At 47.3% G+C, this 71,772-nt stretch overlaps 2 long non-coding RNA genes across 3 annotated transcripts; one reads left to right on the top strand and one right to left on the bottom strand.

Annotated features, from left to right (window-relative positions):
* Positions 1-29,093: 29,093 nt before the first annotated feature.
* LOC137227001 (uncharacterized) lies at positions 29,094-37,574 on the top strand. Its single transcript, XR_010944648.1, has 4 exons — positions 29,094-29,380; positions 30,609-30,742; positions 36,289-36,341; positions 37,131-37,574. It is a non-coding gene; the product is annotated as an uncharacterized lncRNA (long non-coding RNA).
* A 7,720-nt stretch (positions 37,575-45,294) lies between these two features.
* Positions 45,295-56,649, bottom strand: LOC137227000 (uncharacterized). Of its 2 annotated transcripts, none has more exons than XR_010944647.1 (3): positions 56,477-56,649; positions 54,664-54,798; positions 45,295-45,413 (listed from the first exon to the last, which is right to left on the bottom strand). It is a non-coding gene; the product is annotated as an uncharacterized lncRNA (long non-coding RNA). The 2 variants fall into 2 exon arrangements; XR_010944646.1 differs by lacking the exon at positions 45,295-45,413 and adding an exon at positions 54,009-54,194.
* Between the last annotated feature and the right edge of the window lie 15,123 nt (positions 56,650-71,772).

The following is a 71,772-nucleotide window of genomic DNA, read 5'->3' as shown; positions in this document are numbered from 1 at the left end:
TGCCCTTGAACCCTACATCAAGTGACACACCTCTATTCCACCTCCCTAACTCCTTACAAATACCAATTGTCACCAAAGACCAGCTCCAATGTTATGTCTTCTGGAATGACTTCCCACTCAACTGTCCCCTTCCCGTGCTGGGTCAGCATGGTGGGGTCCTGAGGCAGAATTGTATTAGGTCAAGCGCATAGAGTTGGGTGCCTGACTGCTTGGGTTCAAATCCTGGCCCCAGTGCTTATAAGCTATGTAACCTCCTCCCACAACCTCCTTGTGCCTCCTTGTGCACTGATAAAATAGGGCTGGCAAGAGTCCCAACCATGTAGGTATGGATTCATGTAAAACTTAGAACAGGACCTAGTGCATAGTGAACATTTAAAAAAAAATTTTTATTGGAGTATAGTTGCTTTACAGTGTTGTGTTTCTGCTGTACAGCAAAGTGAATCAGTTATACGTATACACATATCCACTTTTTTTGATTTCCTTCCCATTTAGGTCACCACAGATCATTGAGTCAGGTCCCCTCTGCCGAACAGAAGGTTCTCATTAGTTATCTATCTATTTTATACATAGTAGTGTATATATGTCGATCCCAATCTCCCAATTTGTCCCACTCCCCCTTGGTAACCACAGGTTTGTTCTCTACATCTGTGACTCTATTTCTGCTTTGCCAGTAAGTTCATCTGTACCGTTTTTCTAGATTCCACATATAAGCGATATTATATGATATTTGTTTTTCTCTTTCTGACTTACTTCACTCTGTATGACAATCTCTAGGTCCATCGAGCATAGTGAACATTTTTTTTTTTAAACAAATGGAATGCCTTCACTTTTATTAATTAATTAATTAATTATTGCTGTGTTGGGTCTTCGTTTCTGTGCGAGGGTTTTCTCTAGCTGTGGCAAGCGGGGGCCGCTGTTCATCGCGGTGTGTGGGCCTCTCACTATCGCGGCCTCTCTTGTTGCGGAGCACAGGCTCCAGACGCGCAGGCTCAGTAGTTGTGGCTCACGGGCCCAACTGCAATGCGGCATGTGGGATCCTCCCAGACCAGGGCTCGAACCCGTGTCCCCTGCATTAGCAGGCAGATTCTCAACGACTGCGCCACCAGGGAAGCCCCGTAGTGATGTAATTTAATAATTACAACTCTCCAATGGCGCTCAGGATGAGCCGGGTGCTGCTCTAAGTACTATATATAGATTAACATTTAATCCTCACAACACACTTCTAAGGAAGGAACTGGTTTTATTTCCATTTTACAGACAAGGAACTGAGGCAGAAAGAGTTTAAATAACTCTGTGATGGGGCTTCAAATACTTGATTTTTGCTAGAAGGGACCTGGGAGTGACGGGTAGACTCCCAATGAGGGCACAAGGGGCCAGGGTGGGAGAGGAGAGCCCCCTGCAATTGATCCCTTGGGTTCTAAAGCTGAAAGGTACCTTGAGGATCTTGTTCTGGTCCTTCTATAGAAAGCATTTCCCTGATAGGCAGGCCACGACTGGCTGTGTGATCTTGTGCAAATCCCTTAAACGTCTCTGAGATTTCACCATCTAAAAAATGGCTTTCTTAGCGGGGATGGTACAATGAGGAGAAATATATGTAAATGTGTATGGTTAGGATTTTTTTTTTAAACTTTAGGGCTCCAATTGTAAGTATGCTAGTTATTGGGAGTATTAGCATAGAAAGTTTGCTCTCTCTTTATATATATACGTGTGTGTGTGTGTGTGTGTGTGTGTGATGCATTTGTTGAATGAATGAACTTTCTTGTGCCTCAGTTTCTTCTTTTGTGAAATGAGACAAGGCTGGTACCTACCTTGCAGTGTTGCTATGAGTTTTAAATGTCTTTCTGCCTGCACAGCTTTTAGAGAAATTCCTGGTATGGAGTAAGCACTCATTAATTATTATTGATGGCAGGGAATTTTCTTTCATTTATTTATCGAGCATGGTGGATGCTCGATAAAAACATGTGTAATGAATGTGAGAGAATTTAAAAACAAAACAGCAACGATCAAAAAATACCTCAGGGGACTTCCCTGGTGGCGCAGTGGTTGGGAGTCTGCCTGCCAGTGCAGGGGACACGGGTTCGAGCCCTGGTCCGGGAGGATCCCACGTGCTGCGGAGCGGCTGGGCCCGTGCACCACAACTACTGAGCCCGCGTACCACAGCTGCTGAGGCCCACGCGCCTGGAGCCTGTGCACTGCGGCGGGGGAGGCTACCGCGATGAGAGGCCCGCGCGGCGCGGCGAGGTGTGGCCGCCGCTTGCCGCGGCTAGGGAAGGCCCGCGTGCGGTAGCGAGGACCCAACGCGGCCAAAAATAAATGTTAATAAGTTAATAAATAAATTAAAAAAAAAAAACCTCAGTACGCTCTGGGCAATGCCCTCCTTTTTCTTAGCAGAGCTCAGACTTGGGTCCCAGCACCAACAAGGCTGTGATAGGTGAGTTCTCAGGGAATGTCTGGGTAGATTCCTTGTGGTCCCAAGTGTCCTGTGCCCACAAACATCTCTGCCTCCTGTCTCTTAAGGGTGCTAACAGTCTGGGGCCGGCGAATGCAGGCTTACACAGAGGGGTACCAGCTCCCAGCTGAACCAGAGATGCACGGAATTCGGTAAGTGCTAAGGGGAGTTTCATTACAGCAGTGACTGCTGTCCAGATAAAAGCTACCTGTCACGACTGGACTCTTCCTGATCCTCCAGATGGCCTGGGCAACGCTCCAGATTGAGGAGCTCTGAGGAAGGTGGTGGAGTCTCCGTGGTTCTGTGTCTGTAGCTCCAAGCCCCAGGTCTCAGCTGTGTGTGCTGAGGGCTTTGGTGGCCCAACCCCCTCTGTTCATTCTGTTGGCTTCTAGGGACAACCTCCGTGATCCCCGCCTCCTGGATGATGAATCATCTCCATTACAATCAATCATTTGGGGAAAGTGGTTGTGCTCGAGTGCAGATTCCTTAGGCTCATAATCATGTCCGGCAGCTCCTGGATTCCAGTTGTTTCTCACCCAGACAGCCAGAAGGCAGAAGTGTCTATACCCCATGCTTTTACTGACAGGTGTGAAGATAAGAGCGTGGCCTTTGGAATTATACTGACCTGGGTTTGAATTCCACCACTGACGGGTTGTGGCTCTGTGCAAACCTTTCACCTCTTAAAATCTTGATTTGCTGCATCTGCAAGATGAGGATAATATTTCCCTGATGGTTCCAGGTAAAGTTGAAAGTAATTCATACAGGGATTCCTAGCATAGAGCCTGGTGCCTAGGTGAAGCATGATAGAAGGCAGCACTATGATTGATGCAAGCAAGCAAAAAGATTTAGAGGAAGGGCAGCAAACTTTGTCTGTAAAGGGCCAGACAATAAATATTTGAGGGTCTATGGGACCAGACAGTCACTGTGGCAACTACTCAACTCTGCCACATGAAAGTGGTCACAGACCATTCTTAAATCAATGAGCAGAGCTGTGTTCTGATAAAACTTTATTTATAAAAACAGGCTGCTGGGGGCTCCCCTGGTGGCACAGTGGTTAAGGATCCACCTGCCAATGCAGGGGACATGGTTCGAGCCCTGGCCTGGGAAGATTCCCCCATGCTGTGGAGCAACTAAGCCCATGCGTCACAGCTACTGAGCCTGCGCTCTAGAGCTCACGTACCACAACTACTGAGCCTACTTTCCACAACTACTGAAGCCCACGTACCTAGAGCCCATGCTCCGCAACAAGAGAAGCCACTGCAATGAGAAGCCTGTGCACTGCAACAAAGAGTAGCCCCCGCTCGCCACAACCAGGGAAAGCCTGCGCACAGCAACAAAGACCCAACGCGGCCAAAAATAAAATAAAAAATAAATTAAGGAAAACAAACAAACAGGCTGCTGGCAGGATTTGGCTCCTGGGTTGTAGTTTTCCCACACAAGGAGACTGAGTCTTATAATATCTATACGTTCTAGTCACTAATAATATTTAATCTGTTTTACCTTTATGGTGGGTATTTAATTCTTCCTTGTGCGATAGAGAGACTCAGCTTGGAAGCCTAAATTTTCTTTGTCCCTGTACTCAGGTATGACTGGGCATATCCTCAGAGTCCATTTTGCATATGGAACCAAGGTTCTATCTCAAGGGAACAGAAAATGGAAGTGTACTAACTTGGTTCAAGGATGTTGGTTCAGTGTAGCAAGGAAAAGCGGTTTTGAGTATATTTGTTTCTGGTAGGCAGGGGATGTATCTGGCTCATCTGTAGGGCCTGGTACAGAGTAGTCAGTCTTTGGTGAGTTAATTCAATAAACAGATCCTAAATAATTTCCTTCATCCTTTTCATGCAGTTGTATGTCCCTGACAGTTTGGGGCTCTTGCTAATTGGATGGAAAGCTTCCATCTGAGATTCATAACAAAGGTTCATGACCAAGTTAGGTAGCCATTTAGGGTTATTTGTCTAATGTGCTCCCACTGCTTCACGAGGTTAGTGTCCCCACAGTAGCAGAGGGCGGTGTTCCTTGAAGATCATAGCAGATAATTTCCAAATACAGCCACACCAATGTATCAATATATATGCCATCCCACATGTTCTTATTACAATGTGATATGAACACTTTTCCATCAAAACGTGGGCTTTATGTTCCCTCCCCTTGGACCTGGATGGACCTTTGTAACTGCCTCCATCAACAGAATGTGGCAGAAGTGAGGCTGCACGACCCCCAAGGCGAGGTCATAAAAGTCAATATGTATACAATGGAATATTACCCAGCCATAAAAAGAAACGAAATTGAGCTATTTGTAATGAGGTGGATAGACCTAGAGTCTGTCATACAGAGTGAAGTAAGTCAGAAAGAGAAAGACAAATACCGTAGGCTAACACATATATATGGAATTTAAGAAAAAAAAATGTCATGAAGAACCTAGGGGTAAGACAGGAATAAAGACACAGACCTACTAGAGAACAGACTTGAGGATATGGGGAGGGGGAAGGGTGAGCTGTGACAAAGCACGAGAGAGGCATGGACATATATATACTACCAAACGTAAGGTAGATACGTGGGAAGCAGCCGTATAGCACAGGGAGATCAGCTCGGTGCTTTGTGACCACCTAGAGGGGTGGGATAGGGAGGGTGGGAGGGAGGGAGATGCAAGAGGGAAGAGATATGGGAACATATGTATATGTATAACTGATTCACTTTGTTATAAAGCAGAAACTAACACACCATTGTAAAGCTATTATACTCCAATAAAGATGTTAAAAAAATAATAATTATAATGCCAAAAAAAAAAAGTCAATATGGTCTCACCTGTTTTTTCTCACTCTTAGGACACTTGTCCTTGAAATCCATACACCGTGTTGTGAGGAAGCTCAGGCCACACGAAGAAGCCACATGGAAGTGTTTTGGCTGACACTTAGCTAAAACCCCAGCTGACAGTCAATGTCAACATGTGAGTAAATGAGGGTTCAGATAGTTCTGGCCCCTGGCCTTTGAATCTTCCACTTGAGGCCTCAGACATCATGAGGGAGGAATTAGTGTCGAAATGCCCTACCCAGAGAGAGATCACAAGTGATGACTGAGTTTTTAGGCCACTAAGTTTGGGGTAATTTGCTATGCAGCATTAGGGAACTAATGTAAAGATATTGCAATCCTTTACTGTCCTGATGGTCCTATTATGTCACAGAGGACTTGAGAGCACAGTAATGCTGGGAAAAGCCAGCAGGCACCATGGGTCATCATTCATTCATTCAGTACCTACTCTGTATCAGGCTCTGTGTAAGATTCTGGGGAAACACAGATGTGGATGCTGCTTCAGCTTCTATACTCAAAGAGATCATAACATACAGGAGAAGATAGACTCTAACCAATAACTAAATTTACAAAGTGATAAGGGCTTAAAGGAGACCGTAGGAAGTGAGGCAGGAAAACAATGAAGGGAACAATTATTTATACCTGGAGGAGTGTGGAAAAGCTCTACGTAGAAAGTGTCACTCAGTTGGGCTCCGTAGGAAGAATAGCAGTTCACTAGGTAGCCAAGCAGGGAGGTGGAATTCTAGGCAGAGGGAACGGTGTGCAGAAAAGTCAGCAGGTGGGAAGGAGTCTGGAGGGTTGGGGGAATCAGGTGGCTGGAAAGTGGAATTGGAAGGAGGGCTGTCAAGAAAAGAAACAGGGAAGGTAGGATGGAGTCCTACTGTGACGAGATTTCCGTGGTTGTTCTGAGAACATTAAAATTTATTCTACAAGCAATAAGGAGCCACTAGAATATTTTAGATGGGTCATTTTCCAACAGCGTGGAGGGAGGAGAATTCAAAGCCAAGGAACGCAGTTGGGAGGCTGTTATCTCCTAAAAAACCCTGGAGGGAGGGCTGAGCTGAGGCAGTGTCTGCAGTAAAGGAGAGGAGAAGATGGGTGTATGAGATAGTTTAGAGCTGACTCTAACATGGGTCGACCACGGGTGTTGGGGCATCCCCAGTGCCTGGCCCGGGTCACAGGGCAGAGACAGGGAGCAGGGCGTGGGGAAGACCGTGAGCTCACCTGTGGACCTGTTAGGTTTGAGCCTCGCAGTTGGAAACATCCAGTAAGCAGTCCCTGCGGGATCACACGCTCCAAGGGGAAGCTCTGAGCTAGAGATAGAGCATTGGGAGCTGTCTGCTTCGAGGTATAATCGAAGCCCCGAAGGAGTGGATGAGGTTATTGAGAACAGCGTTTCTCAACCTTAAACAAAGGGAACGTACTGTCTTGGTAAACATACACCCCCTACCTCCAAAAAAACCTAGAAAAACAAACTGATAGAACTCCGTGGGTACAGCTAAGAATCACTGCATGGTGGTTCATCACCAAGGAGATTTTGCTGAGCTTAACCTTCAGAGATTTGTATTAAAAAATAGACATCTCAAAACAAACAGGTAGATACAAAGAACAGAGTAGTGGTTACCGGAGGGGAAGGGGTGGGGGGTCGAAATGGGTAAAGGGGGTCAACTGTATGGTGAGGGGTGGAAACTACGCTTTTTGGTGGTGAGCACTCTTTCTGGTACGCAGAAGTCGAAATACAATACTGTACACGTGAAACTTACATAGTGTTATATAAACCCATACATTAAAAAAAAACGCTCAGCCATCTCTTGCTTTTATTAAATATTAAGTTACACTATTAAATATGCTTTTTCAAAATTTATTTACCCTATCTTAGCGGTTCTGATATGGCTGGCATTTTGCTTTCCCCTCTCCTCCCCAGGCCTGGGTTACACCAATTTTTAAAGGGAGAACTGGGAAAGAGGAGACTGAAGGGAAAACACGGGAGGGGGCGGGGCCGGCGAGGCGCAGGGGTGGGATGGGGTGGGAGGGGAAAGGAAGGGGGCGGGGCTAAAGAGGCGCGGGTGGGAGGGGGCAGAGGACAGGGGGAGTCAGGGAGGAGGAGCTTTCTGGGGGCGGCCAGCTGTGCCAGGTACTGCGGAGAGGACCTCGGCGAGGCGTTTGGTCCCGGGGCTGGGCGGGCTCTGGGTGCGCGCGGTACTCAGACTGGATGGCAAGGCCGGCGCTCGGGGGGGATGGAGGTGGGGTCACCTCCTCTCCGCAAGGGGACCTCGACTGCACAATTTGATGCTGTCACACAACAGCTTTTTCACAATTTACGTAGCTGATTTCACGCACTTCCGAAAGTTCTGCCGCATTCCTGGCAGTTAAAATTGTTCTTTGGGCAGTCGGCGAGATGGGTGCCCCCAGTACGACGCCACTTAGCCAGAGCAGTTTTAGAAGTTCGGATTGCAGAGGGCTGCTGGGCCAGAGGGAGATGCGAGAGTACGGGTGTGGACTCTCCCCTGGCTGGCTGAGGGCACAGCTACTGTCAGCCCGGCTCTGACACAGAAACCGGGCCCGTTCTAGCCTCTTGCTTGTGATGCTCTGAGTGACGGAGACCCGTCCACTCACAGGAACGGCACGGGGCTGCGCAGCTGGATTTTATCTGTATTTCACCTTCAGGCGAATTTCTTGAGGAAAAAGAAAACCGAAAAACAAACAAAAAACCCCGTGTGCGTGTGGGTTCGTTGGTGATTTTTTCAGCGAGGATTGTTAAATCGAGGCCAAAAGAGTCATTAAAATCAAACATACAATTACCTTCTGTACCCTCTCAATATCCGGGAACAATTAAGCCTAAGCAAACGAAATTGCCAATGGCCTAAAATTGGAAAAGAAATCTCTCTGCCTGCCTAAGTGGGGTTTACAGAGAAACCCCTGGGACTCTTGATGTCCCAAACAACCTGTTAGTGCTTTGGAGACCTTATGGAACAGGTTTCTGCATTTGGTTTGTCGGTTATTATTTTTTTTCTTTTTTGAACTCTACACACCATCAATTGCAACTGTTTCCAAGATTGTCCTGGGTAGTCAATAAGTACATTTCTTTTCTGAGAAGGATGTATTTTGAGGAGGAGCAGAAAGTACAATGGGGAAAATGTCAGGAGGAATTAAATGGCGTGACATAATTCCCAGGGGGAGGCAGACGTCAGGTGCATTCCCTGTGTCTTGCTCTACCTTGGAAATCTTTCAGAACTCATTGGAAAATAAAGATGTATGTGATGGAGACGTGGGTGGATTCAATAGCTATGATAAGAGAGAGGGAATGAAATGCAAACACATCCTTGGTTGGATTATTAAACTGCTTTAAATTCATAATTCACAGCTGGATATAAAGCATTGTTTTCCATTGCATCTTCTTCTTTGTAGGAAAAAAAAGGGTAACTTGCGGTTTATTATTTCTGACTTGGACCATAGAACCGTGTATAGTAGATTCTTGGTAAGTATTTGTCAAACATTAAGTGTATAAATGAGTGAGAATGAGTGAGTAAATGGCAAAGTCAAAGGAACTTTTTGGGTTATATAAAATTAAGTTGTTGTGCAATTAAAAACAAAACCCTTAGATGCAAGAGGGAAGAGATATAGGAACATACGTATATGTATAACTGATTCACTTTGTTATAAAGCAGAAACTAACACACCATTGTAAAGCAATTATACTCCAATAGAGATGTTAAAAAAACAAAACCCTTATGCTCCTATGCCAATCATTATTTAGGCAGGTTCACACCCATTATTGTATTTAACTCTTCCAACAATACTGTGAAGTAAATATTAGTATCTCCATTTTACAGTTAAGGAAACACAGGCTTAGGGAGGGTAAGCAGTTGCCCAAAGTAGCATATTTAGGAAGTGGTGACAATGACATTCAGAACCGGTCTTCTTATTCTTCACCAAGTTTTCTTTCCACACATTATGATAGACATTGGAAGGTTGGAGGTGGGCATATATCCAACGAAGCCTCCAGGAATACTGCTTGTTCCAGAAACCTTGTACAGTTTCAGTTTATATTTCCCAGATCCAATGTGAAAAAAAAGAAGGACTCTCATCTGTTTGGAAAGGTGAAATCGAGTTTTTTGAAGCTGTAAGACAGGTGAGGTTTTTGGTTATTGATTTAATAAATCTGCGTTCCCCTGGAGCTTGGGTACTTATCACTTTTTACAAATAAATTTTATTTCGGAATATTCACATACTTAAAAAAGAGTGGCAAGTACAATGCAAATAACTTTTTTTCCTTCTGAATTATTTGAAAATAAGTTACCAATCTGATGTCCTGTGACATCCAAATAGTGAAGTCGGTATTTCCTATAAACAAGGATATGCTCCTATATAACCACAATGCAACCATCAAACTCAGGATATTAACGTCTATCCAATACTATCATGTAATCCTCAGGCTCCATTCACATTTCATGCATGGTCCCAATAATGTGCTGTTAGTCCTGCTGGAAGACTCCACTCTAGAATCATTGTTCTCAGTTGTCAATGCTCTTTAGTCTCCTTCAGCATGGGACAGTTTCTCAGTCTTTCGTTATTCACGACCTTGACACTTTTGAAGATTACAGGCCAGTTATTTCGTAGAACATCAGTTCAGTTGTGTTTGTCTGATGTTTCTTCATGACATTATCCCAGTTGTGCTGCTCTGGCAGGACTACCCCAGAAGCGATGCTGTTCTTCTCATTGCATCCTGGCACGAGGTGTGAAATTCCAGTTTGTTCCATCACTGACGATGTTCAGTTCCTAAGGTGGCATCTGCCAGGCTTCTCACTGTAACGTTACACTCTCTTTTCCCTCTGTAATTTTTTTTTAACATCTTTATTGGAGTATAATAGCTTTACAATGGTGTGTTAGTTTCTGCTTTATAACAAAGTGAATCAGTTATACATATACATATGTTCCCATATCTCTTCCCTCTTGCGTCTCCCTCCCTCCCACCCTCCCTATCCCACCCCTCTAGGTGGTCACAAAGCACCGAGCTGATCTCCCTGTGCTATGTGGCTGCTTCCCTCTAGCTACCTATTTCACATCTGGTAGTGTATATATGTCCATGCCACGCTCTCACTTTGTCACAGCTTACCCTTCCCCCTCCCTGTGTCCTGAAGTCCATTCTCTAGTAGGTCTGTGTCTTTATTCCCATCTTGCCCCTAGGTTCTTCATGACCTTTTTTTTTTTTTTTTTTAGGTTCCATATATGTGTGTTAGCATACGGTATTTGTTTTTCTCTTTCTGACTTACTTCACTCTGTACGACAGACTCTAGGTCCATCCACCTCACTACAAATAACTCAATTTCATTTCTTTTTATGGCTGAGTAATATTCCATTGAATGTATGTGCCACATCTTCTTTATCCATTCATCTCTTGATGGACACAGGTTGCTTCCATGTCCTGGCTATTGTGAATAGAGCTGCAATGAACATTGTGGTACTCCCTCTGTAATTTTATGGGCATGTACTTTGAAACTATCTAAATATCTTGGTTTTGATCAAATTTTCGCTTTTTAAGTAGTTTGTCAGTTGCACTCGTGGCTTCCTATTTTATTTGATGAGTTATCATCCTTTGCTGTTATTATTTATTTTGATGTTCATAGTGTCCTAGATTTGGCCAGTGGGAATCCTTTCAGTCTGGATTCTGTGTCCTCTTGACTTGTCCCCATCATTCTCTGAGTCCTTCCTTACTTTATGGCACAAGATGTTCCAGGCTCATCTTGTACTTTCCCTGCCCTAGTCCTGGAATCAGCCGTTTCTCCAAGGAGCCCTGGTTCCTGGTTTTTTGTTTTTTTTTGTTTTTTTTTTTGCGGTACGCGGGCCTCTCACTGCTGTGACCTCTCCCGTTGCGGAGCACAGGCTCCGGACGCACAGGCTCAGCGGCCATGGCTCACCGGCCTAGCCGCTCCGTGGCATGCGGGATCTTCCCGGACCGGGGCACGAACCCATGTCCCCTGCATCGGCAGGCAGACTCTCAACCACTGCGCCACCAGGGAAGCCCTGACACCCTACTCTTAACCTCCATGGCCTTCCCACCTCCAGCTGGATCCACTTGTCCACCATTCAGGACAGAACTGTTCAGAAAGAAAAAGGAAGAGAAAGAAAGAGGAAGAGGAAAGGGACTGGGAAAAAGGAGGTGCTTCTGATTTTAGTTAAGAAATAAGACTGCTAGGGACTTCCCTGTTGATCCAGTGGTTAAGACTCTGCCCTTCCAATGCAGGGGGCGCAGATTCGATCCCTGGTTGGGGAACTAAGATACCACATGCCATGTGGCACTGCCAAAAAAAAAGGGGGCACTAGAAAAAATTCTTCACTTCTTAGGAAATGTTATCCAGGCTATAAAAAGGTTTTTTGTTTGTTTGTTTGTTTTTTAAAAGAGCCCATACTTCAAGTATTCAGCAGGCAATTAGAATTATTCTTGACTGTGGGGATATCTTTGATTAGAATCAGGCATCCATCCCTACCCGCTTCTTGGGGATCTTTCTTTATCCCAGGGGTGGGAAGGCTAGAAACTACATTTCCCTGATTCCCTTGCAGTTGGGGTTCTGGAAGCAAATTAGATTCCACCAATGAGATGAAATTCCAAGAGACTTGGAAGTTTACAGTGAGTTGGAAGCCACAGTCTTGTCATTGCTGCTGGCCAGTGAGGTGATAGACACACGCATGTCTGTGGACTGACTCAGGTTTAAGGCATGTAATGCAGTTACCAGCTTTTAGAGAATGAGAGATATTGGCAGTTGAAGTCAGAAGCAGCTGCAGCAGAGGTTCACTGACCTCTGCATCTCAGCTTTGGAGCTGTGCACTTGAGCCAGGAGCCCCCCAGATTGGCTCCTCTAGCCCTCCAAGGATTATATAAGCACCTCATCCCCTGTATTAAATGTCCTTCTGTTTAAAATACCTGGAGGGACTTCTTTTTCCTGTATTAACTCCTAACTGGCACACTGGCCTTGTATATGAAGGAAGATTAGACAGTAGGCAACAGATATTAACTTCTGGAAAGGTGTCTTTACTTTTTATTTACTTTGAAACTTGTTTTGTACATATTAGGGGCAGTGTGCTAAGCTAGACTTGCAGATGTGAATAAAGGTAACAAACATGCAATCCTGGTCTCCAGGAATTCCAGACTGGAAGAAGGAAATAGAGAAAAAACCCTTAATAAACAACCAACTTCAAAATAAGACAGATGGAGATAAGTGTTATGAAAGAGAGGCAAGTGTAACATTCTTCACAGGTCATGGACCATGGCTTAAAGGTCTCCCAGCCTGGCCCACCTCTTTAGCATCACTTACTGCTACTAACCCCTGGACCCCACACGCTTCATCGCCAGCCATGTCGAACTCATTGCCATACCTTAAATGTCACTTTCCCTTTCAGAACTGGAATGTTCTTCCTCCACCTCTCATGCCTGAAGAATTCATGTACATTCTTCAGAACTAAACTTCAGTGTCACTCACCTACTCTGTGCAGGAATTATATAGAGTTTGTCTCTCCCTCTTGAACTTCTGATTGGGAAAACCAAGTGTCTGTTGAAGGCATCTCTCCCTCCTTTCTTTTTTTTTTTTTTTTTTTTTTTGCGGTACGCGGGCCTCTCACTGTTGTGGCCTCTCCCATTGCGGAGCACAGGCTCCGGACACACAGGCTTAGCGGCCATGGCTCACGGGCCCACCCGCTCCGCGGCATGTGGGATCCTCCCAGACCGGGGCACGAACCCGCGTCCCCCGCATCGGCAGGCGGACTCCCAACCACTGCGCCACCAGGGAAGCCCCCTCCTTTCTTAAAAGTCTTTCCTTGATGGTCTTTCTAGAGAATGTGGTCTCTAAAAGGAGAAATTACACCATTAAACGTCACTCGCCTTTTCCCCAAGGAACAAAACGCTTTAATGTTGCAGAGTACTTAAATACAGCAAATCTTTCAAAGATGAATCCTTTAAAAGAAGATTTTATATATACACATACTCTCCTATAGGCCCACATTTGCATATGTGCATTTCTACTTCCTGACAGACTCTGCCTACACTTGGGAATTTTTCCTTGGGGTTCAGTGTCTCTAGGATCTGTCAGAATGATTGTCAAGCTGAGCTCTGGGCGAGCTTAGGAAGGGTTGTGTAGCTGTGCTCGTCTCTGTGAAGACGGATCCTTTGTTGACTTTTGAATTAATCCGTACGCCGCACTCTCCCACCACTTGTTTAGGATCTCGGGTGCTTACCAGTGTTATTACGGCGCATTCATGGAATGCTGTATGTTTGGAAAATAGTTTACAACTGTTTGTTAACCAGCGCAAGCTGAGAGCATTTCAGCAATGGTTGATTTGCTTCGTAAAGCGCCGGCAACCACATACAATATTTATGGGGTTGCAAAATCTCCTTAAATGGATGAAGTTCACTTTCCCTACTTGGATCTGACCAACATTTGTGGGATGCTGTCTGTGTGCTATGCACTGTGCTAAGATTCCACTGAATGAATGAGCATTCATTCAGCAACTACTATGCCCGTCATTGGGCAAGTATTCCACTGAGCGAAAGAGCGTTTACTAAGTGCCTTCTAGGGACCCAGGTCTAATGCTAAAAATGAACTGACGAAATAGCCTCTCATTATGAGTGTTTAGTATGCGAGACACCACATGTGCATTCCGTCAAATGGATAAATATTTATTAAGCACTTTCTATGTGCTAAACATCAAGACAGACACTTTAACGTACATGATCCCACTTAATCCTCACTAGTATAATGAAGAGGGGCTAGTATTATTTTCCCATTTTATAGATGAAGAATCAGAGCCAGAGAGGCTAAGATTCATGCCTAGAGTTCATAGGGACCGAGATTTGAACCCATGTCGTCTTACATTTAGTCCGGTGCTCTTTCCATTATACCACCGTGACTCTATGTTTATAGAACTCAGCCTCATTCTATAATATTAAGAGAATTGGGAACTGATGGTCCATTGAATATCAGTAAACTGAATTCTGTAATAGTCTGAGGGCAAGAGAACTTGACCTTATTTGCTTAAGACTAATCATAAACATTAGATATGAGCAGTTAAAATTCCTGTGTTCTTGAACCCCAGCTTCTCTTCCTTAGAAGGTTGTCGACAATGAGTTAAGTTAGTTCTCGAGGCTATGGTGGTCATACCCATTGGACACACTAGGACTCGTGTAGGACTATTCATCCCAAAACGATGCAACAAGAGGACTTCCCTGGCGGTACAGTGGTTAAGAATCCGCCTGCCAATGCAGGGGACGCAGGTTCGAGCCCTGGTTTGGGAAGATCCCACATGCTGCGGAGCAACTAAGCCCCTGTGCCACAACTACTGAGCCTGCGCTCTAGAGCCCGTGAGCCACAACTGCTGAGCCCATGTGCCACAACTACTGAAGCCCGCGCGCCTAGAGCCCATGCTCCACAACAAGAGAAGCCACCGCACTGAGAAGCCCGCGCACTGCAACGAAGAGTAGCCCCGGCTTGCTGCAACTTGAGAAAGTCTGTGTGCAGCAATGAAGACCCAATGCAGCCAAAGAAAAAGAAAAAAAAAAAAAAAGCAACCAGAATGGCCCTGCCTGAAGGAGACCAGAGCACTGTCCTCCTGGATTACGCTGCTCGTGTTTTTAGACCATATCCTATCATTCCTTCAGTTAATTAGTCTGCAAATGCTCACTGAGTGCCTAGTGCATGCCGAACACCGTCCAAGTGCAGGATGTGTGATGAGGCCAGGTCAATTATTAGCAGTGTGCCACTAGGCAAGTTATCTCATATCTCTGAGTCTCAGATCCCTCATCCAGAAAGAGGATAGGTGTTTATGAGGGTATCGTTACTCCTTTTCCTAAACCCTTAACACTCAATTTCTCTTGTTACAAAATAAGCTTACCTGCTGCTACCTTGCTATCAATCTACCATTGAACTATCTCATCTATATCAACACTTTACAAATGCTTTTTCTGGCCCATTATTTCTCTTAATCTCACAAGCCTACAAAGTAGGCATTCTTAACCCCATTTTACAGATGAGGACACCAAGGCCCTGGGAGATTAAGCAATATGCTTAAGGTCACAGAGCCGATCAATGGCGGAAACAGGATTTAATCTCAGGTCTGTCTGATGTTGGAGCCTTGCTTTATTCTTTATACTGTATTGGGTCTATGTAGACACAGATCAATGAACACTCATGAGGAAGGTGATTCTTGCAATAAAATAGCAGAGTGGGTCCGGGGCAGGACTGGCTTGTCCGGTTAGTTTACGCTCAGTTTGCTCTAGAAGTGGGCTATAGAAGTTGATTTGAACTAGAAAAAAAAATCAAGGTCCTCCAGTAATCACTAAAGAAAAGCCATGCAGGTTGGCATCCTTGTGAATGTTCTTCCTGGCCTGAGGTAGAGGAGTGACACAGAACTCAGGGAGCACAGCAGGAGCAGGTTTGGCTTCCAACGGGCACCAGCAGTTCTTTCTGCCTCCATCTAGGGGCCTGTTATTGTTTCATCTATCAAGTAAGACAGAGGGTGATTTGTTAAGTGATTGCCATGGAAGTTAAATGGGAGATGTAGGCGAGTGCATTTGCTTGAGACCTGTTCAAGTGAAGTTTAATAAAACCGACTTTTATTGAGCGAGTCTATGTATCAGACATCCTCTGAGCACTGGGGTTCGGTGACACGTAACTTGCAGCTTGTGCCATTTTGTTGGTCTTTCTGAGAAATAAGAGTGATGGTAGGTGTGATGATGGAGGTGTGGAGAGAGTGCAGATCAGGGAGTGACTGCCTAGGGGTTGGCTGGAGGCTTCCAAGGGCTGTATTGTGAGGAGAGAAGGGAGAGGGGTGAGGGGGAAGGCGATACTTTTGGCCACACAGGGAGGAGATGTCACTGCCTCGCTCTAACCCTGATGCTGCAGCTTTTCAGAGACCCTTGCCTCTGACCTTGTTCTTGGCAGGAAGCGCTGTGGTAAGTGGTGCTATGGAAAATACCTCTGTGGCTAATGAATCATCTAATTTTAAAAACTACTGAAAATAATGAGAAAACCTTTAGCTGATTTGTTCCCATCAAGAGTGGCTACCGGGCTTCCCTGGTGGCGCAGTGGTTGAGAGTCTGCCTGCCGATGCAGGGGACACGGGTTCGTGCCCCGGTCTGGGAAGATCCCACATGCCGCGGAGGGGCTGGGCCCGTGAGCCATGGCCGCTGAGCCTGCGCCTCCGGAGCCTGTGCTCTGCAACGAGAGAGGCCACAACAGTGAGAGGCCCGCGTACCGCAAAAAAAAAAAAGAGTGGCTACCATAGGTCACTTCATCACAGCTTTCAACTCAGTGGCCCAGGTCTCCTCCCCGTGACTGGAATCACGGTCTTTGCATTTCTCAGGATGTTTCTGGGACTTGGTGGCCCTTCCAGATGTATTATTTGCCATCACTTGGGTGATGACTCACTCCACATGTAGATCCCACCATGGCCAGGCACCAATTCTCCAGGGAGTGAGTGCTGTGATGGAAACTCATTAGAATTCTAGGGCCATCTCATGCTAGTGGGGTTTGGGGCATATATGCTTAATAACGCATATAGAAGTATACAAGTATAGGCATATATGGAGTCTCAGTTTTCCCATATGTTAAAATGGGGAGATAGTACCTACTTTAGTTCTATGAGTTCTATGACGAATCAATGAGATAATGTGCAGATGTTTGGCACAGGGTAGCCTCTAAGGAAATGTTACTTTCCTCCTTTTACAACAGGGGTCGGCAAACTATGTCTCCCAGGCTAAATCTGACCCTCCACCAGTGTTTGTAAATAAAGTTTTATTAGAACACAGCCACACCCATTCATTTCTATATTGTCTATGGCTGCTTTTGCGTCCAATGACAGAGTGTGTAGCTGTGACAGAAATCAGATGTGCCACAGGTTCGCAAAGCAGAAAATAGTTACTATCTGGCCCGTTACAGAAAATGTTTGTAGATCCCGGTTATACATAATGGCCTTTGAGAAAAATGATCTTATCTCCTTGTTCCTTTCCTTCCCAAAGTGCTTTTTATCAGACCAAATGCTGTCGGTGGCTTCAACCACTGTTTCTATGTCGTACAGTTTGGATTTTCCAGCTGTCCTCTGAGTGCAATCCTGTTCATTACAAGTCCTTTGAGTATGACTCCTAGCGCAGCACACATCCCCACCCCACCCCCATCCCCAGATTTGGGCCATTCAGCTTTGAGAAGAGGAGGAGTCTCACCTCCCTTACTCTGGACAACAGCTTTCAGTCTAGGGTAGCACAGGCTTACGTGCTGTGCTTACGTGCTCACGTCTGTGACAGACGTAGCATCCCTAGGTCTTTGGCACCACATGTACTGCTCGTAAGCTCCTTGCCCTCATCCTCTGCACCTGCAGTTATATTGATACTTGTAAATTTCCAGATCTGACTTTGCATCCATCTTTTTTTTAAAAATATAATTGGAGTTTCTTTTAATATACCTTGTGAGATAGAGGTCTAATTTCACTTTTCACCAATGTTTCATCAATTGTCCCAACATTGTTTTATTATTGTTATTTTTTTACTTTCCAATACTGGTTTTATTTATTTATTTAAATTAATTTTTATTGGAGTATAGTTGCTTTACAACGTTGTGTTAGTTTGTACCGTACAGCAAAGTGAATCAGCTCTATGTATACATATATCCACTTTTTTTTGGATTTCCTTCCCAGGTAGGTCACCACAGTGCATTAAGTAGTTCCCTGGGCTATACAGTATGTTCTCGTTAGTTATCGATTTTATACATAGTATCAATAGTGTATATATGTCAATCCCAATGCGGCCATCTTTATTAAATTCCTTCTTGAGAAATTCTGTTCATTTTTATTTCTGGCTTCCTAGCATCGCTTTGGATTTGGACTCTGCTATCCAGAGTATTTACCAAGCCTCGGGGCTTCATGTCTTTTGAGAATCAGCTCAGCTGTTTTTCTAGGTTCTCATCCAAGTCTCTGCAAGAAACTGTTGGGTCAGCCAGGGCTTAGGCCTGAGTCCTCTAGGATGCTATTAGAACACACTCTCCAGCTTGGCTTTGACCCTTTGGAGACTGACTGAACTCGCTAGGCAGTCAACCAACTGCGTTATTGTCCACCTGACATCTCTTTATCTCAATTAAAAAGATATCATGAGGGTTTGGGTCAAAGGCCTTTCAGGCATAATATGGTCACCCACAGGCCTTCCCAACCTATTAGTCTCTGATTCTATCACAAAAACCAAATAGGATTACTTGCTATAATTTATTCTTGGGAATCCCTTACTGGCTCCTAGAGCTCATTGGTCCCTCTCTAAGGGTCTACATACTACCTATTTGGGAACGATTATAGTTTTGAGTGAGTTAGAATTTGCCACACAGTTTGTCAGGTACAATCAGAATTTACTGAAGGGCTTCTTTTTTTTTTTTTTTAAAGATATGATTTTGTTTAAATTTATTTATTTATGGCTGTGTTAGGTCCCCCTTTCTGTGGAGGGCTTTCTCCAGTTGTGGCAAGCAGGGGCCACTCTTCATCGCGGTGCACGGGCCTCTCACTATCGCGGCCTCTCTTGCTGCGGAGCACAGGCTCCAGACGCGCAGGCTCAGTGGCTGTGGTGCACGGGCCCAGCCGCTCCGCAGCATGCGGGATCCCCCCAGACCAGGGCTCGAACCTGCGTCCCCCGCATTGGCAGGCAGATTCTCAACCACTGCACCACCAGGGAAGCCCCTGAAGGGCTTCTTAATCTAGGGTTTGTGAACTTGCATGGGAATAAATTACATCTTTATTTTCACTAATCTCTAACTGAAATTTGGCAAGTTTTCCAATTGTAATGTAAGCAGCAAATCACAGTAATATTAGCATGACCTTGGCTTTGTTGCCAATACAAACCATGGGTTTTTCACATCACGTTGGAGTCATTGTAGACATGTCAAAATATCTTTCAAGTTCAAAACTACTTCAAAATTATGGTACTTATAAGACCTGCTGCTAGATCTTGTTATGTAATGCATTACTAAAGAGGCACGTATATTACCATATTGCAGGTTTAAAAAATATTCTAGCAGCTTTATTTTAATATAATCGGCCTCCCTTGCAATCTGACATATTTCATTTGATGCATTTAAAAATACTACTCTGAGGGCTTCCCTGGTGGCGCAGTGGTTGGGAGTCCGCCTGCCGATGCAGGGGACGCGGTTTCGTGCCCCGGTCCGGGAAGATCCCACATGCCGCGGAGCGGCTGGGTCCGTGAGCCATGGCCGCTGGGCCTGCGCGTCTGGAGCCTGTGCTCCGCAGCGGGAGAGGCCACAGCGGTGAGAGGCCCGCGTAACGAAAAAAAAAAAAACTACTACTCTGAGAAGAGGTCTGTAGGTGTCACCAGTTTGCCAAAGGGGCTCATGTACAGAAATCCATGCTCGTCATGATGGTAGCAGCTCCTCCCCAGAAGCCTCAGGGGCCAGAGCTCTGCCCGGACCCCCCCTTTGCCCAGACAGATCTCTCGAGGGGCAAAAGAACCCTCACCTCAACTTTGGGTTCTTGTGTTCTCTTCACTGAGACTAAGTTAACACTAGTGATGCTTTCCTTTTGACTGACAATTTGAATAGCAAATGTTGCCTCCTAGTTTTTTCTCCTTCCTAGTCAAGCAGCCTTGGGTTTGAATGACCACTCCCCCATCTACCTCTCTGACCCTCACCCTTCTAATCTGTAAAATAGCGATATTACCACCTACTTTGTGAGGTGATAGTAATTAAAGAAGGTAACAGATTTTTCAACTGGATTTTCTGGGAAGCAGCCATGAGATGGCATTAGGAGTAAAGCTGTTTATTGGTCGGGGTGGGAGTTATTGCTTGTGACAGATAACAGGGGTAGGAAGCAGAGTTGGGCAGAAAAAACCTTCAGACTGTGATGCAAATCTGACACGCGTGAAAGGACAGCGAGATAAGGAAAACCTCGGACCACAATTCAGATTGCACTAAGTGTCTGCCAACTCAATTGGTTGCTCTAGAGCAAAGATTACCTGTCAAAGGAATCCCATGTTGGGTAGAAATGCCCCCATCACACTCGATCATTGGCTAGAGGGTGCCCAGAAAGACCGTGGGCTTGTGTTGAAAGCTGAAGTACAACCTGAAAGTGTTACGGCTGGAAGCTGCCGCCAGCTACCTTCGTTCCTTGCAGCTGACTGCTGAGTTCTTTCTTGAAGGGAGATCTGAGCAGTGTGCCTCCACATCCATCCCAGTTTGAGAAGGCTGAGCACGGTCTTGGTGTAACTGCAACACACCTAGCGAGAAACAAGCATGGCCACCACCCATGTCTCTGAAGAATCGCTTATCTGGTCTTATTCACCCCAAGCACTAGAATCTTGATTGTAAGAGTCAGGTCAGGTCTTTCTAAGCTAGGAATCTTTTCATACTAGTGCCTAGGGTAGTTCTTTGACTTAGGACTTTATGAAGGTGAAAGAGGATTTTTTAAGAATGGCTTGGTGATTGAATCCATACTCTATAGCGTTAATGTTAATAACAACAGCTGCAGCAGCAACAATAATGATAATTATGAATGTAATGTAGAGTCTATAAATGGAGTGTCAAGTAATCATAAGGGCTGTGCATTCGGCACTGATAGTAGGTTCTCTCTTGGTCCTCCAGGAACTGGAGCTTACCCAGTGTGGGTGAGGACTCAGCTCTGATCCCATGTTGATTCTTCTTCTCCCAGGGGCCCCTGGTGTGTTCCATGCCATCCTATCCCAGTCAGTGAGTGCCGAGACGCCTGCTTCTTTCTTCAGTCTTTCTCGCTAGTCCTAGACGGTCCTCAGTCTTCAGCGGAGGACTTACTCAAAGGAGAGTCTAAAAGCCCTTCCTGTTTATCACTTGATTTTGATGGAAGCTGAATTTCCCCTCTCGTGTCCTCTCTCCAACACTGCCTATGTCCTCTGCTTGCTGACCAGTGATGTGAGGAGCTGCCTTTGTCTAATTTGAACACTCTGGTCTACACTCTTTCTGGGAGAATATGTCCTGCTTCAGCGTGACTGTTCTCTGCTGTGACCCTAGGAAGAGCATGTGAGTCCCAGTCGGCAGGAAGCCTCACTCCCCACTGAGGTGTGAGCAGGACACCGTTGCAGTCCTACTACACTTCCTGTGTAATGAACTTAACATTCCCTGACACCTGGGCTTAAAATTAATTTAGGACTAATGCTGTTTAGTCAATCCCGGCCCAAGACACTGACATATAGCAGCCACTTCATTGCCATTCCCTGCTTTTTCCTGCTGGATTGAGCCCATTGGCAATGGACTTGGGAGATATTTGCTTCTGTCTGTCACTGAAGTGTCAGGGTTGGAGCTTCAGACTTCTAAATGGATTTGGGCAAATATTTTCTTCCCAGGATTGCCCTTCAATCCTCCAACCTCAGGTCCCTTGTCAAGCTCCTTGGCAGTGATAAAAGTGTCGTCCAGGGGATGGGCCGTCATCCCCATTGCTGAATGGTGAGGCAAACAGCCAGAGGAAGACAGATGCTCATGCCAGGAAGACCAGCCATGTGCCAGCTCCCCCTTGACTGAGTCCCTGTGTGTCCTGGAATGAGGTATAGCCACGTGGCTGGGAGAAAGCTTGGCTCTCAGAGGTCCTCAGTGCCTTGCTCTCCAGTTCTAGGCTGAAAACAGAACTTGACCTCCAAGAGTCATCATACCTATCTCTGTCTTTGAGAATCTCTTCTTTTTCAAGTGCTTTCCTTGTTTTCTATTATTTAGCAAGACTGTGAGGCAAGGATGATTATTTCTGTGTTACAGATGGAGAAACTGAGGCTTGGGAATCCTTTGCCCCTGTTGGAAGAGTTGGTCTGTGGTAGGCTTGAGATGTGAACACAGGTGTGCCCGACCCCAAGGCCTGCACTGGGTCTTCTTCTCTACACACAGTGAACCAGGAAGCAATGAAGCAAGTTGCATGCAGTCTGAGGGAAGAGCATTTGCTGAGCAGATGCCTGGGTACACTGGCCAAATGCCATGGGACTATGGCTTTTTCTTGGTGGTGTGGCAATCTCGAGAAAGTACTCCATGGCCAAAGTGCTTTCACCACGAGCCACTTTGTTGTTCTCTTTGTGAGAATTCAGCTAAGGAGCCGTAGAGATTCACCTGTGGCTCCTGCTTTCTATGCCCTAGCAACCCAGGAGAGCAATTCTGTTAAGCAGTATCCTCCGGGGACATATGGAACCTGCGGGAAGTCATGTGACCCTGGTTAATCAGCACCCAGGTACAATTCAGCTGTTTATGGGATCACGTAGATTGACTTACTAATACCTCCAGACGATCTGTGTCCAAGTTTTTTTTTTTTCCTTTCAGTCTAAGAGTTACACTACTAATGCCTCTTCCTCACTGGTTTTCAAGTTACACATCTAAGGTGTTGTTAAAGGCACCTCTGTGTTGTCCATGATTTGACCTGTCTTTCTCTCAAGCTTATCTCGACACTTATCCTTTGCAATTCATGCTCCAGCTGTACCAACATCCTGGCGTTTCCAGAAGCAGCCGTGCCGATCCAGGCCTTTGCTCTCGTTGATCCCTTTCCTTAATTAAAAAAAAATTTTTTTGGCCGCGCCACTGGCATGTGGGATCTTAGTTCCCCGCCCAGGGATCGAATCATGCCCCCTGCATTGGAAGCCTGGGATCTTAACCACTGGACCATCAGGGAAGTCCTGATCCCTTTCTTTAAAAAGCCCTTCCTCACCTCGTCTCCTTGCCTAGTCCTTGGACATCTCACAGGTCTCAGCTCAAAGACTCCCTTCCCCTGACATCTTTAGTCAGAGTTAGATTCTCCTTCCTTCTTTTAGATCCCATAGCATCTTGTAACACTGCCATATCCAGTTTTCGGAGTCGTCTGTCTCTCCTCCCTCTTCTGCATGAGGCTGTAGGAGCCTCAAGGGAGGAAATGTGTTTTATTGTTCTCTGAACACCCAGCACTTATCAGATAGCCTGACTCAACGGGAAACCTTTGGGACTTTAACCTCAGGGCAGGTTGGAATCTCAGGCAGGACGGCGGGGAAGGAGAAGAGATAGAAGCAGGTAGAAACAGCAGGAGGGAACTCACCAGCCTTTCTGATGGGCCCTCACTGTGGGATACAGCGCTCCCCAGCCCCAGGGCCAAACTGAGTACAATGCAGGTGAAATGGACACTGGTAAATGCAAACTTGATTCAAGCTTCCCAGGGGGGATGTGCTGCCTAGATTCAAGGGTCTTAGGTTTGGGTGGGGAAGGAGAGGTCAGGTCAAGACTCTGGGTGTGGGGTCCAGACTGTGTTGCGGGAAAGGGACTTTTGTTTCTGGAGGAGGAATATGTCAGGGCTTTGCAGGACAGCAGGGCCGGGCTAACCGTGGTGGCTTCTGTACCAAGATTCCCACTGCAAAGCAGAAAATGTGAGATAAAAGTCTCTTGAAATGGTCATGGTAAAAATAGAGCTACCATACGACCCAGCAGTCCCACTCCTGGGCACATACCTGGAGAAAACCGTAATCCAAAGCGATGCATGAACCCCAATGTTCACTGCAGCACTATTTACGATAGCCAGGTCATGGAAGCAACCTAAATGCCCATCAACAGAGGAATGGAGAAAGAAGATGTGGCACATATATACAATGGAGTATTACTCAGCCATAAAAAAGAACAAAATAATGCCATTTGCAGCAACATGGAAGGACCTAGAGATTGTCATGCTGAGTGAAGTAAGTCAGACACAGAAAGACAAATATCATATGATATCACTTATATGTGGAATCTAAAAAAAATGGGTACAAATGAACTTATTTACAAAACAGAAGTAGAGTCACGGATGTAGAAAACAAACTTATAGTTACCAGGGGAGAAGGCGGGGAGGGATACATTGGGAGATTGGGACTGACGTATACACACTACTATATAGAAAATAGATAACTAATAAGAACCTGCTGTATTGAGGGAACTCTACTCAATACTCTGTAATGGCCTGTATGGGAAAAAAAATCTTTAAAAAAATGGGGATATATGTATATGTATAACTGATTCACTTTGCTGTACACCTGAAACTAACACAACATTGTAAATCAACTATACACCAATAAAAATTAAAAAGAAAAAAAGGAAATGGCAATGGTTAAGAAAAAGCACAGGGGTGGCCAGGTGTCACTAATTGTTCAGCTGTTACTAATCCCTAATTCTCCACCTAGCTCAATATCTCAATATACCTCTCAAACTCTCTCTTTCTCTCTCTCCCCCCCTCTCGCTTTCTCTCTCTCTCTCTCTCTCTCTCTCTCTTTCTCACACACACACACACACACACACACACACACACACACACGCAACAGCAGTCCTACTGTTGGAATGTGCATCTTTATGAGAAATGATCCACCAGGGCAAGGTGAAGCCTGAAGCTATACCCACAGTCAGGGCTATGGGCTGGGCCAGCAAGCTCTAACAGCTAGACATAAATCACTTAGTGATAGAACATGGAAGAAGCCAACAGAAGGTAAAATAAGTATTCAGGAGCGGGGGCCTCACTATTAGTGAATTCTATGTGCCAGGCTGTGAGCTGAATGCTTCAATACACAGCCGCACACCACTTTAATTAATATTTAATTGAAAAATTTGAGATAATTGTAGATTTATATATAGTTGTAAAAGAAAAATACAGAGACATCCTGTATACTCAGTTTCCCCCAATGGTATCATCTTACAAACCTGTAGTGTGATATCACAACTAGGATATTGTCTCTCTCTCTTTCTTTAAAAAAATGTTTTATTGGAGTATAGTTGGTTTACAATGTTGTGTTAGTTTCTGCTGTACAGCAAAGTGAATCAGTTATACATACACATATATAGAATGTCATTGATACCATGGACTCATCTGAGTGTATATGGTTCTATGCAATTTTATCACACGTGTAGTTTGTGTATCTGCCGCTGTTTTCATGATACACAACGGAGCCAACACCACAAGGATAGCTCTCGTTGCCCCTTTATAACCACACCCTCCCCCTAGTACCCTTTCTCAATCCTCAAAATATCCACGTGAGGCAACTAAGTCTCAGAGAGTTATGTCATCTGTGACGTGTCATTGGATCAGTAAGCAGTGATGTGTTTTTTTTTGTTTTTTGTTTGTTTGTTTGTTTTTGTTTTTTTGCGGTATGCGGGCCTCCCACTGCCGTGGCCTCCCCCGTTGCGGAGCACAGGCTCCGGACGCGCAGGCCCAGCGGCCATGGCTCACGGGCCCAGCCGCTCCGCGGCATGTGGGATCTTCCCGGACCGGGGCACGAACCCATGTCCCCTGCATCGGCAGGCGGACTCCCAACCACTGCGCCACCAGGGAAGCCCCAGCAGTGATGTTTTGATTCAGAAGTTTGTCCAAAAACGTACATCACTTTCATTTTCTTAATTTCTCATTTGTTCATTCATTCAACAAATATTTATTGAATGTCTGCTAGGTTCTAAGCACTCGTCTAGGGACTAGGATTTCTTCAGTAAAAATATGACCAAGTCCCTGCTTCTCGTGAAGCTGTCATTCATTCAAGTGTGAGTCAGACCACGGATGTGAAAACCCAATGTGTAATTTCAGGTGAGGACAATTGCTCTGAAGAACAACCGAGGAAGGGGGCGGAAGGATGGGCTCTACCGTCTGGGGTAAGGTGACCGAGAAGGCTGCTGTCAGGAAGGGAACTTCGAGAGCAGTCTTGACCAATGAGGAGTAGGGGACATTGGATTTCTAGGCGAAAGGAGGAGGGCAATCACAGAGGGGCCATGTCGGGAATGACTGGGGCATGTTTTGGATGTCAAGGCAGCCAGTGTGTCTGGAGCAGAGCGGGGCAGGGAGAGAGCAGGGGACCTGAGGTCAGAGAGGGGCCTGGAGCAGAGTGGGGCAGGGAGAGAGCGGGGGGCCTGAGGTCAGAGAGGGGCCTGGAGCTGGATTACAAGGGCCTTGCAGGCCGTGGGAAAGAGTTTGGATCTTATTCTAAATGGGAGTAGAAGCCACTGGAAGGTTTTGAGCCAGAGAAAAACATGATCTGATTTTCAGTTTGTAAAAAACCACCCTCTGGCTGCTGGGTGGAGGATGGGCCGTAGGAGGGCAAAGCCAAGAGCAGGGGGAACAATTTGGTGGCTACTGCAGCAAACCACATGAAAGACAGCGTGGCCTGGACCAGTGTGGCAGTGCCGGGAAGAGTGAGAAGTATTTGGGTTCAAGATGTATTTGTATCTGTGGACCCCACAGGACTCGATGCAAGATTGGACATGGGTGGGCGTGAGAGCAGACAAGAGAAGGGGATGTTTTAGACAGTGCTAACATTGAGTCACTTATTTTCAACCGGGACATCACAGTGTAGTGCTAGACATCAGGAATCTTATTCCAAGTGAAAGGACCACTGTATCCAAGGCTCTTTGCTTGCTTCTCTCCCCGCCCCCCCCCTTCTCAGCACACATCCTGCAGGTTCAGTAGAGACGAACATACCCTTGATCTCAGTCTACCCATGAGAAAAATGCTATAGGCCCAAACAGTTGGGAAATTGGAGTCTGATTGGACCCAGTCCCTGGCCCTGAGGGCTCACAGTCTGGTGGGGAGATAGGCAAGTGAGGAAAACCTACAGCGTGAAATGCCAGAGTGGAGAGACCAGTGGGAGGCAGGGGAGGATCCAGGGCAATGGGCGTGGATTTCGCGGAGTCGCAATGACGGTGGTTGGGTGGCACATTAGGGATGGTGTCAGGGGATTGAGGGATGCTCTGGCGTCAGTCTTGAGGCTTGAGGACATGGTCTCTGTTTATAGAAGAAAGGCTATGAATTCCCAAGATGGAGAAAAACAAGAGCAAAAAGACTGAGTCACTGTGCAGCAGGGAGGGTTTGGGGATAGGAGAGCCATTGGTCCTGGTGGAAACACAGCGCTCACATGGAGGAGTGGAGGGAGGGAGGCTGAAGAGGCCGGCTGAGGCCAGCTCCTGACGTCTGGCTAAGCTGCTTGGACAGAATCCTGGTGGTCACTGGAGTTGGAGCCTTCGAAGATCTTAAGGAAAGGAGTTGCTTGGTTACATTTGGATTCTGAGGGTTCACTTTTGCCAGATAAGGAGCTGCATGTATGAAGGTCTACATCTTTCCTTGGGTGGAGAAAAAGGAGCCCCTCCTGGCTCAGCAACCTTCCTGGGCCTCCCTGGTCTAAACTTCCATCTTATCTGACTCAGCTCTAGATGATCACCTCAACTGTCCACAGCAAAGGGCCCCCAGTTGCTTCACTGAGGCTGTGTCCACACCTCTCAGTGTGGTAAGCAAAAGTGCCTACTTGCCTTTCTCGTGGGCAGCGGGGTCTGTCGCAGGAGGAGCCTGAGTGGCGGCGGACACACAAGCTTGCGAGGAGGTCCCTCAGCCTGGAATTGCGGGCCCCTTTTTGGAAGCTGTGGGCTTTGCTTCCTGTGTGGTCTCCCACTCACCCTCTCAGTTTCTCTATCTGGGAAGATGGGAGAAGAGCAGGTAACTTCTTGGGGTGTGGAGGATTTGAAGAAGGCAGCCGAAAGCTGTCTCCAATGCGCTTCCGTCCACACACAGGACGCCAGTAGCTGGAGGGAAAGAGTGCAAACGCGTGTGTTGTAGATTAACTCAGTTCCACCTCCTTCCTTGGGGCTGTGGTTTTGCTTGTGGTCCAGACCGGCAGAGGTCTTCGCCAAGGAGACGACGTCTATCACCTGGCTGGTTGGTTTTCTCTCCTGTAAAACCGAGTGGTACAGTCCACTTCCCCTGGGGTGATTTGAGAATAGTGCTTGGCACAGAAATGCTCAATCCACATTTGATACTCGAAATGGAAAAAGAGGCAGTACATAGCTGAGACTTTTCAGATACACAGCGCTCATCAAATTCTCCAGAGACTGTAAGGAAAGCGCCTAGAACATAGGATTCAGAGCTACACTGTGTGGTTTCAAATTGTGTGTCCACTTGTCACTAGTGATGAGACCTGAGGCGAGTCCCTACGGAGCCGTGGTTTTCTCTTCTGGTACGTGGGGATCGGACCCTTTGTCTTATCAGGTTGCCCTTCCACTTGTGAAGGTAAAATAAGATCATGTATATAAAGTGACTGGCACGTAGTAAGGGCTCAGGTGCCCAGGAGTTGAGTCTCCTTTGCTTTTGCTTCTATTGCTTGTATTCCCGTACCAGCCACAGCTCCATCCTGGAGAAGAGACGACCTCCCCAGCCAGGCCAGGGACCCAAGGCTCCAAATCTATGTGACGCAGGTTCAAGTACTGGGCTTTGCAGTTTGCAAAGACAATCAAAGGTTTGCAGCTGCTGTGTTGGGCTATAGACAAACAGCGGCAGCAGCATGGTGCAGGGGAGGGGGAGAACTGCCTTTGGGCACTAGGAAGGCATACACTAGGGGACCTTCTTTTAATGTCTAAAAGTCATTTCTGACTTTTAAAAAACGACCCGCCCTCCTCTCTAATCACAACGAAATTAGATACCATGTTCTCCAATACTATCCGTTTTGACACCCCCCCGCCCCCCCACCTTAGGGTCAGGCACAGCCAAGACCCCAGAAAGTCAAGTCCTGTGTTCTGGCTGTAGGGACATTCAGGAGTCCTTGTGAAGCCAGAAATGTGGCTGAGTTTAGGGAGAAGTCGAGTAGTAAGCCATTCATGCACTTTCATTTATGCATTCATTCATTCATTCACCCATGCACTCATTCATTCATGCATTCATTTAACTGTTACTCACGGAGCATTCACTGCGTGTTGGTAAAGCTGCTGCTGTGGATAAGAAGTCCCCAGGGCATAGCTTCCTCCTGGAGGGAGATTATGATGTAGGAACCACCCTGGAAGGAGTATGTTAAATGCATTAAGTGAGGCACGCTCTGGGCCAGCAGGACTCCACAAAGGACTATCACTGGAGATCTGACGGAGGCAGAGAACTCAGAAGTGGCTCAGAAGGATGAGTCCGGAATCCTCAGGAAGTCTTTGGGCTGCCAGTTAAGGAAGGTGTTCCCTGCTGAGAGAACAGAGGGCACCAAGTCTTGCCAAGATGCAGTGCCTTTGGGAAGCCATTGGAAGATCTCAGGCAGAGGAGTCCTAGGACCAGTGAGACAAGGCAGCCAGTCTGCAGCCCAGAGAAACCACTGGAAGGAGAGAAAACTGGAGTCAGGGAGGTCAGCGATCGAGGTCAAGGAATCAGAAGGTGAGCCCCACATTGGGGGCCCTTGCGTGTGTAACTGTTACCTGAAATCTGGGTTCGCCTCTGGGTGGGTGCAGAGTCAAAAGACACAACCGAGTCAAAGAGCGGAAGAAGGAAGGATTTATCACTTGCAGCAAATGAGGAGACCACCGGGGATCTTTCCCAAAGCAGTGTCTCCCCGAGAAAGCGAGGAATTTTTAAGCTAAGGGTACATGCATATTCATGAAGGGGTTTAGGTGTTGACTGAAGTCACAAGGGTCAGAAAAGGTCAACATCTTCATCCTTAGGTTCCTGTAGATCTGAGGGCTGAGCACCTGGGGGGTTAAAATTCTGTAAAACAGCTCAGGAAAGTGCTTCGGGCTAGTCTTTACCATTGAAAGGGAACTGGGAGTCTTCACCACTGAATTGTTATCTTTGCTATTGTTACTTCTCTTGCTTGATAACTGTTTCTCCTTTTGTTCCCTTAACATCATGATGACTGAGATCTGTTCAAGGACAAGCATTGTGGCCAGACTTAGATCACAAAGTGGCTTAGGCCAAAAATGGCTTCTCTTTTGTCAAGAAAGCCATGCCTGGTTCTGCTCCGGGGATCCCCTACCTTATCCGCTTACATAATAACTGTAATATTCTATGCATAATTTGCTCTTTGCTGGCAAGAGCTTAATTTAGATTAATTGGCTGAATTTTCTCAGCAACCTTATAAGGCAGGGATTACCTACTCAAGGTCACACAGCTAGCACACGGAAGATCTGAGTCTCAGTTATCAGTGAACTTGATGCCTAAAACTGTGTTCTAAAGTTTAAACCACCAGAGCATCTGGGTAGACGGGAAGATTAGGGACGGGCAGAGAGGGCCGTGTATGCCCACCTGCCCCGGTGGTTGCCCCCTCCCCTCCCCCTCCAAGTCTACCCTGGCGAGTAAGTTAGCTCCTGCAGCCCGGCTTACCCGTCTCCTAGGCTTTCTGCAGAGTCATTTGCTCCATAGCAGTTTACCTGCTTCCAGAAGGCTTTGCTCCCTGGTCATGCCCGCCAACCCCATGCCAATGCCCGCTGTCTGCTCCTGCTGCAAACCCATCCCCTCCTCCCTTGATGCCTGCCTGCGAGGATGCCCCGCATCTACCTCCCCTAAGCATGGTCCTTCTCCCCTGCCCCCCCAGCCTCTCCCACTGCCTCTCCAGCTGCTGAATTTCACACACCTCAAAAACCCTATCTGTGTTTCTCCTTTGCTTCAGGCCATCCTGCTCCATGAAAGCTGAAAAGGAGTCATTGGAACTGAATGCTGTGTGGGCATTAATAACGAGGATTGGTCCCTGTGGTGCGTCTGCCCTTGGAGGCTTGGCACTTCTGAGAGTGGGGAAAGATATAGGTGAGCCCTGTCCACATCAGAGGGGCCTGCAGGGGGAAGCGCTCCAGAGACGGCCTCTGTCCCGAGGAGCATGCTAGGCCCAGGACCCGTGGGAGGCCACCAGAACTGCGCTGAGCCATGTTCCCCAGGTGCAAGGTGTGGCCTTGCCTGTTGCCGCGACACGGGAACACACAGCCAGCATGCACGAGGGCAGCCCTTACTACATGCTGGGCACTATCCTGCGTGCACCACAAATTCCACCTCCTTCCAAACACTCAGCACCTCTGTGAGGATGGTACTGTGGCTGCCCCCATTTCACAGACGGAGAAACTGAGGCAGGTAGAAGTGAAATAACTTGCCCCACGTCACACAGGTAAAAAGAAGCAGAACAAGGATTTAGACCCAAGCCCTCCAGCTCGAGTCTGTGCTCCAAACTTCCACTCTGGGCTGCACGCCAGCTGCTTCTCCTCATCCGGGGCTCCCCGGCTGGTGCCAAAACTCCCCTCCCCCTGCTCAAGAATATCTGGGACCCCCAAGCCCACTGGAGTCATTGGTTCTTTAACTTGATGGAAATAAGGCAGAGTTCCAACTAGACTCTGCGATCTAAATCCTCTCTCTGCACCCCGTCCTGTCCCCACTCCCAACGAGCTTTGGGACCTGGAACAAGTTAACTTTGTCTCCTGAAGCCTTGGTTTTTCCCCCTGTAACACGGGGATATCTCTGTTGGTCCTGCAGGGTTATGGTGAGAATTAAATAAGGCTCTGCTGTTTTGACTTTTAATGTAATGAAGACTCGTACTGACTGACTGGCTGCCCAGCGAGTGCCAGGCCCTCTCCTAGCACTTTATAGACACCGAGATCACCTACTCCCACACGCCCTCACAGCAGTAAGTGGCTTCCCAGGCACTGTTAGGTGGTCAGCCCTTTTGTCATATTGAGTGGCAGGGGTATGAATGTTTTTCTAGCTCCCTCAATGGCCTTTGAGAGATTTGAGAAGCCCAGAGAGATGTTTTTGGGGCCCCTAGCACGATCTTAGTTCATACTTCCCTGGCAGGGTCATTTAAAGTCTTAATTTGTTTTTATTTGTTTAAAGAGGATTTTCCTCTTCTTTCTCTTTCGCTTTCCCCCATTCAAGCAGGTAGAAAGCCTGTGCTTCTCTATCTCAGAGGGTTATAGCTGGAGGTTCGTGGCTAAGCTCCGTGTTGCAAAACCAGACTCTTGCAGGGTTCGGGTAGATGAGACAAAAGCAAAACAAGGAGGAAACAGGCTGGGTGGAAATATAATTAGTAGTCGTGGAGGACTCAGACGCAGTGAAGAGGGCTTAGTCACTCAGAAGGGATCAGCTACCAGCTCTGGCCTGAGAGATGCCCGATCTTCTCACTTTTCTGAAGAAGAGACAATTCTGAATCTCAATGAATTCAATTTAGTTTTTTAAGACAGGTGCCCATCTACATTCTGCTGGATAAGAGCCATCCTGACCGTTGAAGGCAGGCCTCTGGTATAGCCATGGGGTACAGGGTCTGGGGGGAGAAGGATTCCCCCCGATGAAAGAGAGATTCCCCCAGGCTGTGGGCAGAGAGGGACGTGTCTGTGGATTCTTTGAGCAGAATCCCTGAATATCCCAAGAGTATGGCAAGACCTCAGAGGGAAGAGCTTTGTGGTTCACCAGGCAGTACACGTGGGGCTCCCCAACCAGAGAGCCTGATGACACATGGCAGGGGTTTAGACCCGTGGGACCACGCGGGCTAGACGATGGGGGTTGGTTTCAGGAGGGGGTGCTCTGGACAAACCATTTATAACCGCAGAAGGACCTCCATCATGCCTGGGTACTAAGTGAGGCCTTCGAGTCACTGATACAGCCTCAGGAAATGGAGTGAAGAAAGACGGGCGGAATTTCTTTCATCCCGGTAGGAGGGAGCTCAGCATCAAAGCTAAGTTGATTTGTGTACAGTATCGTGCTCTTTCTTTCTCATCTGGGTGTGTGGACTGAGATTCACATCTTCACGCTCCTGTTTAGGGGAGTGATACAGCATCCTTCTTACTTCCCCTGGCAGCGGTGGTGTTGGGAACTTCTGCATAGTCTCCAACAGAGCTAGCTCCTCCTGTGACCTTCCAGTTGGCTTTATCTCTCCCCACCGGGTGAGGCAGATCCCCTGATACTCATGGGGTCCTTCAGCCATCGGCTCGAGATCATCCTCTGTGCCCTCCAGCTAGTGGTCCCTCCCGGCATCCTCCTTGCTTCTCCCTATTTCTTTTGTAAGACACCTTTTCAGAGTCTTCCATCAAAAGAAGTTATTCCTGAGGTTATTCTGAAAAAGTCTCAGAATGGAGGGTCCATGACTGTGGACTCCATTCCACGCAGTCTTGGTAAATCACATCTTTTGCTCTCTTTCCACAATTCAGCTAATACTCGCAGAATGCCAGGTATGTCTCAGGCACAGTGCTGGGCACTGGGGACGCAGGCGTGGATAGGCACGATCTCTTCGCCCTTACAGAGTTCACAGTCTAGTTGGGAGGTAGAGGCACCAACAGATAGCTGTACTATGCCATGTTGATGGGGGGTGGTGAGTGTGAGTGACGGCGGGAAGGGCAGAGGAGGAGGGTATGTGATCGCCTAGGGTAATCCAACTCGTACTTGGTGAGGCAGCGGGGGTGAACCTAGGTTCCCAATCCCAAACCCAGTGACCTTTCTACTCCAGGGGTGGCACAGTGTACTTGGGCCATGGCATCCCCATCTCCCTGTTCTTGCGAGTGACGTCAAGGCTGACGTTATCCCCACTACTACTCTCCTTCGACCAACCTGCGTATTCCCCCTTCTCCCACACCATTATTGTCTTTTGTGGGTGGCCATGCCTTTGGTCTCCAGAAGAGTGTTGCACCCCCTTTATCTTCCACGCTGTGGTGGAGAACACCCTGGACCCCAAAGCTCAATGAGGTTTTCCTACTAGAAAGCTAGCATTCTACTGGTGCCTGGGATTTGCCATGGCAGTGCCCCAATGGGTCTGGGGCTGATTCTTTAGGCTGGGGAGCTCTGGAAGCCCCCTTGAAGCTGCGTGTCATGGACAGATGGTAACTTCTGAGTTATAGCATCTGTTGGCGTCAGTGTCAGTGAGACCACAGCCAACTGATTCTCAGAGCCTCTTGGTTGGACAATGCCCTGGCCACCGCTGGAAACCAGACCAGAGTTGTTGGCAGTGCCAGGCATTTTTCAAGGAAACGCAGGCAATTTCAGCTAATCCGTGGGGAGGATTTTCATCCTGAGCTCCCTGATTTCCCTGAAGAACTGTGTGCAGTTGCCAAATGATAGTGAAAAAAAATGTAAGGTTTCCTTTGAGAAATAAATGGGCGTTTGATGGGAGTTGGAGTGATCCCACGGCAGCATGAAAGAGAAGAGGGACAGTGTGATTTAAAAGCAAGAGCACGGGCTTTGGAGGCAGCAAACGGGGTTTAATTCCCATCCTTGACTCTTACTAGCTGTGTGGCTTGGGCAAATTGCTTGCCCTCTCTGAGCCTAGGAGCCTTAGTTGCAAAATGGAGATACGACTGCCTATCTTCTAAGGCTTTGTGCAAAGGACTTAGCACAGTCCCTGGAATATCATGGGATTCTAATCAGCCTTCCTTTCCCTTTCTGTTCTGTTTTGGGTCCTTGCTTGTTGAAAGGTTGAGGTCTAAAAACAAGACTAAGAGGTTACTTTCCATGGGCTTTGCTTATGCAAGTTTCCCCATGGCCCGTTTCCATGGGTAATTGACACTATGTTACCACATCAATATTCTTGTCACTCTGACATGGTACAAGTTGACCTCTAGCTCCATGGATCTCTGGCAAAAATAGTGCTATTTCACCCCGGGGAGCCTCAGATCTCAGCACTGACACATATCTTCATGATGAACACAGACTGATTATATGCTTAGACAGTTGTTTCTCTGCTGAGGTCTTTCGGCCATTTAGATAGTATTGTTCAAGGAAATTACCCAGGCCAGTCCTGCTGCCTCCCAACAGGTCTCTTGCTGGTAATTCAGAATTATCATCTTCAGTTCACCTTCCCTTGCCGATGGATGGACGGATTGATTCATTCATTCCTTCACTCTCTCATCCATTGCCGTATTCATGCTCTGAATGACAGTCGTATGCTAGCACTGGGAGTAAAATGATGTTCAAGACTGGTGTCAACCCTGCCTTCAAGGAGCCCGATCTAGAGGAGAAGGGAGGGTGGCTGATGACCCACCTGAGTGCTGTGAGTACCAAAGCAAAGAAGGGGCATCACAGGCTGAGGGTGAGAGGAGGGGTCCAGGACGGTGCCCTGTGACAGGTGATGTTTGAGCTGAGCCAAAATCAACAAGTAGGAATCAAGTTGACCTGTATTTCTTCCCTCTTTTGTCCTGAAGGCCCCCTGAGCAGGACATTCGACTCTTCTATTATCTGTCTCCTGTTTCCATGTCCAGTCTCATGTGGCTCGTGACAAACACCACGGTCCAAGCATCCCCTGAAGACTTGCTCTCTGCTAAGGTCGTGAGACTCTCTTACGCCTCCCAGCCTCTATTCTGATCGCTTTCCTTGCGTGAAGTGCTTTTTCTCTATAGTTATGGATCTCCTGCTCATCTCCAAGCCTAAACTCAATCCAGCCGCCATGAAGCCTTCCCAGAGTCCTCAGGTCAGAATGCAGTGCTCCTCCCTCTGCCTATGTGGACCCTCCTATTCAGAATGGGGGTGGCTGTGCCTTGTATCATCATTCTGTCCATGCTTACCTATTTTTTAAAAAATTAATTTATTATTAAAAAACTTTTCTCTTGTAATTTATTTACTTACTTTATTTATTTTTGGCTGTGTTGGGTCTTCGTTGCTGCTCGCAGACTCTCTCTAGTTGCGGTGAGTGGGGGCTGCGCTTCGCTGCGGTGCACGGGCTTCTCATTGCGGTGGCTTCTCTCATTGTGCAGCACGGGGTCTAGGCGCACGGGCTTCAGGAGTTGCGGCACGCGGGATCAGTAGCTGTGGCTCATGGGCTCTAGAGCACAGTCTGAGTAGTTGTGGCACACAGGCTTAGCTGCTCCGCGGCATGTGGGATCTTCCTGGACAGGGGCTCGAACCTGCGTCCCCTGCATTGGCAGGCGGATTCTCAACCACTGCGCCACCAGGGAAGCCCCATGCTTATCTTTTAACCAGGCTATGAATCCTATTACAGTAGGAGCCACATCTTATTCAAATGAATGTCCCTCAGTGCTAATGTTAAATGAGGTAGGAATGAATCAATCAATTAGTAATTAGATGAAATAAGTATAGTGTGATTTTGGGCGTAGTCTCCATAGGTAAGAAATATCCTCATGGTGCTTAATAGAAGGCGTTCACATACATAGTTCTTAGTAAATTTTTGCTAGTGCCAATTTAGGTAAAGCAGATTTTTCCTTCTTTTTAATTTTAGTGAGTTGAAACTAATAACAACAAAGAAACAAAAATAACTACCATCTTTTGAGAACTACTATGCATAATTAAATTGTTTGTCATGTTTATTACATTTAATTCTCATACTGTCCTTAAATATAGTTACAGTTATTATCATGCCCATTTTACAGGTGGGGCAACTGAGGCTGAGAGGTTAAATCACTTGTTCAAAGCGCCATAACAAGTAAGTTTTAGACCTGAGGTTTGAATAGATGTAATCTGGCTCCTGAGTCAGAGCTCTTAACGGCAGCAGTGGATTGTCTCACTTTCTGCACCCTGTCAAGGGTTAACTCTTGCCTTGTGCCAGAAGAAGAACTGGCAGATTCCTGGCAGAGTTTCTGTCCATCCCATCACAGCCTTGGCAAAGCTTCCCATACCCTTTTGTTGACAGGGCTCTCCTAAAAGAAAGTTGTTTTCAACAGAGACACTCATGGAAAGGTCCAGTTTATTTGGGTTGAGTCAAGGAATTTCCAGTCCTTATTGACAACTGAATTGCAGCTTGCAGAGCCCCACCTCCACTCAGGGAAAAGCCTGTGAACGAATGGTCTTCCTCCTCTTTGCCAGCATTTTGCAATGTTGGTAGGGTCAGGCGTTATGATGGAGACTCCATTTGTTGTGCATATTTCTGGATACGCACACTTCTGACATCTGCAACCCTGCAGCCGAGGTTTGTACCAGCGTGGTAATCTGTTTCAGGGCTGCCAAACAGTTCTCTTGAAAAATGTATTGGCTGCTAACCCACTTTCTGCTGTTGTGTTCTGGACAAGTGTTTCCCCAAATTATTTCTTAACAGCACTGAGGGGTTCGGAGAGGAGAGAAGAGGACTGTAGAATTCACTGGGGAGGAAAAACACACACTAAACCACTGCCACCACTAAAAAGCCTGGACTGTAGCTGGGTTCTTCATAATTTGAAACCAGAGTTTCTGAGCTGGTGGCCTTTCACTGGCAACGGTGATTTTTGTTTTTCTTTAGGTAAGGGAAATTGTCTTCACCTCGTTGGAAGTTTCAGCCAATAATTGTGACATCCAGGAGATGAAGCTGTACACAGTGGATGGTTTGGAAATATCCAGTCATAGAAGAAGCCAGGTGTGAAGATGTGGAAGACTTCTGGGTCCCAGGGGAGAAGCACCTCATTCTGCACGGTAATCAGCTCCCTGCCCACTTGTCTAGCTCAGCGCTGATGACGGAACCCACTTCTCATATGATCTTGAGTTAAATCAACTGGCTCAGAGGCCACCAGAAGCTCAGCTCCTAAAATCCCAGTAGCTGTCCCTGACACTTCCAACACCCACGGATTGAGATTGGGAGCTGGTCAGGCTTATTAAGCTTCTACTGCTCTCCTACGAGATTCTGTTCCTTCTGTGTTTTGTTCTAGAATATACATGTTTACACTATAAATATTTTAAAATATATATATTGATTGATAGAATATACGTATTTAAAATACATAGATTTAGAATATGTCTATTTAGTGCATATCTGATACATTAAAGTTTTACCTTACTTGTATATAATATGTACATATATGTATTTATATATGTATATATACACGTATATATGTGTGTATACATACACAAGCACACGCATATATATGTATATGAACTATCTTCTCTTTATATACCTATAAGTGTATATATATATACCTCCAAATAAGTGCTTGAGAAGAACACATTCTCTATATAAAATTTAAATAGTATATATATATACATACACATAAATTAACTTTTAATTTTATGTATAGAATGATTCTTTATATCATTTAAATTATATATATTTATAACTATATAAAGAGAAGGTGGTTCATATACTTATATGTATATATGTGTTATATATATATATATATCCCTTCTTTTCAAGTACTTACTTGTACACACACACACACACACACACACACACACACACACAGACACGTCCAGCCCACCTTGCCTGCGTGGTTCCCTCTTTCCCGAGCTCCTCAGCAGTCACTGGACACCCAGACCCTGGCTGTCAGTTTCAGGAGGCCAGTCCCCCGCCTGAGAGGCAGAAGCAATTCACAGCCCTCTGTAAGATCTCTCACTTGCTTTGCCCGAGGGGGATGTGAAAAGTGTTCTCTCTCTACCAGCTCCTCGCTTTCCATACCCTTTGACCCCCTCATAATTACTACCTTGTTTTCCTTCTTCACAATTTTTCATCAGAGCTTTTATTACTATTATTAAATGAAAATTTTAATATGTAGTTCAAGGGAAATTCAGTCTGTATGTTTCAGATCCATTTACAGTTAAATCATCAGAAGTCATTTTGCAATCACAGTCTGGCAGCCAGGGGACCCCGGAGACTTTTTTCAGCCTTGGAGACTTTTTTCAGACTTGGAGTCAAGATGTTCTGTGCTGTCTGCTGCAGAGCGCTCTGGACCCCCCATCAGGCAAGCGACAGTCTTCGCAGCAGGGAGCGGCAGTTGGTAGGTGTGGAATAGGGATTTGGGCCCGGGGACCAGGTTAACTTCTTTGCTGATGGCTCAAGTACCTGCTTTCCTAAGATGGCCTCTGTCTTGTCATCCTGCGCTCAGATTCTCCATCTATAAACTAGGGTATTACCCGCTCTTATTAATCTCTTTGTGCTTCATCCCCCTCATCTTTAAAATGGAGATGATAATAGTACCAACTTCCCAGTGGCTGCGAAGAATGCGTGAGCCTCTAGGGAAAGTGCTTAGCGTTTGGTCTGGTAAGAGTTATTATCGTTTGCGTGACTGCCAGTGGGTAGAAAATTGCCAATCCTGAGGACGCCTTCTAGGGGCCAGGTGCTGTGCCCCTCATGACATTCTCACGCTGCTCTCACTCTCATCTGCTAGCTCTCTTACCTTGCTGAGTCCTCTTGTTTTTTTACACAAATCTCTTTTCTCTTGACGTCCCCTCACAGGCTTCAAGTCGCAGGGCTCTGCTCCAAGCCTCTTCTTTTCTTTCTCCTCTCCCTCTGGGCAGTTGCATCGTTTTCTATGGATTTTTTTAAAAAATTTTATTTATTTATTTTTGGTTGCATTGGGCCTTCGTTGCTGCACGCAGGCTTTCTCTAGTTGCAGCGAGCGGGGGCTACTCTTTGTTGTGGTGTGTGGGTTTCTCGTTGCGGTGGCTACTCTTGTTGCAGAGCACGGGCTCTAGGCGTGCGGGCTTTAGTAGTTGTGGCTCGCGGGCTCTAGAGCAGAGGCTCAGTAGTCGTGGCGCACGGGCTTAGTTGCTCCGCGCATGTTGGGATCTTCCCAGGGCAGGGCTTGAACCCGTGTCCCCTGCATTGGCAGGAGGATTCTTAACCACTGCGCCACCAGGGAAGTCCCTTCTACGGATGTAGCAACAATTTCTATGCTGCATTTCCAGCTTTGACTTCTGCCCTGAGGTTGAGGCTCACATAGCCACATTCACTTGGTTGTTGCCCAGGTACTTCTAACTCAATAAATCCACACCAAAGTCCACCACTTCCCCCATCCTCCCCACCTTCCCAGCCTCCCGCATTCAGTCCTTCCTGCTCTGGTCTTTGTCTTGGTTAATAGCACCACCAGTCACCTAGCTGCCTGACTCAGGGCACTCATCTTGATGACTGACTCCCCTCTTCAACCACCTGATCCAAGAAATTACCAAGTCCTGCTGATGTGATTGATTTTATACTTTTCAAATGTGCCCCTTCCTCCTCATTTCCAGAGCTTCTGCACTGGTCCAGGTCCTCAGCAATTCTTCCTTTGGCAGCTGCGACCGCTGTCTGGTTTCTTGGCTTCCGGCAGAGCCCCTTTGGGTTTTCTAAGACCAGATTAGACTCATGCCACTCCTCTGGCTGCAAACTCTTTGAAGAATTACAGCCAAACTCCTGCACTGGTCCTTCAATACCTAGGCCGTCTGACCCTACGTTATACACTCACCCTCATCCTTAGTCCCATCCTCTACCATCGAATACAGGTTTCTGGGTTTTCTACTCCAAAACAGCCTGGGAACTCCTGAGTGGGGCTCGGGGCCACCTTCTGAATGATGACGCTGGGGTAACATTCCAAATATATTTGCTGTTTAGTAAATTCAGGGTTTTGGGGGAGACAAAGGAGTAGGGGGTGCCCTCTGGGCTCTCCCCAGCATGCCAGCCACATGTCTGCTGAGCAGAACACTGCAGGTCTGCAAACCCAGCCTCTGTGGGCACCACATACGTGGTTATCACTGGCCACGCGAATTCAGGGAGGTGGAGGACGCTCTCTCAGGATGGGGTGTGACATTTCAGGACGTCACTGTTGGACGGGCAGCTAGCTCTGGGCACCCGAGGCAGACCTTGTCACCTGCTCTTCCCTTCCCCACCAGGACCCGAGCAGAAGAGGGGTGTCCCTGCGTCACAGCAGGGTTGCGGGTGGCCTGAGGGGGAGGCGAGGATTTATGGCTGGAGGCTGGCTGAGGCGGGCAGTAGCTTTCTGCTCTCCATGTCACCCTGGACCAAGTACCCCACTCCCCTGCCCTCCACGTTTTTACAACAAGAGGAAAGGCAGTGACTGGGGTCAGGTGCCTTCAATGAACGTAGCTCCATGACAGTGGTACCCACCGCAACCAGAACCCAGATTGTCATCCTAGGAAGTGGTGGCCCGAGTCATCTGCTTCAGAATCTAGAACAGAATAGATGAGGGTCTTTGAGTACTAGAAAGGGTCTCTGGAAGCTTTTAGTCCAGAAGATGCACCCATGAGAGTCATACATGTTAGGAAAACCATGCTGGCTAGCAAGGAAGGCACTGGAGGAAAATAATCTGAATGTCTTTCATGTCTCTGTTGACAATCTCTGCTTGCTCTGGTTACTGACTCAGCTTTTCCTTTGGAATCCTGTTACACAAATATCTCTAAGAGTGTAAACCAAGTTAAACTGATGTCTGTACAAGCTGCTGAGGGATCCCAGAGAGGGAGGGGTGAATTTGGTCTGGGTTGGGGGCAGGAGGTTGGAGAAGGTAAGGATATTTACATTGGGTTTCAAAGCATAAATAGGAGTTTTCTGAGAAGAGAAGAGAGAAAAGCATTCACTGTAAAGACAATAACATGCAAAATCATGTTCAGCCTGACTGGGGCATAGGGAGGAATAGGGGGAGATGAGGCCCCAGAGGGCGAAGAGCTGGAAGTTTTAGAGGCTGTGAAGCCTGGAGACTCTCTTTACAGTGCAAAGGGGCCTGAGAGGGGTGGAGTAGCTTTTTCTGCAGCAGGTTCAGGTGACTTGAACCTTGCCCTTTTCACCCCTGACCCTGTCTCCTTTCATTTTCTGTCTTCCTCTCTCTCTGACAGTGACTTCAAGCAGGAGTCGGCTGAGTAACTGAACATTCAGAAACCTTTTTGAGAAAATAAAACCCCAAAACCAAAAACCAAAACAGAAACCTGGGGATTTCACTGCTTGAAGCATGGAGGGAAGAGGCAGGCCCAGGCAAGAACCCAGCTCTAGAGGGGCTGGGCCGGACTGGCCTGCTGACCGGAGCTGTCTGGGCTCCCGCAGAGGAGAGCAGCCCCAGGCTCCCCTTGTGCTTTGCTCTTCCTTTTCTGGGGCAGCGGGGGAGTGTGAGGAGGGAAGGAATTGCAGAGAAAATATTTGTCACGAAAAGGAAATCTTGGCTGGCCCTAGAAATCACACATAATTAAGAGATATGATTTATCATTGATGATGCTTCCCAGGCACGGCCAGCGAGTAAGTGTTTTTCAGGCTGCTTGCGAACGCTCTGTCCACACGTCAGAGGCCTGGCTCTTCTCCGCTGTCGCTGGGACACCAGCAGGGCCTAGGCAGAGGCTCTGGGTCTTCCCAGTGACAGCTCCCCGCGTGGCCAGCCCTGCCAGGGGATGGAGGGAACGCTGGCTCCCAAGCAGGACAGAGTTGGGGTGAATTCCAACCTCTGATACAGCACCCGGCAGCAAACTCAGTTTCTCTGGGCCTCGGTTTCCTCGTTTGCAGGATGAACACAGAGGTTCTCACCCGCTGGGGACACCTAACAATGTGTGGAGACAGTTTCTGGTTGTCACAAGGGAGGGCGGAGGGGCACTCCTGGCATCTGGTGGAGAGGGGCCAGGGACGGTGCTGACCAGCCTTCGAGACACAGGACAGCTGCCCACAACCGAGAATGACGTGGCCCCGAAACGAGCGCCGCGGCTGAGAAAGCCAAGTCAAAGCGACGGCACAGCCCTCAGAGCTGGTGAGAAGACGAATGTGGTCACGTGTCCGTGCTGCCTGGTGCCAAGCGAGCCCGGGTTAAACGGCAGTTTAAGGAGTGGCAGCTCAAGTCGTTTCTCTTGGAAGGAAGGCCATGGGCCAGCAGCCTGGGGTAGTTCTGAAGGAGAGACGCCAACTGGGAAGAAAAGGAGGCCAACCAGGGCCTTCCCGCTCCAAAACTCCTCCCTCCCTCCCTCCCTCCCTTTCTTTCTTCTTTCCTCCCTTCTTTCTTCATTCGTGGAGCACCTACAAGGAGCCAGGAACGTGGGCTATGGTAGCAAACAGAACAAAAGGTTCCCTGTCCTCACAGAGCTTTCATTCTAGTGAATTTCCCGCAAGTGAAGACATCACCCTGTATCAAATGTAAACAGTTCCTATAAAGAATAAGAATTCCTTGATTGGAAAGTTTAGCTTTGCGTTCTGTTGCTCCGCGTCCTGAGGATGACTTGGAGCGCCTCCTGATTTGTCCCTCTACTGCTTGGATTCCCTGAATCCCACTCGTCCTTTCAGAGTAAACAAGTCATGGTTGCAGAGGTCCCTGTACTTTGTAGCTGCCCTTTTGTAAGGAGCACTTTCCCCAAATAAAACAGTAAAACAAACAGGCAAACGAAAGCTATATCAAATGGTAAATAATTCCTATAAAGAAGCAGAAAGCCTGGTGAAGGGCCTAGCCCGGGTGGGGAGCTGTGTGTAATAGTAGGAGGTGAGGGCAGGCCTCCCTGATAAGGTGGCTTTAAGCAGAGAACTGGAGGGAGCGAGGGTGGACGTCCAGGAGAGGGAGCATCCTCCTTTGATCCTGCACCTCTCCTCCACCCTGGGGCGGCTGACAGCCCTTCCCGGATGACCCAGTAGATGTTGGCTGGAGTGAGGGTCCTGCGCCGGCTCCTTAGGTTGGAAGCACGGGAGGAGGTCCGGGAGATCAGCTCTGCCTGTCGGCCCGCCCAGCGGCTGGCTGACAGGGTGTTTGCAGAAGGAAGGGTGGGGTTTTTAGCTGATTAGGGTCCCTGCGCTCAGGCCCTGGCTTGAAGGGAGCCTGGCTGGGTTCCCAGGGGGTGAGCTGTTGGCACTGGGTCTCCTTGAAGGGGGGATGGGGCTATTTGTACTCCACCCCCAGGCCCTGGCAGCCAACGCAGGGCCGCCTGCCACAGCAGAGGCAGGGCCAGCTTCCAGCTTCAGGAGGAGTGTATCTGGAAGTGGGCCTTTGCCATGGTGGATGGGGGAGTGAGAACATTAGGGGGAAAAAAAGACGCCACATTTGACTACTTTCTTTATAGGTTCCCAAGGCTCTTTTTTTTTTTTTTTTTTTTACAACTGTGTCTCTTCTATTGCCTGTAAGAGATATTCAGGAAGAATCACTGGGGCTGGGTGTTTGAGGGGCAGAGGAGGTACAGGGGCTTGGAGAGAGAGAGATGGGGTGGTCCAAACTATCGCCATTTCATCAACATTTGTTGGCATTTAGCAAGTCTTTGCTGAGGATCTCCTCCACAGCCAGGACTGACTAGACAACGGAACTATGAACTATGAATGCATATCTGGTCCATGGTGATGGCCTGAATGCCCAACAGAGAGCTCCACATGCAGCTGGGGTGCAATGAACAGCTGGGGTTTATGGACCATTTGGGGAGAAAAGGCAAATGAGAGGTGACCATCCTTTGTGGTCACCTAGGTTGGGAGTTACATTATGAGTGTGATGAGAGTTTGGAGAAGTGGCCTGGAGAGGAGGAGAGGTAGGCTTGGGCAGGTAGGTGTCCTGCAGGCAGATCCAGGAGGCATGGAGGGTGGCCTTTCCTCGTGCCATTGCACACTCCTGAAGTTGGATGACTGCATCACACTGTATCAAATAGTAAACAATTCCTATAAAGAAAAAGGATTCCTTAAGCAGAAATTTTAGCTTTGCCTCTTGTTGCTCCGCGTCCTGAAGATGACTTGGAGCGGCGCCTGATTCGTCCATGTACTGCTTTGATTCCTTGGATCCCACTCGTCCTTTCAGAGAAAACAAGACGTTGTCGCAGAGGCCCCTGTATTTTGCGGCTGCCCTTCTGTAAGAAGCGCTTTCTCCAAATAAAACACTAAAACAAACTAAAAACGCTATGTCAAATGGGTGCAAATCCAACTCCAAAACCTCGAGGGCAGAGCTATCCCTGAAAGCCAAGGAGAGGGGACGATGGGGAGCCACAGAAAGTTTTGGAGTTGGAGGGAGTGACGATGAGAGGACAGTTCCTGGCTCCGTACCTTTGCTTAGAACTTTCTTCTTGCTCAGGGACCTGCCCATTTCCACTCTGCCAATCACACTGCGGTACAGAGATTGCAAAATGGTGACCCATGGGCCATATCTGTCTTTCAGACGGGCTTTGTTTAGATTGCCAAGTGTTTAAATGTTTCTAAAATTAATCCCCAACATTTAAATATTGGATTTACACCCGTGAGTAGAAATTACATCTCGCTTGTCTTCAAATCTGACCACGGTTGGGGCACGTTCTCAAATGATAGAGCATGAGCTCTCTGGCTCTCTCCAGACTCCACCACTTCCTATGAGGCCCGCCACCCTTCCCTCATCTGTGTAATCTGAGCCTCAGTTTTTCTCATCTGTAAAATGGGATCATAGCCCGCACCTCTTGGATTTGTTGTGAGGACTACACACAGTTACGTCTATACCGTGCCGCAGAGTATCTGGACAGGTGTAGGCAGTTATAAATGGCAGCTCTCATTTTTAGTGTTATTGCTTTACTCCCTGGATCTGAATTTCACAAGCCCCTCCTACGTGGAGTCTTCCTGATCAAGGCTGAGATGAAGGGAATTAGTGCCTGGTATTTGTGTGATCCTGGACATTCAAAGCCCTTATGTGCTGACTCACTGATCACATTCATGGTGGGGCCTCTGCCCCTCCCCAGCTCACCACTGAGGCCATTTCTTTCGTCCCCGTTCTGCATTTTCTCCCTGAGCTGTCTTGCTGGTCAAGATGCAGGGCTGTGGATGTCAGTGGTTGGGTTTCGGTCTCCCCCGCAGCGCCTGGAGCAGTGCAGGCAGAGTCTGGCAGCAAAGGCTGGAAGCTGAAGGCTGGTCGACTTGGAGAGGCAGGGCCTGCAGAGGGAAAGTGCCTTGGAGTCAGACGGGCTTGAGACCAGTCCCAGCACTGTCACTTTCTATCCCTGGAACCGCAGTCAACTTATTTAACCTCTTTGAGCCTCAGTTCTACACAGAGTATTCACAGTGGGGCTAAGAAGACCTGCTTTGTAGGGTTAGCGTGAGAATTACATGAAATCATGTCGCAGGAATCTAAGTCGCTTAATTATCTACCATTTGGGGAGCGCCTACTGTGTGCTCAGGTGCCAGCTCCCAGCACGCAGTGGTGAAGCTGAGTGACTCCTGCCCTCAGGGACTTCCAGTGCTGGGTCCAGCCTCCTCCCCTGTCAGCACCATGAGGATTCGGGGCCCTTCCCCAGGGCACAGGAGGGACTTTGGGTGAAGTCTCAGCTCTGCCCGAATGGGAGAGCAGAGTGGGACAGGAGCCATGGCAAGGACTGGATGCTCTGGATACCCAGGAGTGGCAACAGGTGGCCAAGGGGGCCAAGAGCGCTTCACTGGTCTGGAGATGATGGGCTCCTTCCTCAGAACCCTGGAGGTAGCCCTGAGCCTGCTCTGCCGTCTCTGCAGGCCGCGAGACCAGGAAGAGGGGCACGGCATGACCTTGGGCGTGTCTGTGCCTGGCAGGGCCTTCCCCTGCGCTCTCCCCGGAGCCTGGTTGGGGGAACCCGTGGTGTCTGCGGGGGAACCATCCTTGTGGCAGGCACAGCCCCGAGTGCTGAGGAAAGGCCTGCAGACGTTTAGGAAGTCCCTGGACAAAAACCAGTGGGCTCCGGCAAGTGTTTTGCATTTCTTATTTTTCTCTTTGATAGAGAAACCATGCAGTTGGATTTTCTTTGGCAGTTCCTTCCTGCTCAAAATGTGCATTGGAACCCTGGGAGGGGGCCCTGGGGGGGCCTGGACTCGGAGTTTGGCCTGAGACCTTTAGGAGTGTGTTAGGCAAAAACAAGGAATGAGCTTGCATTTTGGGTAGAGTCCCAACTGTCAGGCAGTGATCCTATTGGTATTAATAAAGAGGCAGTGATAATAATAATAATGTCATGGACGGTGTGCTTCCTGTGTGCCAGCACTGTGCCATCTTTCTACATGCATAATCCTTTTTAATGCACACAACCACAAGGGAAACATGATCACACCCATTTTACAGATGGGGAAACTGAGGATCTAAGTGGTTAAGTGGTCCCAAAATAACAGGTAGCATGTCGACTAAGTCTGACCCCTGTGCCGGCCTGCTTAACCCCTGAGCTATAACTGCTTAAAATATGGCCCGACTGTTTGGTGAGGAGACCCACGAATGCTGCTCTTTCCCTTTTGGAGGTTCAAAGAAATAAACTGATTTGCTCAAGGGAGTTTGGGTGTGAACCAAACCTGGCCAGGGCCTTTTGCCATCTGCAGGTTCAGGCTCTGGGAGGGTGGGTGAGGGGAATAGGGGTGAGCCCTGAGTTCTTTACCTGAGGCCTTTGTTCCCTCTTAGAAGGGAAACAAAGACCATTTGCATCTTGATTGACAGTTCACAAACCACAGCAGGGCCATCTCATCTCCCTTCATAAAGGGGAAAGGCGGTGACATAAGGTCTGTAGACACCGGGGACAAAGTGGGCACTGGGCAAACAGGAGGTGCTTTTCCTTCCAGCTCAGGACACCCACATGGTGTGGGAGAGACGGTCCTATGATCCAAGAGGTGGCCGGGATCTGGACCCCATTTGGTTCTTGGGAGTCCTGCCCTACCTCACCTTCCCAGAGCGACCAGGAGAACTCATTGGGTCACTGGAGAGAAGGGAGAAGATGACCAGAACTTGGCTTGAGGGTCTACCAGGTGTCAGCCTCTGGGCCAGGGGTTTTAGGTACAATATCTCATGAATCCTCAAAGCATCCTGTGAAGAAAAGATTATGGTCTTCACTTTAGATGGCCCTCTCTCCCTCCCTTCCTCCCCTACTCATCCACGACTGAAGATTCAGAGGGCTAAGTGACTTGCCCAAGGTCACTCTACTTTGAAAATGTAAATGCAGGGATTGAGTTCAGATCTGTCTGACTCCAAATTTCTGCAAGACTCCCTTGAGCTCCCTTTGTGATGAATTAGTTAATGAGTTTGACCAATTCTTCATGATTCTCCTGCTTGGGGACACAGAAATAAAGAAGACACACTGGTGGGTCACACTGCGTGCTCAGAGAGAAAGCACTGGAGGATAGATGGGTAAATAAATTACCCCTATGAAGTGCCCTCAGCACAAATGGATGTGGGGACACTGGGTGGGGAGAGGAAGCAACTTTGCTTGGGGTGTTGGGGAGGGCTTCATGGAGGAGGTGACCTTCATTTGGATCTTTTCAAGAAACTTGGTGGTGAGCCAAGTACCTACACTGGGTAAAGTGCTCTTTTAGGCCAGTGAGAAAAACAAAGGTGAATGAGACAAAGTGGGTGAGGGGTGAGGATGATGTCTGAGAATAATGAGTCAGGTGTTAGGTGGGTTTTAGTCTGTGCTTTGAGAGACACCCAGTGTTTCACAGGTATTGAGAGAAAGAAAAGGACATGTGCCATTGAGAGCTCTTTGCTGCCCTGGAGAATGAGTACAAGAGAGGCTAAGAATATTGAGAGCAACACGTGCATCCTATGTAAACTTCAATTTATCCTCTTCTTTCTATGGGGCTATCTCTCCTTTTCTCTGCCTGGTAAAATCCCATCAACCTGTGAGCAGAGTAGACGTATGTTCAGGCACAGGAAGACGAGCTGCACTCCAGTCAAAGGCAACAGCATGTGGTAGAGCATAGGAGCACAAAGAGCCTGTGCATTTGTGAATTTGTATCAGTATAACAAACCAGCCCAAAACGTGTATAACAAACCAGCCCAAAACGTGACTTCAAACAACCAACATTTATCATCTTTAAAAGACGATTTGTGGGTTGATTGAGTTATTCTTCTGGTTTGAGCCAGCCTAACTGTAGCTGGATGATTTAGGATGGTGTTACCCATGTATCTGGGTCTTCAGCTGGGATGTCTTTCCATGTGGGCCTTATCCTCAAGGAGTCTAGATGGGGCTTGTAAACAGGAGAGTCGACAGGGCCAGCAGCAAGAAAGGGCAAACCCAAAGTACAGCGCTTTTCAAGCCTTTATTTGCTTCACGTTTGCTAATGTCCTGTTAGCTGATGGCAATCACGCGGACAGCTGAGATTCAAGGGGTAGAGAAATCAGCCCTACTTTAGGAATGGGAAGAATTTTTTAGGTGGGAAAACCAGCGATCTTGGTGCATAGATCAGGTGACGGAGAAGAGGAGACTGAAGAGGCGGAGGTGCATTCTGATGAGCCTTGAGTGCCAAGTCCACAGGTTTCAGCTTTTTTCTGTGAGTGACAGTAGCCCATAGGGAGATTCAAGCAGGGGAGTGAGTACAGGGCCAGCTTCGCATTTTAGAAAGCACATGCTGATGCCTGTGGGAAAGCTGGATTGGAAGGAGGTGAGATTCAAAGCAAAGAATCCAGTAGGTGGTCCGTGGACCGGGAACAGGGACCCACTGCCCAAACTAAGATCATGTCACTGAGCTCCTGGAAGGCAGGGCCATGACTTGTACTCAGCTCAGAGTCTGGTTTAGAGTAGGTGATCAATGAATACTCAAATGAGGGACTTCCCTGGTGGTATCCAGTGGGTAAGACTCCACGTTTTCAATGCAGGGGGCCCGGGTTCGATCCCTGGTTGAGGAACTAGATCCCACATGCACGCTGCACCTAAGATCCCGCAGGCCGCAGCTGAGACCTGGCGCAGCCAAAATACGTAGGTAAGTAAATAAATAAATATTAAACGAAACTACTCAGATGAGTGTTGGAGGGGAACAAAATATGGGCTGGCAGATCCTTTACAGGTGGGATTCCCAGGGCATTCCTGATAGGCAGCAACATATAGGGAGCAGAACGAAGTGGTATGAGCATTCAGGGACTGGCTCATTTCAGCTAAGGAGATGGGTCTAGGTGCAGAGTCAGAAACCATCACAAGGAATTAGGATGCACACCTCCCTGTCCATCTTCTATCCCCTCCTTCATGCCAGGGAGGCCTTCTGAGTTGACTTTGGGTAGCTCACTTCATTTACCAGGGCCTCACTTTCCAAATTCTGTAAAATGGAGATGGTAACGCCAGGCGCTAAGCAACGCCAAGAATGTGCTTTGAGGAGACACGAGGAGAGAGCCCCACTTAGAGGGCAGCCATTACTGATGCCGGCTTGCTGTAGCTGAGGACTCGTGTCAAGGGCAGGCTGGGTGTGTTGGAGCAGATACTTTTCCTTAGTGGAGAAGTTTTCCATTGGGAGCTTCCTGGCAGTGATGCTCAATGCTATTGCCATTCTGCATTTCCACTGCACGTTAGCCCCCTAATGAGATAATCCCCTTAATGTCTTGTGCTATTATGCACCTTTCCCAGATAATGGATGTCCAGTGATTGGCAGGGGAAGTCTCTGCAGAGGCCAGGATGGAACCCAGAAGTCTGGACTCTGCCCTCAAGGTCATGGCCCTTCTCCAGGATAAACTCCAATACAGACTCCTCAGGTTTCCTCAACTCCGGCGCTAACCAGCTTCTCGGAGGCCTTTCTCTCCAACACCCGTCTTGGTGTAAAGAGCTGAAAAGCAAATATTCCAATTGATGAAACAGCTGTACCATAAAAGGGATTTGGATGAGATCAAAAGGGCTCGTAACTGGGACAGGCCTGCAAGCTTTGAATGCTGTGTGTTTTTGGCATGTACTATAATTAATACGTACATGGAACATCACACATAATGTGCATATTAGTGACCCAATGCACAGTTCGTATGTTAATGCTATTAACGGCATATTACCTAGGCTGCTTAATGAACGTTACATAGGTTTTTAATGAATGTAGTTATTATGATTGAATTCAATTATATTCCTGCTATGCAGATGAAGTCAATAGAATAGCTGGACCCCACAGGGTCCAGGCAAAAGGAAACAGGTGTTTGTAGTCCGGGCGACTTGTAAGCTGGAGTCAGGGGAGGGGAGAAGCCAAGGGCCAGAGCTGACTTGGCTTGCCTGGGTCCTTTGAGGGTCCCGGATGGTTGTGCACCAAGCAGGGTGAACAGCAGGCAGTGTATGCACAAGACAGGATCTCCTGCTGCCCCTTCTGCTGCGGCTTTGGGACAGGGTGCAGGCCTGGAGCCCTGAAGCCAGCCGTGCCCAGGCTGTAACAGGACACTTTCCTTCTGGCTGACCCAAAGCCAGAGGGTGGTTGCATCACTTCCTCTGGCACCACCGAGCCCACGTGACTCAGGCATCTGTGTTTGCCAGGGATGCTGGCACGGGAGGCCCCCGGCCCGGCGTGGCTTCTTTTCTTCAGAATCTGTCTGGAGCAGAGAGGCAAAGCGGATGGAGCAGCTGCTGTTACCGCCGCTCATGCAGGCTCAGCGCTCACAGCCTCCAGAAGAGGCAGCCCGTGTGCGCAGAGAACCAGGGAATGAAGAGGCATTGGCATCGGGGTACTTCCCCTCCCAAGAAGGGGAAGAGAAAGGTGCCCAGATATGAAGGGCTCCTACCATGGGCCAGGCTCTGCTGACATCTTCACAAGGAAAGAGGCAGGGTCCTCCCACATGGGTGAAGTGATACTAAGCCTCAAGAGAGGTTAGAAATTTGACCGAGGTCTCTCTCTGGCTCACACACCCACCCGCACAGCTGGTTGGAGGTGGGACCAGAATTTGAACCCAGGCCTGTTTTACTCTAAAGGTTACAGCATCCAGTTATCCCAGGCTGTCTCAGTGCCACTTTGTGGTCCTATTTTTTTCTTCTCCCTTTTTTTTAACTTTTGACAATCTTTAATATCCAATAATTAAAAAAAAATTTAAGCGAGGTATAGTTGACATATAACATTATACTAGTTTCAGATGTACAACATAACAATGTGACATTTGTATATATTATGACATGATCATCACAGTCTAGTTAACATCTGTCATTATAAATAGCAATAAATTGTTTTTCTAGTGGTGAGAACTTCTAAGATTTACTTCTTAGCAACTTTCAAACATGCAACACAGTTTTATTAACTGTAGTCACCATGTTGTACATTACAGCCCCAGGACTTAATTGTTTGTGCCTTTTTTTATTTTGCGGTACGCGGGCCTCTCACTGTTGTGGCCTCTCCCGTTGAGGAGCACAGGCTCCAGACGCGCAGGCTCAGCGGCCATGGCTCACGGGCCCAGCCGCTCCGCGGCATGTGGGATCCTCCCAGACCGGGGCACGAACCCGTGTCCCCTGCATCGGCAGGCGGACTCCCAACCACTGCGCCACCAGGGAAGCCCTGTTTGTGCCTTTTGACCCCCTTCACCCATTTTGCCCACTCCTAACCCCTACCTCTGGCAACCCCCAATCTGTACTCTGTATCGATGAGCTGTTTTTTTTTTCTTTTTTAGATTCACATATAAGGGAGATCATACATCATTTGTCTTTCTCTGTCTGACTTATTTCACTTAGCAGACTGCTTTCAAGTTTCACCTATGCTGTCGCAAATGACAAGATGTCCTTTTTTATGGTTGAATAATAGTCCATTGTATACATATACGTATATGTCACATTTCCTTTATCCATTCATCCATGGATGTTGTGGTCCTATTTTCAAAGACGTCTTTAGAACTTTGTGCTAAGATAGTGATGGGAGGAAAAGCTTGGCTCAGACAGCAGGATGGAGAGAAAAGGAGTAATTAAAAAAAAAATCACAGAGAGAACTTCATTTTTCCAGTAAAATTTCTTGCGAAGTATAGATTTGCACGTCTCCTCTTCTGCCCCTCTTTCCACTCGCATTGACCGCCAATTTGCTAATCTTAGGCTGGCCAGGAATATACTTTCTATTTAGAAAGCCAGTGCAGCCAGATTTGGGCTCAGGCCTGGGGACTGACTCACTTTTGCTAGGATGACACATCCACTGCGCGTGTTTCACAGTTTTCAGAAACACCAGATTTATTTCTGTCAGTACCCGGAGCCTCACATCACTGGCCACCTAAGGCCACACACTGAGGCGTTGCTATTTTTTTTTTTTTGCCTGGGGCCTCAATGGATGGGAAGACTTCCCGTGCCTGAAACATCACCCTCATTTGTAAGGAGAGAAAGTCTGGCCAAAAATCGCAGTGTTTTTCAACTAGAATTTGGCTGGCGTTCAGCAGCTACCATGCCGAGGCTGTACCAGCCAGAGGGATGGCTGTGAGCGCAGAGGGCGTTTGAGACTTGAAAACAAGGCAAAAAAAAAAAAAAAAAGGCAGGAAAAAAAGAGCAGACAGCGGAGAGGGGAGGAGAGACTTGAGGGATGATTAAGTTTGGAGTGAAGGGAAGGGAGAGGAAGGGAGGGAATTTAAAAAGAGAAAGGTGGAAAGGGAAATAAAGAAGGGAGGAGGGTCAGGAGAGAGGGAGGGAGGGGGGAACTCATTTTAACTCATCAACTACTTTGTGGGTGCTAAGCAGTTTTTGTGGTGCTGCTACATGTCACCTCATTTACTTATAACCACTGTGTGGGTAAGCATGACTAATCCTCATTATTATTCATGAGGAAATAGGGGCTCAGGAAGTTGGAATGCCCCGCCCCCGTTTATACTGATAGTACAGGGCAGAGTGAGGATTTGAACCCCGGCTCTCTAATTCCGTGAAGCCCGGAGGACTCCGCCGGTGATCAGAGCGTGTGATGGGACAGTTCCCTCTGAGGGAGCTGTTTACACACTTAGACACTAAGTGCTGTGGACTCGAAGGGCCTGCCACATACACAGAGCTCGGGATTCAGAGCTTTCTGGAAAAACTTTCTCCAGGATAAATAAAAACAACCACTTCAACTATTTTGCCAACAAATCTCTCTCCAAAAAGGAAAGGAAAGGAAAAGGGAAAGTGATGCTATTTATTTTCCCCTCCAAAGTAAAGGTTACAACAACATTTTCTTTGAGCTGATGTGTGAGCAGCCAGCAGACATTTCTTTGGTAACCATCTCCATGTGTCCATGTGGAAAGTACCTTGCAGTGACTAAGCATGAGTCGAGGTGATTCACTTGTCACTCTGCTTGGGGACTCTGGGCCTGCTTAGCAGCCCTGCTGTGTTTCCATCGGCTTCAGACCTGGGCTCCCCTCACAGCCCCCATGGGGCGCAGGTGCCTGAGATGTGCCCCTTCTTCTGCTCACAAGGCAAGGACCGTGGGGAGGGAGGGGAAGTTCTCTCTGGACCTGTAACCAGTCTTCTAGGAAGTCTTAGATGCTTAACTCCCTCTGCAGCTGAGGAGTCAGGGGTTCAAGGCAGTGTTTGCAGTGAAATGAAGTTAACTAAGAATCAGGACATGCTGGGAGTTTCTCTTAGGTTGTCTTAGGCATCCAGGAAGGTACCTGTTGCTTTTCTTCCTCATTGAAACTGAGGACCTTGCAGGAAAAAGCCCAAGAACACGGGGCTGGTAAAAGGTCACATGACGCCATGAAACAAGGGTGTCCATCGTGGCGCAGAAGGGCTCACATAGGACTAGCCTGTTCCCAAGGCCATTGATTCTACTCGATAATTCTTTTTAAATGTGACTTTTTATTAAGATCATGTTGTCATAGCCTTTGCCGCTGCTATAACAGAATACCATAGACTGGGTGGCTTACACAACAGAATTTTATTTCTCAGGGTTCTGGAGGTTGGGAAGCCCAAGATCAAGGTGCCGGCAGATTCGGTGTCTGGTTGAACCATCCTGGTTCGTGGATGGCCTCACATGGGGGAAGGGGTGAGGGAGCTCTTGGGGGTATCTTTCATAAGGGCACGAATCCCAATCACCTCTCAAAGGCCCCACCTGCAAATGGCATCACATTGGGGATTAGGTTTCAACATGTGAATTTTGAGGGGGACACAAACTGAATGCTTATTCAGTCTATAGCACATATACATATAGAAAAGGCACATATCATAAGTATACAGCTTGGGGGCTTCCCTGGTGGCGCAGTGGTTGAGAATCTGCCTGCCAATGCAGGGGACACGGGTTCGAGCCCTGGTCTGGGAAGATCCCACATGCCACAGAGCAGCTGGACCCTTGAGCCACAACTACTGAGCCTGCGCGTCTGGAGCCTGTGCTCCACAACAAGGGAGGCCGCGATAGTGAGAGGCCCGCGCACTGCGATGAAGAGTGGCCCCCGCTTGCCGCAACTAGAGAAAGCCCTCGCGCAGAAATGAAGACCCAACACAGCCAAAAAATAAATAAATTAATTAGTTAAAATAAGTATACAGCTTGGTAAATTTTCCACCATCGAGAAATAGAACATTACCTGTGATAGCTTGTTTCCGAGATGGTGACCATCAATCCTTTCCCTCCGTGTACTTGTGTGCTGTTCTCCTAGAGAAGAGGAATCTCTTCTTCTTCTCCCTTGAGTCTAGACCGGCTTTAGTGACTTCTTTGACCACTAGAATAAAATGAAAATGACTCTAAGGCTAGGTTATAAGAAACCTTGGGGCTTTCACCTGCGGCTCTTGGAATCTCTTTCTGGGTGCTCTGAACCACCACGTAAGAACTCCAAGTACCTTGAGATTGCCATGTTGGAGAGGCCACAGATAGACCCTCCTGTCTATAGCTCCAGTGGAGCCCAGACTTCCTGTGCTCCTTGCCAAAGCACGAAACTTGTTAGGACAGCTTTCTTGGACCTCACACTAGTCCATCTGCCCCCTGAGACCACTGAGTGACCTCCATCAAAAGCACATGGACCAGAAAGCAATTTAGATGTCCGTTGACAGATAAATGGATAAAGAAGATGTGGTGTGTATACACACACACTCATACACACACACACATATACACACAATGGAATATTAATCAGCCATGAAAAAAGAATGAAATAATGCCATTTGCAGCAACATGGATGGATCTAGAGATTATCATACTAAGTGAAGTAAGTCAGATAGAGAAAGACAAATATTATGTGATATCACCTATATGTGGAATCTGAAAAAATGATACAAACGAACTTATTTACAAAACAGAAATAGACTCACAGACATAGAAAACAAACCAAAGGGGAAAGGTGAGGAGGGGGGATAAATTAGGAGTTTGGGATTAACATATACGCACGACTATATATAAAATAGATAACCAACAAGGACCTACTGTATAGCACAGGGAACTCTATTCAATATCTTGTAATAACCTATAATGGAAAATAACCTGAAAAAGTATGTATAACTGAATCACTTTGCTGTACACCTGAAACACTGTAAATCAGCTATATTTCAATTTAAAAAATGCAGTCATTTCTAAGGCAAAAAAAAAGGAAAAAGCCCATGGTGCAAAGAATTACCCAGCTGAGCCGCGCTTGAATTCCTGACCCAGAAAGTCATGAGATATAAAGAACTGGTTATTGTTTCAAGCTTTTGGGGTAGTTTACTAGGCGTCAGTAGATCATCAAACATTATCAATCACTGCAGAAGCCTCCTGGTGACCCTTACTAGTCACAGTGTTCCTTCCAGTGGCAACCTTTCTCCGGACTTCCTATGCTATAGATTAGTTCTGTCTGGTTTTATACTTTCTGTCAATCACACACTATGCCCTTTTTTGGGGTCTGGTCTCTTTGGCTCCATATTAAGTTTATGGCATTCTTCCCCGAGGTTGCTTGTAGCTACAGATCATCACTCTCATTGCTGTGTTCCATTGTGTGAATATGTTTATTTACTCATTCTACCATTGCTAGACATTTGAGTTGTTTCCAACTTTGGGGCATTTTGAATAGCGTTGCTGTGAATATTCCAGTGCGTGTATTTCTGTTGGATGTATACTCAGGAGAGGACCTGCGGGGGAATGAGGTGTTTTCAGTTTTTGCAGCTGTCGCCACACAGGTTTTCAAAGTGGTTGTACCAGTTTCTACTCTTATCAGCAGTGTCTCATGGCTGCTCCCTCCACATTCTCCTTAGAACTTGTTATTTACTGTCCTTTTCATTCTGTGTCTGAGAATGGTATACAATTTTCTAGCACACGAGAAACAGCAGGGCTATCCACCTGCCAATGTGGCATCTGAGAAATGCAGGCTGAAAGCAAAAAACACTGAATTCCCTTGACCCAGATGGGAAAGAATGTTACAACCGTTCACTCACGTCCAAAAGAAGGTTGCTGGGTTCAGCTTCCACTTTCTTCACTCATCTGGAGAATTTCTGCTTTGTAATCAGGCTCCCTGAAGATGTGATAGAGGAAGTGATTGGGATTCTATTTTCTTCATTCTCAGGCCCTGAGTCATCTCCAGGTCATGGGGTATTTGGAAGGAGGTGAAGCAGAGCATGGCAGTTGGGTTTATTTTAGGGCAATCAGATGGCCGGATCATAAAAACCTGTTCAAGGAATTTGAAAATTCATCCTGCCAGACCCTCCATGACTCATGGGTTTGTGTTTCATAATGGATGTGACAAGACATCTGGGCACACTGAGCTCAAAATTACCAGGGAAGAAAACAAGAGTGTGGCTGATTTGGACAGATAGATTGAGCTTATGGCAACTGGAAAAACTGAGGTTTTCCTGTACCTAACTTGCCCCAAGTCTGGTAGAACCACAGATTTTGAGAAATGGCAGAAACTGGGTGTGATGCTTAGCTTTTGGTGTCAACTTGACTACGCTGTAGTACCCCGTTATTGAATCAAACACGAATCTAGGTGTTACCAGGAAGGTATTTTGTAGGCGTGGCTAGCATCTACAATCTGTTCACTTTGTGTAAAGGAGATTGCCCTTGCTAATGTGGTGGGCCTCATCCAATCAGCTGAAGGTCTTAAGAGCAAGAACTAAAGTTTCCTGGAAAAGAAGAACTTCTGACTCAAGACTACAGCATCAATTTCTGCCTGATTTCTAGCCTGCCCTATGGATTTCAGACTATATACATATATGTGTCTATACACACATATAGATAGAGTGATGGATGGATAGATAGCTGGGTAGATGGATGGATGGATAGATAGGTAGATAGAGAGAGAGACAGATAGATAGGTAGATGATTTTTCTGGAGAACCCTCACTGATACATATAGTATAAATGAAATGAAACAATCCAGAAGAAATTCACAGATTTTGATCAGAGGCCAGCTTATTCTAAGTCTCTACAATGTCCTTGGAGTGGGCTCCTGAGGGAGGTCTGATTACCAAATACCTGCCCTGCTAAGCCTGACTCCATTGAAAAGGAATGAAGCTGAAAACTATACTAATGGAAAGTTCTCAGTGATAGTTTGTCTACTGAATCTTGGAGCCAAACTCTGGACTGTGGTTAAACCCCACCTGTTTCTGTGAAAGTCACTCTTCTTTCATAATTAGATGAAAACTATAGCTGAAGTCGACTCTCTGTGATGTAGCTTGGAGTCAAAATCGAAGGGTCCTCCATGATCACCTGCCCCCTCCTGACTCATTCAGTCTGAAAACACCAACGTCCTCACCCACTTAGACTGAGCAGTGACCAGCACTAGACTCATCCTGATGGTCTTATATTTTGCTCTTTTATAAATAAAGTCAATAAAAAATTCTTAAGAACAGCTTTCACAGAGTTCCCTGGTGGCACAGTGGTTAAGAATCCGCCTGCCAATGCAGCAGACATGGGTTCCAGCCCTGGTCCAGGAAGATCCCACATGCCGTGGAGCAACTAAGCCCATGTGCCACAACTACTGAGCCTCCGCTCTAGAGCCTGCGAGCCACAACTACTGAGCCCACGAGCCACAACTACTGAAGCCCGCGCGCCTAGAGCCCGTGCTCTGCAATAAGAGAAGCCACCACAATGAGAAGCCCGCGCACGGCAACAAAGAGTAGCCCCTGCTCGCTGCAACTAGGGAAAGCCTGCGTGCAGCAACGAAGACCTGATGCAGCCAAAAAAAAAGAACAGCTTTCGTGTTAATGATTTGAAAAATGCTATTATTTCTGAATAAATAACTGGTTATTTTTGCTGCAAAATAATCAGTGTGGCCCCTTATGTGGATTTCTGAGATGGGACTCATAATGGCAAAACAAACAAAAACCCAAACAACCAACCTCAGATGTTTTGCACCAGACATCTCTGTCTTGGGCTTCTGACAACCTTGCAGTACAACCTCGGATGGGTCACTTAGCCCCTCTACCCCCGAGTTTTATAGATGCCAGAGCAGAGAGGAACTTAGGAGGTCATCTCATTTTGACACTGTCATGATATATTTGACATCTCATGGCATAGTTCCTCACAGAAACAGAAAGTATCCAACATCCTTAAGAAGACCATACGCCAGACCTTGTGCACATAGGTGTTGGACCATGGGCTCCAATGCTTCTAGCTCTCTGTAGAAAAAGTGACAATTGTCATCTGTAATTTTAAGACTAGACTCTGGGTAAGCTCAGTTTTACTTATTATCTGCTTCCCTTGGAGAGGTTTTATACATAAATCAATGTTGAAATGCCTTAAATACCTGTGATATGCATATATATCCACATGTACACACACAGATAAGATATACCTGTTGACGTCAGAGGACATCCTTGCTGCAGACCCAGGAGTAAGAGCGCCTGTCTTTCAGAGAGACTGGGTAGGCTCAGTCCACTGGAAAGCATTTTTATCAGCCCCGTGGCTCTAGGTTTTCCCCTGTCAACACATTCTTCCCCTGCAAGCAGGACACGCTTACAGATCCTCATAGGAGACTGTATCACTCTCCTCTTGAAGAACCTCTGGAGACTTTCATTTCCAATGGGATAAAAGTCAGACTCCTAAGCTTGACATCCATGGTATCCCCCTGGTTCTCCATGACATGGTCCTGCTTCTCTTTCCATCTGTACGCTCACCATCCCCATCTTACATGCAACCCTCCAGCAATACGCAGAATGAGGCTCTCCCTTTCCTGAACACTCCAGGCTTGTTCTAACATCCATGGCCTCGTCTGTGCTATTGCTCGTCTCGCCCCTTCTCATCCCTTCTACCCAGCAAAACCCAGATTTTTAGAGCCAGCTCCCATATTCCTTCCCCATGAAGTCCTTCCTGGATCTCCCGGGAAGATGATTTTTTCCCCTTTACTTGCTCCTACAGCAGGTTTCATGGATTTCAATGATGGTCCTTATTATGCTGCATTGAATGAGTTTTTGTACATCAGCTTCCCTCGTTAGACTGGGAGCTCACCGGGGGGTAGAGGCAGAGTCATGTTTCCAGGTGTGTCCCCTTTGCCCAGCCCAGAGCCTGGCATGGCTTAGGGTACCAGGTGAGAAAGAAATGAATCATAAGTATATTCATTCTCTTGTTCATTTATGCAACAAACATTTAATTGCCTCCTCTGAAGCAGGCATACAGCAGGGGAAAAAAAAAGACATATGGCTCTATATCTGAAGGAGCTTATAGTCTGAGAGGTAAACACGCAACAGTGAGACCAGGTGGGGTGTGTCACTGCTGAGTGAGAGCCTGTGCTTACTCTTCCTTGGATCTGGGGTTACAGAAGCACATGCTGACATGACATTGCCGTTTTGAGCCATCACGTGGAGAGCAGCTGCCACGGGGAGTCTTCAGGACCCATAAAACTGGAGCTGCGAGCAAGAAACCATTGCGACTGTAAGCCATTGAGATCTGGGGGGCTGTTTGTTACTGAAGCGTCGCCCAATCTATCCTAACTAATCCTCAACCCATCGTGTGAATCTTCTTCATAACAGGAGAAGTGTCCCGGCTTGAAATGCTGGCTTGTGCGCTGGGAAAAACAAGTCTTATTTTGAGGGTTCCAGCTGCCCTTCTGTTTCTCAAAGTGCCAGCCAGAAACTGAATCTAGGAGCCAGGGCGTCTGTCCATTTTGGCCCAAGAGAGGGCCCACCAGAAGGGCCCCTTTCAATGTCATCGCAGACTCTGTACAGGAAGCTAAGATCTAGCTGAGGGTCTGTGTGAAGGGCTCTGACCTTGGCCAGGGGTCAAAGTTGCTCTGTCCTTGAGAGGGAAGCCTGGTCTCCCTGCCTAGCTGACTACTCCCAGGACTTAGTGCCTGCATGTACAAGAGGCTGAGGCCAAGGTACCAAGGTCAACACCCCTGAGTGGTGGCGATGGACAATCTCGCTGCGGCCTGGAGTGTCAGTGTAAATGGCTTCCTCTCCATTTCCCTCTTAACTGTGGAAACCTGGCCTCTGGGGTGTGAGTGTGTGTGAGTGTGTGTGTGTGTGTGTGTGTGTTTCCTCAAAATAATTCTCTAAGACTTGTCTCATGGTCCTATTTTACAAACTGGAATCTGAGGTACAGAGGCTAAGGAGCGCAAGCCAATGCCATGGGCTATTTAGCTGAACAGCTAGAATTCAAAAGGAGGCCTTTTCGTTTTAAAGGGTTGGTTCTTTCAACTACCGCATGATTGCAGACGTGCATTTCAACAAACACTGGTTGAGAACCTCTCTGTGGTAGGTGTTGCATGAGCACGAGGTGTGAATAACAGCAAAGCTTTCTCCTTGCCCTGGATGGGCTCTCGGCTTGTTGGGGACCCGGGCACATCAATGGGCGATATTAGCAGAGAGCGATAAATGTCACATGTAGAAAGCACCAGGGAGGGACCTGCAGAGATGGCTTCCAGGAAGGGGGGCTGCGAAGCTGAGACCTGAAGCATGAGGGGGAATTTTCTGGGCAGGTACCGAGAGGAAGCAAGAGAATTCTAGGCAGAGACTCAAGCACGTGCAGAGGCACTGAGGTGTGAGACGACAGGACTTGACGGGGAACCGAAAATCTGGCTGGTGTGATGGGGAGTGGTAGGCAGGGAATTTTAAATTTGCAAGTGACCTGCAGCTCTTTGAGTTTTGTGGGGGGCTTTGAGTAATTTAGATAATTGAAACATGTCTTCTTTTGGCTTCACATCAAAGTCACCCCTTCTTGGCAGCTCCGGCAGTTGCTGAGGATGCTGGCTCAGGGCCACTTACCGCCACCCCGGCTGGACTGGCGGCTGGCCTGCCACGGCCTCTGAAGGTACTGACTGCGTTCCAGCCAGGGCAGCTCGAGAGCCAGACAGCCTCACCCCAGGCCTCCACCAAAGGGAGCAACAGCAATGTTAAAGGAGAAGGTCATTGGCTTTGTTTGGCGGGACTTCTGTCTTATATGCTGTGCTAGTCATTTATAATATTATCTCATTTGATTCTCTCACCCATCCCAAGTGGAGAACCGTATCCTCGCTTTTAGGAGAAGCTTGACCTTATAAATTTTCACCTGGCTTGTCCTGGGTCACAAGCATGGCCCCCTTTCCCTCACTCAATCTTGCCTTTAGATTTCAATTAGGTTCAAAATTGAGAGCCTTCATCTATAAAATGGGCATATTTCATATCCCTTCAGTTTCCTGAGAAACTGAAGCCCACCTTCCAGGCCATGGGCTTTGGGTTTTCCTGACCCCCCCACCCTCCCGGGGACCTGGCTGGCACGGTCATTGCTAGCAGCCTCTTTGCTTGGTCAAGTTGTGCTACCTTTGTTGCCCCTTCCTGGCTAAGGAGCTATGGAGACAGAAATGGTAGCTCCTTCTGTTTTTTTCATCCTGGCCTTTAACCCACAGAAGTCACAACTGGCTTTTGGACCAGGCTTCCCCAGAAGAAAGGGAGGAAGGACATAAAGTATTCAAATGGGGAAGTGGTTCCACAGAAGGGGAGTGAAGGGGAGCAGGGCTTCTGGGCACAGGCAGAGGCCCCAGGAGCCGGGCCAGAGGAGGCGGGAGGCTGGAGGTACAGGGCGGAGGTGGGATAGGGTGCAGGGCCAGTGCACAGAAAGTGGACATGCTCCCGGGGCAAGGGAGCAGAGGGCCCCCAAGGAGGCGGGAAGCCAGGATTGGAGCCCCAGGAGCAGGAAGTCAGTGAGGAGCGGTGGCCAGTGGGGTGTTTTGGTTCTGCTTTCAGAAACAGCAGTGGTTTGGCTGCAACATTCAAAGACCTGAAAATATGGAAGCAGGCTCTGGGGAAGAGGTGCACTGAGAATAGCAGCCGTGAATATAGGAAGTGCTGAGCCCAGGGCTCTTCAGAGGAGCTGTGGCTTCTTTCTGGAGTTGTCAGCCTATAGGAAGAGGACACCCAGTTCTGAACTGCCCCGGGCCTAGTTGGGTCACCCAGCTGCTTGTCTCTGCCAGGCTTTTCTGTATCAGCTTAATATACTTTGCACACTCTGAGGGGCCATCCAAGAAAAGTTGTTGTTAATCATATTGATTATGTATTCACTCAGCATGATTTATTGAGAACTGATATGCACCCAGTCCTGGAATTCGGAGATGAACTGGAACCCAGTCTGACCACATTATGCAATGTAGTGCGCCCAGCAGAATAAAGAAGCACGTCACAGAGCTCTGGAGCCCAGGGAAGAGAGAGGCTGAGGGCTTTGGGAGAGTCAAGGTCATCTTCCCAATGGGTCTGTAAGATGTGCACATGAACTTGACTGAGAGGAAAGCAAAGGGCAGGCCAGGCAGAAGGGCTGCATGTGCTGAAAGGAGATGAAGAGTTGGGCACAACTGGGGAAGAGCCTGGAGTGGACAGAGATGAAACCAGGAAGATAACAGGGGGCATGAATGGCAGGCTTGGAAACTTGGGTTTTACTCCATAGGCCTTGGGAGTAACGGAAGGTTTTAATGCAAAACGTAAGTGGGATCTTAGTACTTACTTAGTACTACTCATACTGAATTTATGATAATTATGATAAGCAATAATATTAATTACAGATGATGATGGCGATGGAAATACAAGTAACAAATCTCTCCATCATATGTCAGTGGTGATGGGTTGTCACTCCTATGATTATGTTGCATATACATGACTCTGTCTTAGTGGACTGGAGGGAGAGAGTCTTCTGCCACCTTCAGGAAGCAAACCGTCGTATTGTGAACTGCCGTATTGTGGAGAGGGCCATGTGCCAGGGAGCTATGGGCAGCTTCTGGGATCTGTGTTGGCCACCAGCTGGTGAAGGCTGGGGTCCCCTGTCATACACTCCCAAGGAAATGGATTCTGCCAACAACCTGAATGAGCTTGGAAGCAGAATCTTCTCCAGTCGAACTTCCAGATGAGAACGTAGCCCAGCCGCCTCCTTGACTGAAGCCTTGTGAGACCCTGAGCAGAGCTGAGTCATGCTGAGACCCATAGAAACTGTCAGATAAATGTGTGTGTTTGTTTCAAGCTGCCAGTTCTATGACAATTTGTTACAGAGCAATAGATAACGAATACAGTTTCCTCTAACAAGTAAGCAGCACGGGAATCTGCTTCTAGAAAAATGTAGTTCATGGTAAGGATTATAGGGCTGCAGGCACTGTGTAGCCCAGCCCCTAATAGCTCTCCATTGCACATCAGCCATCAGAGAGTAAACCTTTTGGCGTCTTAGAGGTGGGGCAGATAAAGGGAAGAGCAAAAGCTGAGAGTCAGGTGGGCCTGGTACCAAATCATGAAAACTGAGTCATTGCTCCCAGAAGAAATACAGGGTGAGGGTCCTGTGAGCCTCTGGTTACGTTTTCATCCGCCAATCAACATACAACTTTGTTGGATGTATGCTTCTGTTTAGAGACACCTCATTTAATAGACAGTGTTTATTCATTAACATTGAAGTCAAGGCCAGCAGCGCTATAACTTGTGCTTGAGCAAAGCTTATCTAATCTATGTATTTTCTCCGTAAGGCACAACATAGCTTCTTGTGCTTGGGAACACCAGCTAGCACTTCAGAACTATGCTCAGAGGCCATTTCAAACAGCAAAACTATCAAGGAAAATCTCCCCAAACGTGAACAACACTGCACCGTGTGGACCACAAAACGGATACTTGCTGCAGCCCGAGAGCTGTGACCAGAAGGCAGAGCTTGTCTTGTTGGACTTAAGCTGGGAACGTGTGTGTCCTTTGGCAACTCAAATTTTTTGCTGTTCTGCACACGTCTGTGAGTCATGGTGAAAGTGCAAAAAAGCCTGCAAGTATTGATTTGGGGGGGTTACCAATAAATTTTAGCAGAGTAGGTGAACTTGCAGACACGAAACCTGGAACAAGGATGGACGGTCCTTCACAGTAGGCCTGGCACACAGTAGATGCTCAATAAAAAAATTTTCAGTTTATTATATTATCATCAGGATCAGCGTAGAGTCTGGCAAAGATCTTTAAGGGGACTCCGGGACTCCAAACACAGGCTCATGCTTGTGCGGGAGGGAACTCGGTGAGTATGAAGCTCTTCAAATCAATGCTCCAGGGAGCCTGGAGTCTCCTTTCCTGTTTCTTGGCCAGGTCACCCGGGACTCCTACATTCCTGGGGCCGCACCAGGGTTTCCCTCACTTGATGCCAAGGCTGCTGGTCCTCCTTGTGCAAAGGTCTGCACGCCCCTGCTGGTGAGCACAGGCCTGCATCCTGCCATTGTCCTGGGAAGGGCCCCCCCGAGCTGTACCGATTGGAGTCCGCTTCCAAATTGCTGGATCCCACCCTCTTGCACTGTTGGTGGGAATGTAAATTGATACAGCCACTATGCAGAACAGTATGGAGGTTCCTTAAAAAACTAAAAATAGAACTACCATATGACCCAGCAATCCCACTCCTGGGCATATACCCTGAGAAAACCATAATTCAAAAAGAGTCATGTACCACAATGTTCATTGCAGCTCTATTTACAATAGCCAGGACATGGAAGCAACCTAAGTGTCCATCGACAGACGAATGGATAAAGAAGATGTGGCACATATATACAATGGAATATTACTCAGCCATAAAAAGAAACGAAATTGAGTTATTTGTGGTGAGGTGGATAGACCTAGAGACTGTCATTACAGAGTGAAGCAAGTCAGGAAGAGAAAAACAAATACCGTATGCTGACACATATATATGGAATCTAAAAAAAAAAAAAAAAGTTTCTGAAGAACCTAGGGGTAGGACAGGAATAAAGACACAGACGTAGAGAATAGACTTGAGGACACAGGGAGTGGGAAGGGTAAGCTGGGATGAAGTGAGAGAGTGGCATGGACATATACACACTACCAAACGTAAAATAGATGGCTAGTGGGAAGCAGCTGCATAGCACAGGGAGATCACCTCGGTGCTTTGTGACCACCTAGAGGGGTGGGATAGGGAGGGTGGGAGGGAGACTCAAGAGGGAGGGGATATGGGGATATGTGTATACATATAGCTGATTCACTTTGTTATACAGCAGCAACTAACACAACATTGTAAGGCAATTATACTCCAATAAAGATGTTAAAAAACAAAACAAACCCCAAATGCTGGATCCCAGAGGGCAAAGCAGCTGAGCTGCTCCATGCCACACCACCCCTTCCTGCTCTCCACCCGGCTGTCCCTCCGGTCAGGTGGCCAGAGGAGCCCCAGGGGGTCCTTAACCTGGCTTTCTGCACTTTCCTGTAGGGGAGGGGAACAGGAAAAGAAAGGGAACTCCCATTTCTCAAGTCTTCCTCTGGACCAAGCCTGGGGCTGGCCACATTCCGCCCACTGCCTTGTGGAATCCTCCCAACAACCCTGCAGTGTCCAGAGCATGCCTGGGTCACAGATGAGGAAACTGAGGCTCCGAGCGGTCCTCTGAGTGGCAATGACTGCAACCCCAACCTGGATGTTGGCAGCATTCACTCGGTTTGGACAACAATGCAGGATTCTGTCGGAGAGACTTTTTAAACAGTGTGAAAAGAGTTGCATACAGGGACCCTGTAACCATTCTCAACATAAAATAATCATAATAAGGGCAACAGGGGATGTCTCTGGCAGTCCAGTGGTTAAGACTCCGCACTTCCAATGCAGGGGACGTGGGTTCGATCCCTGGCAGGGGAACTAAGATCCTACATGCCACACAAACAAAAAAGTAAGTAAATAAATAAGGGCAACAAAGCAACCTCTGAGTGCTTTCTAAGGAAGCACACACAGCACTTTACATAATTTTCTCATTCCATTTAATTATCTCAGTGATATTTTGAGACAGGGAGTATCATTATACCCTTTTCAGATGGGACGTCTAAGACTTGGAGACGTGAGCTGACTTGCCTGAGGTTATAGAGGTTCTAATTTAGGAGGCAGGAAAGCAGGGACGGGAATCCAGGCTGACTCCAGAGCCCTCCCTCTTACTGCTACGCTATAGGCTGGGGCTGATGGGGGGTTGCTTCCTTATTCGCACCCACCTCCTGTCACCGGGATGACTCCTCCATCCCATTGAGTACAACAGGCAACAGAGCCATGTCTGGGGGAAGAGGCCAGAAGCCTTCCGTGCGGGGATGCTTCAGGCAGAGATGCATCGTCAGTACCATCGCTTCATCATCTTCCCCATTCTTAGCATCATTGTGGCTACAGGCTCAGAGGACTCCTGCTCGCCCGACCTCCTTCTGGCTCCATCTTTCCCATCCCCAGGCCTTCCTTTAGACTTCGTGACTTCTCTCCTATAAGGCCTTGTTTCCACAGAGAAGGGAGCTACCATTTATTGAGCGCCTACTGTATACTGGGTGCTGTGTTAAACCCACCACATCCTGTGACAGATGTTACTAACACCCTTCTACAAAAGAGGTCAAGTCACTTCCCCAAGATAACATCGGGTGATTTTCCATGGAGATAGAATGGGAAACCTGGAAAAAAAATTACTGAGGGACTTTTAGTTTTAAAAGGAAAACATTTGGTTCTATTCTCCCTCTCCATTCTCCTTCTACCGGGTCTGTGCATCAGTGTTTTATTTTATTTTCTTAGAGGGACTCTGCATTTGGAGCGTTCATCCGATGGCCTCCAATGTTTTCAACGGCAGGAATGAACTCTCCACACTTAGGAGGTGCCCAAGTGACATGCACTTGGGGTTCAAAAGGATAGATCAGTCATGTCTCCCTGCAGGGCCAACACCGAAGCATGTGCAAAATTCCTGCATCTTCTTTCCTGCCCTGGTCCTGGGGCGGGTGAGGGCGACGGTGCAATTGTAGGAGGCAAGGCAAAGGCACAGGAGGTGCTGGGGTCCTGGCTGGCCTTTGTCCTGTGGCCACTGCCCCTCATCCACACCTTGGCAGAAGCAGTTTTCTTCCTGCATGAATTGCGCCGACCACCCAGCCTCCAGTCCGTGGAAAGACCTCAAGTCCGTGGAAAGATGGAATGGAGCCCTGTGGGCAGCCAAGTCCTGTGAGGCCTCCGGGCACTGATGGAGCAAGAGGCTGAGGAACGTGTCGCTTGGCCCTGTGGATGGCAGGCTTGGGTTCTGGAGTCAGACAGACCAGGGGTCCACAGTAAGTACAGGGCAGTGCGGGGCCGGGGCTTCCGTGATGGCCTTCCTGGCTCCAGTCCATGTGCCGACTTGGCTGCCAACCAGCTCTGTTACATGTTAATTGTGCCTGCAGTTCCATCTAAAGGAGAATTTTACGTCAAAGATACCCTGTCTGAGACTGCCGGGTTCTGAGGTTGTGGGATATGGAGGGAGGAGCTTGGGATCTGGAATCAGAGAATCTGGGTTTGCGATGTTCTATTGCTTCTAGCAAAGGGATATTGAGTGGGTCCCTTTACCACCTCAAGCCTCAGCTTAATTATATGGAAAAATGGGTCTAGTGACATGCATAGTCTATCCCAGGGGTCTTATGAAGCTCCAGTGAAAGAAGAAAGAAAAATTCTGAGACAGTACTTTATAAAACTAAAATACACGTTCAATGTCAGTTATTGGAGAGGAGGTGTACTGGCCAGGATTCAGTGCAGGCAATGGAAAACATTCTAGCTAGTTTAAGCAGAGAAAGAGTTTAAAGTAGGGAAATAGAAGCTTAAAAAATAATGTTGGAAGTTCTAGAAGACAGGCTCTACATTGCAAGGGTGTTTGGGAAACATAGTTTTTAATTTTTTTTTTTTTTTTTTTGCGGTACGCGAGCCTCTCACTGCTGTGGCCTCTCCCGTTGCGGAGCACAGGCTCCGGACGCGCAGGCTCAGTGGCCATGGCTCACGGGCCCAGCCGCTCCGCGGCATGTGGGATCCTCCCGGACCAGTGCACGAAGCCGTGCCCCTGCATCGGCAGGCGGACTCTCAACCACTGCGCCACCAGGGAAGCCCAGTTTTTAAATTTAATTCTCCGTGATCAGGAATGTTCTGAAGGAAACTGAAACAGACATGGGCCAAAACAACAATTTGCTTCAAATGCATATATGCAATGATTTAGTGAAACACCCACACTCAGCCCTGCCAGATTTCCCCTGCTCCAAAGATGGAACTAGGCACGTGTTGACATCTACCCATCCTCACTCTACTGAGAGTTTGGGTGGGGTTGAGGAGTGGGGATTAGGAGGACTAGAGCTGCCGGCACGTGGGGCTTGGTAAAGCTAGAAACTAGGCAGTGGACAGTCAGGAAGGGCATCACCAACTGTGAGGGCCAGCGGGGTAGAGCCATGAATGGGGCCCAGAGTTCAGAAAGGCAGAGAGCGGGTGGCGGTCACACAGAGGGTAGGGCTCCTCCACGAACTCTTTTTTTTTTTTTAACTTCTTTATTGGAGTATAATTGCTTTACAATGGTGTGTTAGTTTCTGCTTTATAACAAAGTGAATCAGCTATACATATACATATATCCCCATATCTCCTCCCTCTTGCGTCTGCCTCCCTCCCACCCTCCCTATCCCACCCCTCTAGGTGGACACAAACCACCGAGCTGATCTCCCTGTGCTATGAGGCTGCTTCCCACTAGCTATCTATTTTCGTTTGGTAGTAACCTAAGTGTCCATCAACAGATGAATGGATAAAGAAGATGTGGCACATATATACAATGAAATATTACTCAGCCATAAAAAGAAACGAAATTGAGTTATTTGTAGTGAGGTGGATGGACCTAGAGTCTGTCATACAGAGTGAAGTAAGTCAGAAAGAGAAAGACAAATACCGTATGCTAACACATATATATGGAATCTAAAAAAAGAAGAACCTAGGGGTAAGACGGGAATAAAGACACAGACCTACTAGAGAACGGACTTGAGGATATGTGGAGGGGGAAGGGTAAGCTGTGACAAAGTGAGAGCGTGGCATGGACATATATACACTACCTCCATGAACTCTTAAATCAGCTCTGCCTGCAGCGACCCTTCATTGACCAACATGAGTGTGATGTGTGGGTGGGTCATTCCTTCTGAAAGGACGGGATGTGGGACGTAAAGGGAAGCCAAGGTTAAAATGTGCAAGTCCTCCTTTTGCTGGAAGACATGTGAAATAAAACATATTATATGAGCCTCCCCAGTGCATTAAGACATGCACTTCCAATACTTTCCTCAATGCCATTCTGTTCTTACACATTCATTTTCACGCAATAATCAGTTTGGAGGAATTTCAACTTCCTTCATTTTCAGCTAAATGAAATTCATCTTAACCAGACACCCACCCAAGAGGAAAAATGAAGATTTTTTTCTAATTTACAATAATCATCAGGAAAGGGAGTCTATAATAAGAAAGTAATCCTTCCAGTGACTTTTTTGGTAAAGACAAGTATGAGGTTTCTCTTAAGGTTTGCAGTTCTCTTCTTATAAGCTGGGGATATGTTCTTTTATAAACATGTCAGGAACATCACCTCTGGTTGCCATGGAGATGGTCAAGTCTTCTGCATGTCTGCTTTCCCAAGGATAGGATCTGTGGTGGGGTGGGCAGGCATGTAAGGGGAGGGAGGAGTTATTAAAAATGAAGGTAATGAGAACCAAATCACTTCTTAAATTATAAATAATTTTGTTTAACATGGATGCAGAAGACAGTTATTGGCTCAACAAATTATCATGAGTGGGACATCCCTGTGGGGAAGCAGAGTCATAGTGTTGATTTTGGCAGGGGTTACCCAGCACATTTGGCAGCCTGGACCATCTTTACTGGGATAAGTGGGAAGGGACTGTGGGGCTGAGACCCAAGCATAGGAAGTGTGCTCAGGCTCTCAGCAACATCGATATTAAGATGTTGTTAAGATCAGATTTAAGTTAAGATTAGAGTTGAAGGGATCTTGAGAGCATTTCCTCCACAACCCATTTCTGCAGTTAGGAAAACTGGGGCCCAGGGAGTTTCTGAGAACTTCCCCCTTGCCCTGAATCCTGAACGTATAAAGTGTTGAAAAAGTAAACAATGAACTTGAGCTTCAAGTTTCCCAATATAAATCCAAATGGTCGATGAAGAGATGGAAGGATGTTTAACATCACTCACAATCAAAGAAGTACTAATTAAAACCTTAGAGGGACGCTTTCTCTCAAATTTTAAGTAATTTAATTAAAATACTGAGAATTAAGGTAAGCAAGAGAATGGGCACCCTCATTCATGAGGGGCCCTGTGAATTGATGGGTGCAACCCTTCCAAGGGGCATTTTGACAACACGTGTCAATATGTGTCAGGAGCCTTAAAGACGTACATACAGTTTCTGACATAGCAGTTAGAATTTCAGAAATTTACCTTATAAACATATTATAGATGTACACAGGGTTTGGCCACAAGGTTTTTTCTTCATTGGATTCAAAATATGTGTTCCAAAGTAGGGGACTATTTACATAGCACATTCATAGAATAGGATATTTATACCCATAAAATGTCTGGGTTCATCTCCCTGACTTATTCCCAAAGCTTCTTTAGCATCATTTGTAGTTAAAAGAGCATGAACTTTGGTGACGAAAGAGGCAGATGTAAAGTCCTCACTCCACTTCTTTCTAGGTGTGTGACTTCTTAAGTCATTTCAGCTTCTGAGCCTCTGTTTCCTTATCCTGTAAAATGAAGTCAGAAATAATACCTAAACTGCAGTGAAAATTCCTGAGCTGAGATGCAAGGAAGCACCTTGTAAGCTCTTACACCATGCAGAACTCAAGATTACGGTGATTTCTTCTGAATACAGCTAAAACCACAGCTATAGCCCTCCCTCGCTGTAAGTAGGATTATTCTTGGAGAATCTACCTGCTGCTCTTCAACTTGTGACAGAACAAAATTTCTGAGCCACCTGGATCTCTCTACCCCTCACCCAGAGTCTGTTTAGGACGAGATCAGCACCCAGGGAGCCTGGATAATAGAGGAATGGAGGACAGGGGGGACATCCCATGACCAAGCCACTCACAATCACCAGGTGGGAGCTGTGATTAGCCTAGTGAGGGAACTAACCTCAGACACCAGCACACAGAGTTCCCTAACTTGGGTACCATGGCCGTGATCGCTGCTGTAGCCATGTGCTTCCTGTAACATCTGCCACATTTTTTTATTTTATTTTTTTTCTGCCACATTTTTTTAATAACTCACTTTTTAAAACTAAAATGAATTTATTTACAAAGGAAACTTTATATCACGATGATAAATGAAAACCAACAGAGTTACTCGCTAAAGTAGACGTTAACCAAGGCACAGGCAGGATGATAACAAATAATGAAATTAAATTCTAGCTAAACATTCTCGCCTGCTGAAGCCTGGTCCTGAGGCATGTTGTCAGTTAAAGAGGAAAGTGGCAAGTATAGAGAGCTGTTGAGGACACACAAGCAACGAGATGAGAATTTCTCTTTGCCTTGTAATCTGAAGGATAAAACGAGAAT

The sequence above is a fragment of the Pseudorca crassidens genome, chromosome 7, assembly GCF_039906515.1.
Source record: "Pseudorca crassidens isolate mPseCra1 chromosome 7, mPseCra1.hap1, whole genome shotgun sequence".
NCBI lineage: Eukaryota > Metazoa > Chordata > Mammalia > Artiodactyla > Delphinidae > Pseudorca > Pseudorca crassidens.
Note: the sequence above shows the minus strand (reverse complement) of the source record. Positions and strands in the feature narration are given on the sequence as shown.